The following is a 72089-nucleotide window of genomic DNA, read 5'->3' as shown; positions in this document are numbered from 1 at the left end:
CGAAACGGGCCACGCTTGTCGAACTACGTATCTTTATGGTCATAAAGGGGGAGATTCATTTGTACCTTCATTATACATTTAAGGGGCCTAAGAACAAACAATCTGAACGCTTGGCGCAAGCAACCCGCCCTCGAGACTCCCGCCAAAGCGATGGCAGTGCCGATAATGCTTCTTGCGTCTTCTTTTCTTTCTTTTATCTTTTTTTTGCTGCAATCGCCTTGAGGCATGGTTTCATACAACAAAGTACTAGAGGGAAGACGGTGCGCTTGACTGCGTGAGCACCCATATTTCGGTTAAGGCAGGGTGGAAGTGACAGGCATTACATTTGAAGTGTTTGAACGTATACATACAGATTGTATGGGTTTGTCTTCGGCGCATGGAAAGCTCGTGTGCTTTCTTAGTTTAGTCTCCTTCGAGATATTCACCATGGCGTATTGGTACAATGTACTATATGAACGTGGTTGAGCCTCCAGGTATGACCGTTCAACTGTTCAAAAATTGCCTCATTTCCATTTACGACCTAAACGTTACTAGGTGAAGTCATTTAGTTACAAACAAAAAACATTTCAATAATGTTAAGTAAGGTCTCGAAGCTAGTGTGCCACAATATTGGACTCCTCAGCACTTGAAGAGTTACAGCGTTATATCTCAACGAGGCAGTGTCAAATCATAGCAAGCTCCCTGCGCCACGCCTACAAACCAAGTGGTGGCAGAATGATTGCAGCGTCACTGTCACTCCATTAATAATAGTAAATTAAACTCCCCTTGCACAAACTAGACGGAGCTCGCTTCCTCATGTTGAAAGGATAAAAAATGATGACAGAAACCATCGAATATGATCGTCAAAGTCGGCGACAGCGTTTTCGTGTGACCTGCTACACGCACCCACGTCATCCGAAATCAATGAACCTCATGCGCACATGAACAGACGCGCGAAGGGCGTGGCATCCGAGATTGGAAGCGCTGGTAGGCTTTGCTGCGGCCGTCCCAATCAATCAATCAATCAATCAATCAATCAATCAATCAATCAATCAATCAATCAATCAATCAATCAATCAATCAATCAATCAATCAATCAATCAATCAATCAAAAAGTGCTATTTATTTAAGCAATTCAAGGAATGCGTACAAAAATAGTTGGACCAATAGCCTGTGTGGCTAGTAGCGCGCTCCCCAGCAAGAAAGTTTAATGCGGAGACCACGCCCGGACGCCCCTAGATGGCGCTGTTAGCCGAGGGCGATAGCGCACGCGAAGGCGGCCTTGAAAGGGAGATCGCGCGAGATCTGAACGTGCGTCTCGCCTCTCTCTTTTCACGTGTTGCGTAAGGTTTTCAACGGCTATATACCAGGCAGATTTACAGCTTTGCCTCTAAGACTTTTCCGATTCAACCTTGTTTCAGCTTTATTCCCCTTTTTGCCTGCTTTTTTTTTTTACAGAGAAAAAAAAGAAAAGAATGTAAGGGCAAGGAACAAAATGCTGCACAACAGCTGCTTGACGAGATTCCTGCTCTTTTCCTTGGCAATCAGTCACAGCGAATATGAAATTTAAGAAATCGATTACAGAAGTGCAAAACACATTCACATCTATACATGTACAAACATGTATATTTAAGAAATACATTTACCCGCGTCTACATAAGGTTCTTTAGGCAGGTGCTTTACGCTATGCACGTATTCATTGTGAAATATCGGCATTATACGGCGATACATCAGAAAATGCGGAACGAAAGGGAAAATAGATAGAGGTTCGAGAAATGGTAAATAGACTTGAAACTTCTTTTTTTGCACAAGTATACCGTCATGTATTTAATTTCTTTTCGGTGTCTTTCTTGTAATAGTGTTCATCTCAGTATGTTAAGCATAAAACAAGTCTCGGCACTTGGTTCTGCATTCATTTCCAACCGTCATTAGTTCTTGAGAAAGGCAACACCCACTGATTTCGGTTCCTGAAGTCGTGCGACACTTCCGTTGATTCAGTTCGGTTGCACAAATTTCTGAAAACCGTATTGTGAGGCCCAAAATATTATTTTTTTTTTTAATTTTCAAGGTTAGCTTATATTGATGAAAATTTTCTCACGTGGTAGTGACGTATAAATAACACAGTAGCAATACTGCGAAAGACGAAAGTAAGCTTCATTGGGCGAACCTGTGCCCACTAAAACAGGCTGCATTTAAAGAATGGCGACAGCGGCAAACACAGTCGGCGATCGTCAAAATCTGATCCGCGGGTCAAGCGGGTCGGCTTTTATACGTCAGTCGTCGAATGTTCCAGAGTAATCGCTGGGACCCGCATGTCTTCCACAAAGCTCTGCATTATTCGCGTCGCGCATACATGCAATGAAATTACACAAGGTTCGGTCACAGACAGGGGATGGAATCATCGATAACATTCCAGAAGCTTCCGATACATGCAGGCGCGTCCCGCGCTGTGCGATAACATTTGTTAGGCGGTGAAGCGTTGTCGCCCGATAAAGATAAACAGGTACACGTGTCAATATTAAATAGGCAACTCATTAGGACCGCGAAATAATTCTAGCTTACGTGCATAAAATTGTGCATTAATATTGTGCTCGACGGCTTTTTTACAGCGAAGCTGTATACCACTACCGTCCAAGGAAATTTTCGTGTCGTTGGCGTGGCAAGCAAAATACTCCCCATACGTGGACCGATCCCGGAGATAGTGCAATACAGGGCCGACCAGCTGGGGAGGTGAAGCAGGCTTTAAGCACTCCCCATACATGGGCCGGTCCCGCAGATAGGGCAATGGCGGGCCTACCCGCGGCAGGGGTGCAGTTCGCCATTAAGGGGCCCACATACACAGCTCCAATGTTGATCCTTCTTCACAGAGTGGAAGGCCACTGAGTTTTTTTTATAGTGTTTGTAAACTAGGAAGGTTTGTTTGCGATGTCGTAGCCCCCACCAGGTTGCAATAATTAACATGTGGAAGGGAGAGACTGTTATACCGGGTGTATGAAGTCAAGCTTTATGGCTTTCATAAAATTAGGCACTGGAGGCACGCGACGACCACCAATGCAAATAAGTTATGTGGCCATGGGGACGCAAAGTGAGATGATAATTATCCCTGTCAGTAGCCCAGTTAACCAAAAATTGAATAATTACCTTTTTGTTGACTGCAGCAAGTGGGCATGTTTGTATTGCAAGGTTAGAGGCAGTGGTGTTTCCACGCAGTATCAGTTAGAAGAAAGAATTCTTCTAGCGCGTTGGTGCTCCGAGATATCCAAATCCAATTTTAAACTGTGGTTCGCATGATTATGCATGCAAGAGAGCGAGTATGGCCGAGTATGCTCCACCTTGATGTGACGCGGTCGTTGCGCGCAGCTATATATGTAAAAGAACAAGAGAAATAGAGAAAAGAAAAGTAAAAGAAAGATACATATATATATATATATATATATATATATATATATTTTTTTTTTTTTTTTTCCTCAGGTACTATTTTCTACCGCTTCTTTTATTCTCTCTTACAGAAAGGAGCTAGTTCACTCACCTCCAGTGGCCTCTGTGATTGTAACAGCGCACCGCGCGATCTCGGAGGACACGTTCGATACAAGGTTGATTTAAATGGGTCGCGAAGCTTCGGGAGAAAAGCGGTGTAGAACTAATTGCGCTCGACAGCAGCAAGGGCGTTTATGGAAGCAGCGATTGAAGCGCGACTAGGTGAGGAAGAAACTAACATTCGTACAGAAAAATGAGGTTATCCTGTAGACCGAGACAGTTTGAATTCGTTCAACTAAAATAAGATTCGTAATCAACGTTATATACTCAATGCGATAAAAGAAAAGGCATCTCTCTTTTAATTTATCATTAGCAATGAATACCATTTTATAGATGTCCGCTATTGAAAGGGGCCTTGATCCGCTATATGAATTGCAATGAAGTGCATCTTTTGATATGTGCAGAAAGGCGCGCTTGTAAAGTTCACATCCATCCGAATTTCGCGAAGAAATATCTCACTGTGCTTTGTTACCTGAGGGCAGGCGAAACGCTCAGTAATTTCTCGTTGTTCGCAAGGGCGTCGGCCAGGTGGGGTCCGATGTTGAAACCCTTCTTCGCCAAGTGGATGGCTGGCCCGAAGACGTCCTTCCAGGGAAGCTTCCCTACCTTGGTGTGCAGAGCTTTCATTCCGGCCAGCGCCCCCGGCACGATCGAAGCGCTGGCGCCTGGAATGACAGGACGCGCCGAAATATAAAGGACATAATGAAAAGCACTAATCAGCCAAGACCGAAAGCGCGTTGTTGAACAACGCTATATTCTCTCACTTCGCGGCAACAGGTTGTATATAAGAAAAGGAAATCAATGTGTTAGTCCTTTCTTTTCTTCGCGCCGAAACCCCTAGCTAGGGCCCGTACGTCAAGGTGAGGTCACGTCCCCCCTGCTACACGCCACCCTCGCTCCTACGATCTCACCCACAATATCGTCTGTCAACGTTAAAACTCTAATCCATGCCTGTCGCCTTTCTGCACCTCCTCCTACCGTGATGCCTAGCATTATACTTTACATCGCGGCACGCTCCTTTACTAAACTTCCATATGAGTACCCGACGTGAATTACGCCAGTAAAAACACAGTAGGTATATATAAATATTGTCACGTGGTGGCGACGTTAAAGAACGTAGTAGCAATACTGTGAAAGACAAAACTAACTTTTATTGGGCGAACCTGTGCCCACAAAAACAGGCTACACTTATAGCAGAACGATAGCGGCGAACACGGTCGGCGATCGTCGAAATTGTGATCAGCGGGTCAAGCGCGTCGGCTTTTATACAGCAGTCGACAAATGTTCCAGACTAATCGTTGGGAGCCGCATGCCTTCCACAAAGTTCTACACCATTCGAGTCAGGCGATGAAATCAAATAGCACAAGGGTCGGCGACAACAGATAGAAGCATCGATAACTTTCCAGAAACTTCGGATAAATGCTGGCGTATCCCGCGCTGTGCGATAACATTTGTTAGGCGGCGAAGCGTGGTCGCCCGATAAAGAAAAGTGTATATATATATATATATATATATATATATATATATATATATATATATATATATATATATATAGACGCTACAAAACGACGAGCGCATTTGCTGTCGTTCCCCACCGGAATGCAGCCGTTGCAAACCGGATTCTCCCCAATGAACACAGCAGCCCCCTCTGAGCCTTCTCAGCGACTGCACACTTCCCAGTCATTGTCAGGTTTATCGTCAACCCTCCGATTTTGAAGAACGCACCGTGTTTCAAAGCCTGCACATTGGATGAGAACATATCCGGTGTGACGCTGCTCGGGGACACTCCCAAGGCGTCCAAGGCTTCAACGTTCATCGTAGACCTGAGACCGACAGAGAACAAGTCAATTATTCACTACTCCTTCGTGAGGACTCGTGTATCCAAGTAACACTGCATCTGCTTTCGGAACTTCCATTCACGCAAACCTTTCTGCGGCCGAGCCATTACTTCCACCGCCATTAAAATCAATAACGGGGGTGCAAGCTTAGGACCTTCATACCGCAGATACACATGAGAAGTGGGCAAGTTGGCGTGGCTTCATAATTAGGAAAGAGCGAATGGATAAAGACAACTGAAACGTACAAGACGTCCTGTATTCTTTCTTTTTTAGTCGTCATTGCTCCATCGCACTTCACCATCCGTAAAGCGGTGTTATGAGGACGATATGATAAGGAGTTCCAGAGTATCGCGAGCTGTATAAATGTCAAAAACGAAGCAGGCGAGCCATTGACTGACTGATAGCTGGGATTTGCGTCCTGGAATTATGCCGGGATCCATTTTTGCGCAGCGCACAAACAAAGACAACAGAAAGCGGATGCTCCAGTGCACGTCTCGTTTAGTTTCTGTTGACTTTGCTGGTTTGTGCGCTATGCGAAAAATAATTTCTAACTCGCCGACTTTACTATTCATCTGTTACTGTACCGGCAGTCTCACGAAATGTATCCGAAATTCCTCGAAAATAGGGAATAGTAAACAAATAAATGGTTTTCTCAAGGTTGCTTTCACCCCAGAGCCACAGGCTTGAAAATGGCTCGATATAGTAATGCGTAGCGTAGATAACCGTCGGACCATTAGGGTGACAGAATGGTACCAAGAGAAGGGAAGCGCAGTAGAGGACGACAGAAGACAAGGTGGTGCGACCAAATTAGGAAAATTGCGCGTGCTAGTTGGAATCAGCTGGTGCAGGACAGGGGTGATTGGAGATCGTGGGGAGAGGCCTTCGTCCTGCAGTGGACGTAAAATAGGCTGTTGATGGTGATGATGAGTAGTTAGACGAGTAATTACGGCAATTAGGCCAATTATTTCTTTTTTTTAGCCGTGAGCGCTACGCAATCTATCGCAATGAAAGACTGGTAGCGCGCCATCCGAGGAGCTCATGACTGTTTCCCGAATTGAAAAAAAAAATGTGAGACAGATGTCATCGCGAGCTGCCAAGTCAATGTGCGCGCGAAATCGGGCTCACTTGTAAAGGACGGCCATAAGACCCCCGCCGATGCCGGTGAGGTGCGGTGCGGTGACGCCCATGCACAGCAGCGCGGCCACGGCGGCGTCCCCGATGGCACCGCCCTTGTCGAACATCTCTCTGCGGATAGCGGATGAAAAAAAAAAAAAGAAAGCCCGCAACTAGTTACAGCAGTACTGTTGCGTGTTTGCCAAGCTGTAGAAATTATACAAAACACGCTTTTTGGGTGTGAGAGGATGGATGCCACCTGGCAGACATGATGGTTGAGGAACATAAGGTATTCTGTCTGATTTGATGCTATACCAACCCTTAGATGGCGAGTGGTTTCGGTTGCAAGGAACACGCGCACTCCTAGCGGTTGCCGGGCATCCGAAGATCTGATTGAACGAAGCAGATGTTCGCATTTCTTGTCATTCGCAAGTGCCTAGGAATACATTTGAGCGAACGGCAAGCAACTCTTCTTTCTGTTTATTTATAGATTTCTCTTTTTGTGAATTTTAAATCGGCCGAAGCGCGGGAAGCGGTTGTCCTCGCGCGTTAGTCGAGCTTGCCTCCTCTGACCGTTCCTACTCGCTCGGCGATATCACAAGTCTTACGGCGCTCGGTCATCTGCTTCGGTTGTCGAGCAAACTGTGAGGATTGTGAGGATGGGAAAGACAAGACTCAGAAGCTTGATCGGACGTGCAAGGAACAGAAGACGCAGGAAACCAAGTCAACCAAGCATTAGACGAAGATGGCTCAATCGGGGCATGGCGTAGCGTGTGCGGCTCTGTGGTGTTTTAACACCGGAATCTCCAGTTCTGCGAAGTTTTCCAGGTTTCCTAATGACGGCTGGTAAGCTCAACTATTTCACTCTAATATCTGAGCCGGTATTCATATTGCTGTAGTAAATCTAGAGTGGGCTGACATAAGAGTGGTGTCGCTCGACTCATTCGCCATGGCGGGAGCCCATCCGCTGCCGGTGAAATACATGCAATGAAGGGCTTGAGTGCATATTTGTTGCGCTATACATTTTGTTCACTCTTTGTCGACATGCACGTATAAGGCTAAAGTAAAAAAAAAGAGAGACAGCCGTGATGGTTAATAATTTTCGCATTGGTTTGGATCTTCCGGGATTTATGTTCGCTCATTGTGTACAAATTTCACTTGTGAATGAAAATTGCGTCTGCAGATTGGCACTTTCGCACTGCGTGGGGGTCAGTATTTTTCCAGTGCGAAATGTGCGAATAAAAACAAAACGTTCAACTTTTACTTGTGTTAGTTTTTGGCTGACTGAGAAATCGGCCAGCTTTAGTAGATACACTTCACAATCCACGAACAAAACTAACGAATGATGGTGCCAGGAAGTTATTGTCTTCATGCTAGCGCCCTCTATATCTGAGGACTAGTTGAACTATAGGCCTAAACCTAACCACAAGTTAATAATTTCAAAGCGACTACTTTCACGGAATGGCGTCGTGTAACATTTCAACAGCGAATATTGCTCGTGAACGACCGTTTGACCCGCCGTGGTTGCTCAGTGGCTATGGTGTTGGGCTGCTGAGCACGAGGTCGCGGGATCGAATCCCGGCCCCGGCGGCCGCATTTCGATGGGGGCGAAATGCGAAAACACCCGTGTACTTAGATTTAGGTGCACGTTAAAGAACCCCAGGTGGTCAAAATTTCCGGAGTCCCCCACTACGGCGTGCCTCATAATCAGAAAGTGGTTTTGGCACGTAAAACCCCATAATTTAATTTTAACGACCGTTTGCTATACAAATATTTCTCATTAAAAGTGATGGTACTGTGGTGTACGAGCGACGTCCCAGTGTTTTAAGATATGATTAGGATCTTGCAAGGTAAACGCGGCCAAGCAAAAGTTCTTCGTACAGACAGAACACTTCAGCTGGTTCTGCTCCGCCATTTCGCCAGCGTCGCCACGCGGCCAGCGGACCTGCGAAAGAGCACGAAGACATGCTGCTTGCATGCGAAGTGGGAAAGAATGGCTTGCTGAAGGCAAGCCTCCTCGTCCGTCAGCGCGCCGTCTCCCCCTGCCTTCTGACCTTATCAGTGACGTCATGAAGGCATTGTTTTGTTTGTGAATTATTTCCAATTGGGTCTGTTCTCAAATGGGCAAAGTGTACCCCGGCTTGGCGTTCGGCTTTCTTCGGGGGTGATATGCTTGGGAAAGGAGCCTGCGCCCTAAATTCCCGTCGAAACACCCCTTTCCAAGCATTGAGGTCCAATAATGGCCGAGCACCAAGCCGGGAGCACCTTTGTACCTGTTTTACCGGCAGGTAGGTACTCAGCGGCAGCACTTCCCTCCCGCAACCACCGCGGATGGTCTTCAGCAGGGCCGTCTGTTGTTGGACAACCAGGCGCCCAAAGACAACTCGCCAAAATCTATTGGGCCCCTTTTATTCGACATGTGAGCCCCCACGAGAGCCGAGCACCAGGCCAGGGAACATCTCTACCCGTTAGATCCCGGCAGCACCGGGATTTAGGGATGCTGTATCGCAAGGCCACCGCAAGGCCGTGCGAGCAGCAGTGCTCCAACGGTGCATGCGCAAATCTGGATGATTGCATCTTGGAGAGGGTTCATCATTTCCCTCGGGGGCTACTTGCTGCCTCGTGACTGAGCCATCGGATCGGCGTCCTTGAAGCACGGTATAAACGCTTGTGACACCAAACTCGCATCGCTTGGTGGCGCTGCCATACTCCCGGTCAAGAACGCCCCATGAGACATTCTGCAGCCCATATGTAAATTCCATGTAGACCGGCGACTTTGTTCGGCAGCGGTGCTCCAACTGTACTAATCTTCATGAATACATCTTTCAGGTAAGCACAATATTTTTTGTGCTTGTAGTATTGTAGTACATATTTTTTTTTGCACTGCTGCCGAGCAGAGTTTCTTGTGTCGCTTGAGTTTTGTTTCTTCCATTTTTGCATTCACTGCCCTTGTTGATCTAAAGCAATCTTGAAATGGCCGGCCTCAACGTGCGCAAGACCGGCAAAGATGACACTGATGACAAATGTAATGATTGCACGGCAGTGCAACACGAAATCGATACCTTTAGAAAGGAAGTGCTCTCAGAGTTTCGGTCATTGAAGAAGAGTATCCAGTCGTCATTTCCCCAATGACGACTCTGTATAGGCCGCTATGACTTCATTTCTCGATATGTAGAAGCGGCCGGAGGTTGATGGGGGCCGCATCGCCCTCTGTAGTACCTAGGCAAAGGCACATCTAGAAGCAAGATTTCCCAGCAAGAACTCTCCAGATTTCGCTCTTGGAACTTTTGGGTCGAACAAACGCGAGAAACCAGCTCGTGTCCACTTATGCAGTGGGATACGCCTGATGCCTCTATCAAGTCTGCCTGCGGATTGCCCGAAATAGTACAGAGAGCATTGCTTTTACAGCGAAGCTGTATATGGCTCAGATCCGGGGTTTCGTGGCGTCTGCCAGCAGAAATTATCATCAGCAATCGCTTGAGCGTCGTCGTCTTCTTTGTTGGCGCCCCTCGCCGTTGCCGCGTGAGCGCGCTCGTGCCACTGCTCGTGCGTTCGTTATCGTCGTCTTCACCCGCAGCTGGCTCCGTTGTGCAAAAAACTATCACCACCATGGCTGATTCTAGTGCTTCTGACGTCACGGCTCTATAGGTGAACGACGTAATTGATCTCAGTTTCGTTCCGCCGGTGCAATGGCCATCGTCAGGACTGCAGAAGAATAGCGCACGTATGAAGAGTGACGGAGGGAGCGGCCACGTGAGTGCGATCGTCGACGGCGTGCGGACGCTAATGCGACGGCCGACGAGCGTTCGCGCGAGACGGCACGTAAGCGACTAGCGATAACCGACGAAGCATACCATGAGTCAGAGAAAGGCGCCAAGCGCCTTCAGCGTCAAGGGGTCAACGTGGATGAGTTCAAAGGTGCGAACGCGAGGTTCCAAAGAGACTTCCTTAATCGTCAATTCGGCTATACCTGCTACATCTGTGAGAGACTATGGTTCGATAACGACCTCATTATGCTCGCCGCCATGAGGGACGACGAGAAGCGGCAAGGTGCGCTGGAGAGGTTAGCTCGGTACTTCCTATGCGAGTGTGCATCGGGCTTTCGTGTGTGTGGTACGTAGTAGAGGGGCTCTGCTAAAGGGTGCCCTTCCACGTTTCTCGACGACGAACGGTGACGTGCACCCGCATGTGCCGGCGCATCTTCCGGAGCTCAACGCCAATCGGATCAGCTTCGCTGGTCATTCCCCTTCACAGAACGGAATGGCTCATGAGTTTTTCTTTATATGGACCGAAGACGCCATGGTTGTGTCTCCGTTCTGTAATGCACCCTTAACGGGTTGTTAAAATGCATCAAACGCATCCACAGCGAAGTGCTGCATTTGAGTGACATTCGAGTGCCAACAAGCCAGATGTTTATCCGAAAGAGTTGTGCACAGACCCTGCGGATCATTCAATATAACATTTGGCTGTATTGGTTGCCTGCTTCTTTTCCGAAAAGTGTTAATTTGCCTCCGTCTCTTTGAGGTCGAAAAGACGCGAAAACAATCCAAGAAACAACCCGACAAAACAGAGCGTCTTTCCTGTCCGGCTGTTTCTTTGCATGTTTTCACAGTTTTGCTACCGCAATAACTGTCAACAAGCTAGACTAGCAACAAGTAGTCAAACATAGCATACGTGTCCACCCCTCGTGATGTTCGCATCGCACACACAAGCGAGTAGAGGAAATCAATCTCACTTTCACTTTCCCGCAACGCAGAAGGCGGACGCAACGAGGCTACACTGTAGCCGCCAAGTTTTGGTCACGAACAGCCTAGCTAAAGGCAACATGTCATTTTTTTCTTTATGACCAGACAAACAAACGTTTCAAACGAACTCGCATCACGTGGAGCATGCCGGGACCATCATCTCTGGCGAATGCGGCAGTGCTAAGCGCCATGGCAATGCTACAGGTTCAAAAAACAATCCCGTGTTGTACTCCTTGCCATTCCGGTGCCATCTTTGCGCATCGTAACGTTAACAGGGTACTGCAGATGACGTCACCAGGGGTAAGAGCTGTCGATTGGTTGGTAATCGAGGAGCGACAGCGCAAACAAGACAGGAGCTGACAATGCGTTCCCAGAATGACGGGAGGTTCGCACCACAGAGTTTCCTACAGTAATTTCTGGAGGGAACGCTGGCGCTGCGATCGTTCAGGCACCATAAGAACGATGGATAAAGCATGGTTTTGTCTAATCTTCGGGCTCGTGGCGTGAGACATTCTTATGGCTTTGTTTATTACGCTTTATCTGCTCTCTTGAATTTTATATCAACTTATATTTGTATAGATGCAGATGACTCTAGGAACCCACACAACAGCTACTAATTCCAGCGGTTCCGCCTGTCCAGATGGCCAAATCAAAGCGCCGGGCGTCTCAACGCTCCCGACTGCCCGTGATAAATTCATAAGGATGTTCTACGCCGCTCGTCGATGCATTGGCCCGTGGCGTAATGATTTCCTTATTGGGCTTCTGTGCTAGACGTCCTGTGTTTGAATCCTGCCGTCGGACCATTCCAATGGCCTTAATTCATTATTTGTAATACAGTACATTGTTTAAATGGAGGAGTTTGCAAAGTCGCGAAGCCATTTGAAGCCACAAGGACAAAGGTTAGGCAAATAGATGCACTAGCCATCACTCGTATGCTGGCTGAACCACCCCGCTTGCAGCTCCCATAGGCACTTGCACCAGAGTTCCCTCTAATAGTAACTGCACGAAACAATATGGCTCGCCCATTGTGCAACATGGAGCCTTTCATGAAGCTTGCATTCAGTGAGCTTCTAGCGGAGGGCAATTAGGGACGCACAATGTAGGAGCCTTTCTTCCGGCTTGCTGAAGTGACCCGCGGCTATCGCTGCCTTGCGTAAAATTAAGCGGGAGTGAATAGTGAAGGAGAGTGAGAAACAACGCCGGCCAGGTAGTCGTTCATCAAGCTCCTGTAACTTTGCTGTTACTGCACCATCTCAAAAAAAAAAAAAGAACTATTGCGGCCCTATGTTCATATTAAACTAGTACACATCATATTATCTAATTTTCGAGATCAGGCTCTAGTTCAGCGTTATTCTCGCCGGAGAGGGCAACTCATCCACCTTTAAGTGTACTTAAAATTTATCCACTGCGACATTCCACCCATGTGCTTAGATTTAGCCATTCAGACCATGTGCTAGGTCTAGACAAATTTCGGTAGACGTTTCGGCGTCTCACCTGGCGGCTTCAGCGCAATGCGGCGCGTCGCACACGGCGGCCCACTTCTCGAACACAACCTCGGATGGTGTAGGATCCACAGGGGTCCACCGGAGTTTTTCCAAAATGAGGACGATAATGGCCAAGCCGAAGACAACGACACATATACAGCATGAACAGGCGGCAGGCCACGGGCATCCCCTCCGCCTGCGCATAGAGAATAGAAAAATAAATCACAATGACGAAAGCTAACAGTTACAAGCTTTACCTCGGGAGTCAACTTCGCTATGAAAAAACGTGTTCACAAGAATGGCGGTCATGGCTTCAGCGGTCGCTTTCAGCGCCCGCAGTACGCCGAGAGTATGGCCTACGTGATTTATTTTTATTACGCTGACGAAGCCTTCGTCAGTGTGAAGGTGGAGAAATGGATCAAGCAGCCTGACTATGAACACCATCTAGCCTTTCCAGACTACCTTGCGAAGTGATCTCAGTAAAATTCACTGCGTTTAATTTGATCAAGTTGACTTCCACCGAGTTCTGAGATCAGCTGAGCACCCGGCCGCATTAACTGAGACTGGCTAAAAAAACATGGTAGTTTGAAGTTCTACGTTTGCTCTGTCGGAGCTCAACACGAAAATCGTACTATCGATTTGCAGTAATTGTTATCTGTGATAGTGACTGTGCTAGACAAGTTTGATATGCAAGTGCGGGGAATGATTGACATGGTTACTATGCTTACAAATATATCGCAAATTTCTATCTTCAAGTAACTGCTGTGGCGGCCCTTTGAACATACCCAAGGTGTAAGTGGTGCAATTAAGCACTGTGTGCAGTATAAGATTGCTGCGATTATGAAGTCCTAATTCGTCCAATCACGTTGACTATAAAAGGTGTTTCAGATAATGCGATAAAAAATCTTTAAATATGGCGAAGCTGCGATAAATCTGCGATTTCCTCAGCACTGCTATAGTCACATGAGCATACAATTTAACATGACCGAATACAGCAAATTAGACAAGCAATTACGAAAATCTATGCTAGTAACGTTTTGAAACAAAAATCAGTAGATCCAACCAGTTGGAATTTATACACAGCGAAGCTTTGTGTGAATGCATAAAGAGTCGAAACACGATTTTTTTGTTTATTGAACGTCCGCAAAAAGTAACACGGAAGGCCTTATTCGGGCATTGTAGAGAGGCTAATGCAATGCCGCCACATCTACCGCGGATGCGGAAAGGCGAGAGAGAAACTTTATTGCAATTGTAAAAAATGAAGGAGGGGTCGTCGGAGCCTCTCAGTCCAGGGCCCCACTGGCCTCTGCCGCCTGCCTGACCTGGCTAATTAAGGACTTTTGTCCTGCCAGGTCGGAGCAGGCGAGCTGTGCCTCCCACTGCTCCATTGTGTTGCTGGTATTTGGCCTATGAGGGTGCTTAGTGCACTCCCAGGTTATGTGTATTAGGGTAGGTATGCCACCGCACCAAGGACAGTTGGCCCTATAACGAGTGGGATACATGGCGTTTAGTAATTTTAAATGGGGGAACACCCCGGTCTGTATTTTACGCCAATCGGCGGCCTCTTCCCCGCTAAGTTGTGGGTGAGGCGGCGGGTATTTTCTGCGGACTCCACGCTGATGACCAAGGATGTCTTTGGCATTTGAATTGGTGGAATTTTGTGAGGGATAGAGCGGGTGGTTGGGGTTAGAAGAGGACGCCGTCGCTCGGTTAGTGAACCCTCGAGCTAACGCGTTAGCCTTTCCGTTCCCCTGTACCCCCGCGTGGCCCGGGCACCAGAGTAGGCGATGATGGTGGTTGAAGGATTTGGGGATTATCGCGAGGCTAGCCGCAGTCACGTGCCCCTTGAGAAACATGCGACATGTCTCCTGGGAGTCCGTGACCACGACCTTTCTGGTTCTTTTTTTTAGATTTAACCATTGAGACCATGTGCTACGTTTAGCCTGGATTTAATACGCTGGCTTTAATTAAAAAGCCCAAATAAAATTGTCAGATGTCAGGATTCAAACAGAGGACCCCTAGGACAAGAGATCGTTGTTCCGTAGCTTACGTTTATTTCGATTCATTCTGCCACTACAGCTACGGCCCTTATACTTCGAGTAATATTCGAACATGCAATCGCATTCATTGCTTCGCCCTTATGGTGAAACTGTGATACTTCTTTTGTGTACCCCGCACGGCCGGCGCCGCCGCTGCCGCGGATGCGCTGAGGCGAGCGCCATCTGGTAGTGGTGGAAGGATCCCAGCGGCGTGCGGGGCGCGCGTACTCCGCTGTGATTGGTTGGCTTATTAGGCAGGAGAAGAGCCACGCCACAGCGTGCACGGCCGTAACACCCGGCGATGTTCGCGAAGCTTCGCGTTAAAACACAATTGGTCCTAACGTATAAAATTAGAGTCATCCGACGTGTTCATAACCGGTTAAACTCACCATCGTCTTCATCGAGTCGTGATATCGCTCGCTTCGTCCTCGCCCGAAGGTGAGGCAGAAACAGTCATGTGCGCTTTGGGCGCTGCGCAAGAAGTGACTCATATCGTCGTCCACGGTCTGCCCAAACGCTAGACGCTTCACCGTAGAACAGGATGGAGCGCGGTGGAGGCCTGGTCAAAGACATGGCAGAAGTCCGAGTAAACTGACGAAGTGTCTTACGTGCCGTGCTACTTAATAATCGTTGAAGACACACACACAGGTGGTGTAAAAAATAAATTATGGGGTTTCACGTGCCAAAACCATGCTCTGACTATCAGATACGCCGTAGGGGAGGGGGGCGTGGTGGGGGGAATTCCGAAATAATTTTCACCACCCGGTGTTCTCTAACATGCACATATACTGCACTGTACACGAGTGTTTTTCCATTTCGCTAACTAACGCGCACCGGCGGACCCATAGGCGGCTCTGACTGATGGCCGCTGGAACGCTCCCCAGTCAACGCTGAGAGTAGGGAACAGGTGGTAGAGTCTGCAAGTGTCAGCCGATATGTCTTGGGAGCAGCTTCCGGGCTGAGGAGGTCAGCCAATCGCCGCAGACGGGAGCACCGAACGCGGCCGGACGGGACCGCACGGCGTGCCCAGTCGAAGTTCAACTCTAGTAACCGCAACTGGCTCGGATAATCGCTGCAAGGTATCTGTATAGCGCAACAAAACAAGGACACAAGAAGAAACGAAGACAAGCGCCAACTACCGACCAACAAGCCCATATCGCCACCCTCGTCGGATAATCGCTCGCCAGGTAAGTTTGGCAAGTGGACATACTGTGACTGTTCTTCTCCCACCTCGAGAAAAGAAGATGTCGCTTAAGTGGGACTCGATGGGGGCTGTAAGGCGATTTCGCTTTCACAAACAGATGTCCAGCATGGCTTTCAGTTTTTTTTTCCATCGACGTAGCGTCCGTACATTTTCGGGCAAGTGTGAGCAAGAGTACTGCATAAAAACCGAAACCGCCGATATAAGGTACGTGATCGGAAATCTCGTGGGGCCGCAGGCAACAACGCGTGCGAAACCAAGGGGAGCACCTTGTCGCGTATGCTCAGACACCGCCGGCCACAGTAAATACATGTTCGCAGACGCCAGGTGATCCACTCTCACCGGTGTCGGATCCCTCACGGTACTCTAAGTGGGTGCTGGCATAGAAAGTTGTTGATTCATTATCGTGACGGTATAGCTCGAAGATTAAATGTGGACGAGACAGGCGACGAAGACTAGCGCTTGTCTCTTGTATTGTCCACGCTCAGCATTCTCACCGTACACTCACGACACTCTCCGGGGCGTTGGCACACGAAAAAGTGCCGCGGCATACATGCACCCGCAATCGCTGGATGGCGCCAAGTCCCAAGAGCGGCTCTTGGGACGGCTCCTTTTACGTAACGAAAAATGTGAATCGTACGGTCGTAGCCACGAAGCGAACATACCCTGTAACGTATCCCCGGCTGGGGCGGCTCTGTCTCAAGTAGCTCTGCAGGTCGAGGCGTGTTTGTAGAAGTCAGACGCCATTGAAGTTATTTGTAAAGATCTGAAGGTTCGCTCGAGACACTGCTGCCCTTGTGCGTCCACAAGTAAGGTCCTGTTGCCGTTGGTGGCTTGCAGACGAAGCTGTGTCATAAATGGACGACTGTGGCACTTCGTGACACGGAGAATCATCGCCGTATCTTGTACGCCGGCTTTCTGGACTTCCCTTACTTCATCTGAAGCGTCAGCCGAACGGCACACAGCTCCCAAGCTTCCTCGCTTTCTGCCGCCGCAGCTATTCTTTCCTCGAATCACTCGCTGGGGACGCGAGCACTACCGATGAGTCGTTAAAATAAAGTTTATCTCTCTATCTCTCGGACCGGACACAACAGGGAATCGGCAAGGTTTTGTATGCACCCGCACCGGCAACAGGAAGCTGATGGCGATGGAAAGCGCGCGCCATCTCGTCTTCCCACCGGTTGCAGTCGGTCAAGTTGCACGCGACGTCGACCGCCACCTTGGCCTCCTGGCCCACGGCGTTGGTCGATTTCGTTCACCTGCGTGTTCATAATTTCCGTCTCATGTCGTGGTCCGTTCTCTCCTCCTTGTTCGCTACGTTTACGGCCCGACGCAACGTCAGTGTAGGTTACAGTTCAGGCAATCTTGAGCCGACGTGCGGCGATGCGACGCCCCGCGGAGCAACTGGTCCATTATCGTTGCGCTGGTTGTTGTTCTGAACCCGCAGCGGCTTCCCATCTTGGTAGATCTGTGATGTCATAACACTTCCTTGGCTGCCGTCCCGAAGTTCGTTTCAAGCACCTGCAGGGCCTCTTCTTACGTGTCCGTGGGCTCCGCGTTCGTTGCTCAGTCAGCCATCTTTGGAGCCGCATACAACTGGCGCTCACGCGGCGCTCTGAAGTTGCCGCTCTTGGGCGTTCCAGTCGGAGCGTGCATTCGAATGCATCGCAACGACAGTTGCGTACTTCGGCAGTTCCACCCTAGTGTTCTGGGTGAAATTCGCCATAATTTATATGTTGCCGAAAATAGCAGCGTCAGCATTTTCCATGTCTGGAACTGATTCAAAACACCTCGGCTGACGTGCTTCAAGTTTTGCCGTAGAATCAGTCTCTTCACTAGTGCGGTTGTAGGCTAGTCAGCTAAAGATCGCGATTAGTTGCCCAATGACTGTTCGAGTTATTTTAATTTTAGGCCTCCGTGATGAAAGAAATTCCGATCAAATTAATTAATCCACATTCCCTACTTTAAATCAAATTGTAGGGTACTTTAGGAAACGCTTATCGTATTCTGCGAACGGGGTTAACAATAGCACAATACATTATTCCTTATCCTAAATTTTCCAACCCAGCTATCACCGCAAAAAAAAAAAATAGTTATTCCTGGTGTCACCCACCGTGCCTTTGATCGCGGGCGAGCGCGATCGGCATTGAATTTACCGGTCACGAGTGGCTACGTTGCGCAAGCTGCGAGTGAAAGCCAATGGCGTTCGAGGATTTCGATCCGGGTCCGGCTTGATCGCGATCGAAAGTGACCATGCAACACCGCTATATAACACGGACGAGAAACCTCGCAGGAGCCAGCACGTTCCAACATTTTGTTTAAGTTGACACACCTAAGCGAAGTCACTGCAGCGTAGGCCAAGCAAAACCATTTCTCCGTTCCCGCGCGTGGGAGCTCTTAAAGCAAATATTCTTGTATTATCACTGGTTCACGTTTCGTTTTGGCGTGCCGTACGGGCCAAGTTATTCCATGATGCGTACCACTGCATTAGGCATAGCCAAAACGCTTAATTAAGCCAACACTCTTTAAACGTCACGATGGCGGCATCACGTACCTCATTGCATCTATAGCTGCCTCAAAGGCTGCTCGTCCACATTCGACGCAGTCTTGGTCGCCCATCTTCTTGAGCCTTTGGCCGCTCGCTAGATGTAGATAAGCTGCACTGCATTTGATGATGGTGATGACGATGAGGACGACCCTGATGACGGTTCTGGTGGTGGTGGTGATGATGATGGTGATGCGGATGATGACGGTGGTGCGCGACCCTGTGTCGCCCGATTCCTGGCCCATCCTGCTTATTGTGTATGTGCCACAAGAATGGAATATCATAATGACATTTGGATTTAATGCCAAATACCCCCTGGGAAAATGACTTAGAACCATGTAGCGCAACATGAAATAACTTATGCAAGAAATGAACAAGAAGAAAGGGGGCTAACCGAGGGGCCCGATCTTTATTAGTCATATCATAAGAAGCCAACAAACAAATACACCAAGGACAACAAAGGAAAAATTACTGGTACTTCTAATTGAAATAAAGAAATTATAAATCAATGGAATTGAAAGGGGATGAAGGAACAACTTGCCGCAGGTGTGGAACGATCCCACAACCTTCGCAAGTAATGTAAGAAATCAGAAGACAAAATTTTACTATAGCTCGGCTAGAACCAATAAATATCAATCGGAGAAAAGTATTTTATGAAAACGGAGAAAATAAATGAATTGCGAAGAATAAAAATGAAACAAAATAATACCCGCCTTCCCGCGGGGATAAGAAAGGAGAAATCTAAATTTAGAGTTTACTTTTCCCGTTTTACGAGCCAAGCCCAGGATATGATTATGAGGCACACCGCAATGGGGGATCCGTATTAAGTTGGGCCACCTGGAATACCTTACCGTGCCCTTAAATCTGCAAGCACGCGAGCGTTCTTGCACTTCTTCTCCATTGAAATGCAGCAACGCGTGGCAATGACATTTCCATGCCGTAGTTCGGGTTGAAATGACGTTGACCTTACAAAGACAACCTGGATAGCAGCACAAACTTTCCTGTCGCTATGCCCGACGGTCGAGGAACTCAAGAGGTATAAACAAACAACGAGGGTAGTTACGTTGGAACAGGTAACTCTAATCCAAAAAAGGAAGATCAGTGTTTATAGTGCTCGCCTGCTTAAAAGGACAGACAACCGCTCAGAACATGAAGCGATATGGAAAGATTGCCCATCGTATTGGCTAAAATGAGCCGCGCATTTTTTTAGCGAATGTACATCTATATTTTTTAGCTCTTCACTAAAAGTCGCGAAAAAATTACCCTTGACACCCCACGTGGCAAAGAACATAAAGGTGCATAAGAGGTTCGTTGTGTGACTTTCTGCTAGCGTGCGCGGTTCGTGGTCTTTCTATTCGTATTGAAATGCAGTACATGTTTTTCTGTTATAGGTTTTTTTCTAGCTAACTAAGTGCAGATAGGCCTTCGTTTGTAATGAGTAGAAAAGTGGCGCGGCCTTCACCTTTGTTTTCGATTACTTGGCATGGCTTGTCTATCGACTGAATAAAGCCGACGGGGACCAGTCGGCCATGACGCAGATGTTTACTTGCGGGAAAACGCGACACTGGTATAAGAAAGGTCTGCACAACAACGCAACCTTATTGTACGAGCTTTTTAATTTTCAAGCGTGGTTGAAAAGGCCCAAATGTAGATGGGTTTAACCATAGTTGTACTCAATCCTGTGACAGCAGAATAGGATAGGAACAAACTTTATTTGTCCAATGGTTATTAATGTTGGCGCCCGGGGCTAGGCTGCCAGGGGTCCATCGCCCCAGGAAAATCTTTTGAGATCCTCGGCAACGGCCCTGGCAGAACATGCAGAGCGATGGGCGGCTTTCACAATTTGTGAGGCGGGCTATATAGGCATCGCTCTCACCTCAGCGTTGCTCGAGGAGGGACCCTTTCTTATTTAGAGGCTGCTTATAGGTTGGATCTAACCGCTGCAAGTGTAAACACGACCGGGGGTGAGCTTTGCGTCGCGCCGTGAAAAACTAGGTCCTTCAAATTCGATTGTCCGATCCTTTAGGGTAATATACAAATCGTCGACAAGAAATCTTTCAAAAAATTGTATGGTGCCATTTTCTTCATGAAAGAAATACAAATTCGTGAAACTGTCAGTCCTTTCTAAATAAATATTTCAGGTGATATCAGACTACGTAACCTACTGATGGCTACTTCGCCTTCATGTTTGGCATAGATTACATTTCCAGGGGCTGATTACGTGGTTACAAAACAAACATTCGTTCTAGACGGCACAGAGCAATTTTGCCACTTAATTTGCTTCCAAAATCTTGCAGCATAGTTAAAACTGATGAAGGGAGAGCTTGAATGGCCGCAGCCCTTCCCCAAAGTATCTGCCGTCGTGAGTTATAAATAGGCTTGTATGTCCAGGTAGGGCGAATAATTTCTCCGAACTGTACGGCATGCAACGAGACAGGATACATTGAGCACTTTTTGTGGTCCTGCCAGAAATTCCAAGATGAAAGGGACGCTCTCCTGAAGAATCTGCAAAAAAAAGACCTTCCGCATGCGTGCCTGCACCACCTTATATTCCCCGAAGGATTAGTTATAGCCCGCAAAGAAACTTCACGTCTCCTTTTCGAATTGTTAAGAGAGAGTGGTTTGATGGACATATGGTTAAACCCTTCAGCGGTATTGTAAGAGACGCTCGGGCGGAGCAATTGCCGGCCTTGATCGCCAGGCTAAACCCGCCTGTTGCTACAATTCACCACCGCCACCACCACCCGAACCAATCGAATATCACTTAAGCGATGGGGTACTAATAATGTAAACACTCAATACCCGCGGGTCACTAGATGCCGTGAGCAAAGCGCACAGGGACACAGAATGAGTTACTTCCACTACGCATTCTATTGATGGGTTTAAATTACGAAGGGCCAGATTTGCCTGGAAAACATTCTGAACGAAAGACGGGTACAAAGCCTGGAAGACGAAGGGAAAATGAGCAATCGAAAATAGAGCTCACTGCACCTATACTAAACTATTCTTCCTTTTACGAGGCGTCAGTCGCTACGACAACAGTTGTTTTTAGTTTCATAAAGTCAGTCTGCGAAGTCTCACTTAACATTCAGCGAGACACGTGTCTTGTACTACTAGAAAAATAATTAGATGACGCTTAAGCTTCGCCTTTAAAAGTGGAACGCAATAGCATTCAAAGATGCCTGACTACTTCTCACGCTTCCCGGCATCTGCAACTTAGGTAACTGTAATGTTCACCGGGAAGCGCTGGCGGCGAACGCTATGCACGAAGGTGAGTTTTGGGGTTCTTTTTTTGATAGTGTGCAAGGAACCGAGGGGGCCGCTCCGCTCCTACAAAGACAGACCTCAAACGGCAGCTGGAAGACGCTGTCGCGTTAAAAGGGGTTTGTGTTTGAGTTTCCGCGTAGCAGAATTATGCTTTCCCGTATATTCAAATTACAATCCGACGTTATCAAGTCTGTATAGGTTGTGCGTAGGTCGTGCTTTACGATTTTTCTACCTATTTTACCTTGAAAGATTTCATTAGTTCAGTAATTTCATTGCGCCACGTGGAGGACCTGCGTGGTTTGGTATGCGTGGTTCGAAATCCTTTTTTCGGAAGCGATTTCCGACGCTGGATGCTAGTCTGGGTGTAGAGAAGGAAATTCAACAAGAGGGGACGCTCGGCGAAAACTGGCGACAGGAAACCCGTCACGCCTAGTGTTAATCCCATCCGTTAGTTGATGCGAGCATCGGAAAAAAAGAAAGTGAAATTAACTTACAGACAACGTTTTATTTATTTTTTATTCTTTCCCGCTAAAACTAAAAATAGCTTTGCGTATAAATGAACTTATACTTCGCGACCTATTTTACTTGCGTTGCCTAGCAGCAAGCTAGCGGCGCGCCAGACGCGCCATGTGATGCGTCATGCGCCGGGCATGCCACCGAAGCGAGCGAGGCCGGCTGCGCATCTGAAGTTCGTGAAGCATGTGAAGCCCGATCAAACGTAGCCCGTTTGTTGGATTCCCGGGCGTTTTCGTCTGCATTTCTGCCTTCTGCATTTCGTCACGGCGCCACTGCGCCGTTGGACTACGGCAAGGTGAGAAATTCTGTTCGACAGTCTGCGACGCATTTCAAACTAATCTATAGGCTTTCCGGCACAAATCCGAGACAAGTGACGCAGTTAGCGAAAAACAGCTCGGCCTTTTTGGCGCAGTTAAATTGAGTTAATGACGCGTACTGGGAAATGTTTGCGACGCTTTCTGTGAGCCCCAACATTATCGTAACTTACTTCGGTAGTTTTTGGGCACGCTTGCCGCGCCCGGCTATGTGACGCAGTTAGCGAAATGCAGCTCGACCGTGGTGACGGTTTCGCGTGTACTGACTCTTACTGGGGCAAGTTCGTGACGCTTTCCCTGGCACCCAACATTACTGCATTTCGCTACTTTTGCGGGTTTCTTCTCAGGTACATACGCGCGCCGCGCCTGGCGTTGTGCAGCAGTTAGCGAAAAGCAGCTCGGCTGTGTGCCGCAGTTTCGCGTGTGCTGACCCCAAAAATTATTGAATTTAATTTCGTAACCTGTTGGCATACTTTTGAGGTATGCTCGCCGCACCTGGGGTTGTGAAGCAGTTAGCGAAAAGCAAGCCGGCCGTGGTGACAGTTAGATAGCCGTGTACTGAATTTTAGTGGGACAAGTTTGTGGCGCTTTTTATGGCCCTGCAACAACATGTGTACCTTATTTCGGTACTCACGCTTGTCGAAAACGCGACGAGCGATTGCCAAGAGTGAACACACGCGAGTGTGTTGCTTGCGCCGGGAATACGCGTAAAAGATAACGTCGAGGAGCTCAAAAACCAAGAACATGACTATCTGTCTTCTGAGCGACTGAAAACAGGCTTTGCACCCGAGTATTTGTCTTGAGTGTGACTAGAAGGCATTCTGCGAGTGTGTAACATCGTCTGGCTGAGAACCAGTGTCGCGGCCACCCCTGTGTATTTGGCGTACCATCGCGTCGACCGAGGCCAAATTGTTCTGGAAACGCGCAGTCACACTTGTATATGTGCTCTAAAAGTGCAGGAAATAATGCCCCGGAAGGAAGGGATGCTTGAAAATGGGATCTTTTCTTCCTATTTTATGGCATTGTTTGGGAGGAGTCTATTTGCTACGAAATGAATGAAAAAGTGAATTTATTTGCAATGCCGCCCATTCACGACTTACGCACGTTTCGCCTCTATACGCAATATTGCTTTTAGGGCAATATACAAAAATAATACATGCTTGTAGCTTCCTTTTTCTCAGCTGATGGCATCTGGTGGAGCTTCGTACGGCAAAGACTGCTGCTTACCTGGTGCCACAACTTAGGATGAATGCACAAAAATCCCGGAACGAGCATTTATATAGAACAAAATAAAGATTTCATCATTTCAGATGATGTCTTGCGTTTACTTTATGAAATTGTACGTGGCACATATTCGGTGGAGGCTTGTAAATACCGTGCGCAATCATTTTTACTAAATAATAAAATGATTCTGTGCCAAGGCCGCTCGTAATTGAGCAGTAGGAGCGAAAAAAAAAAAAATGCCGCGCCGTTCAGCGGAGCCAGCATGGCGTGTGCCAGCTGGCGTTCAAAACGCGCGCGCCCATAACCGAAACCGGATGGTGTTAATACCATCCGCTTGGTGCGCTACAGTCTATTCGGCCGCTGAGCTCTATAGGAGTGTCCGCTCTTGTTGAATCTCTTTCTCTGTGGTATGGACTTTAGTTTTACAGAATGGGTGAGATGATGAAATTAGAAAAATTGCAGGCACAAGTTGAAATCAGTTAGCGCAAGACAGGGGTACGTGGAGATCGCTGGGACAGGCCTTTTTCCAGCAGTGGACAGAAAAAAGGCTGATGATGATGATGATTGTCATAATGATGATATAATGTGCGGACGCCACGGAAGAGAGCTTACATATATCGGACGAAAATACTTAACAGTATATATTTGTGAAATACTGTGCAGCCGGTGTGTGTGTGTGCGCGTGCGCGTGTGTGCGCGTGCGCGTGTGTGCGTGTATGTGTGTGTGCGCGTGTGTGTGTTACCGCGCTGTTGTACATTTAATGATACAGAGCAGACTAGCTCAATTATTGACGGTACCTTCAGAGGAAATGTGAGAAATGAGCACTCGTTCGAGTTGAACAGATGAACTGTATTAAGCGACACAGTTTCCAGCACAAAAGGATCGTTTGCGTTAAGACTGATGGGAATCAAATCGCAGCAAAAGCAACAACGCCAACCAGCCCAGCTCTCTGATTCACGTATTACGCCACTCTTCTAGTGTACAGGTGTATGTTTGTAGGCTTTTATTCAGTTTCTTAACGTCCTTAGCCACTGAAAAGAATGATTGTCTGTTTTCCCCTCTGCTGATGGTTCATACCCACTGCGGGGGACCGAACAACATTCGAATGGAGTTTAGTACTTTCTTAGGGCTATAGCAAACATGGAAAAGTTTAGAAACCCACGCGCGCGCACACACACACAGACAGACGCACAAGAACATCAGCAGAACTTTCATGGCCACGCAACGCGAAGGTGGTGCTTTGCCACGGACCGAGAACATGGCGCAGTTTCAAGCTCGAGTCCCGCTACAAGTGCAGTTAGTCCTTCAAAGACTCGCTTCACGACATGTGGCGGCAGTATAGTCTCACATTATATGTTGTAGGTCTCTTCAGGCGCTTTATACGCACAGAGCACATTGAAGAAAGAGCGAAAGCAAGCAGTGTTTCTAACTCGAAGAGCTTATAGTTGGCTACCCTGCGCGGGAAAGGGAAATCGGGGGTATAGAAGTAAGAGGTGATCATGTGCCCGTGCGCGCCATCTTCGAAAGAGGCACGAACCCTGACGGATAGGTCGAGAATCGGGTGGCATTACGGGAAAAAACAAAGCAATCTGCTAAAGAAAGCCTTTCTTAAATAAAAAAAAATGTGTAATGCAGAAGTCAGCCTGCCATGAAAAATAAGAGAATTAATAAAATGAATTAAGAAATAGACTAGGGTAAAAGCAACGGCAGAGTGTGGTAAAGTGGATCTGACCCTTTCGACGTACTGGTGAGGAAGCAGGTGCAAGACTTCCAAGGGATAACTTAAAAATAATCATAGCTAAGCTACAATTCAAAACATAAATTGAGCTAATGAGGCGATTGTACCTCGGGACCAAATCGGGTGGTCCCGAGAAACGCAGGAATGCTTAGACAACTGTTCGAGGGATTTGAACGAAATGTGTTGCAATAAACGCAGTAAGGCGACTGTAGGAAGCACAATTTTGATTTTGAGCCACAAATTACCCAAAGAGAGAAAAAAAGTTACTGCAGTATCTGAGGCGGACACATGCGATATAATTGTTCCCGGCTTACATGGGATTCCTACCATCCTTACGCGTGTCTTACTTAAGTCCCACTTAAAAGAAAGCTGTGTACAATACATCAACTTTATTCGCTTCCTATTGCGATTGCGCGTTTCTGTTTGTATTGTTGATTTGCGGTAATGTAAGCTTGATGCTTCAGTTCTGTAAAAAAGAAATGACGACTAATTAATAAATCTACTGTGACAGTCGGTAGCTTTTAACTGCTCCTAGAGCATCACGCGCTACAAGAGCGGCCACAATCTTCATCGGGTATACCCTGGCCTGAACCAGACTCTCTAGTGAATTTTTACAGCGTTTCCTTGTGTTCTTTGCTGATCTATGTTTTGTGCATGTGTAATATAAATGCGTCAGTTATTTCATGCCTCACCCATGCCAACTGGAGTAGATTGGCATTAATAGTGTATGGCCATGAAAACATCTCTAGCACTCTAGCACTCTCTAGCACAGAGATGCATCTCTTAAAGGATGAATCTCTGTCTCTGTCCTTCAGGCCCGGCAGAGCCGCTATAATATACGCATGAAATTAGACTTCCTTCCTAAAGTCGTATTATGGTGCGCAGTATGCGCTGCACATTTTCTGGAAAATTGTCAGCAAACTATTCTCCAAGCTTTCTTGGGTAAACTAGACGGTTAAGCATTCTTGACGAGGCTGTCATTTGGCCACGTATCCCTTTGTCGGATTGGACTCATTATTACCGTACCACGCTCAGATTTTTCCGCCGGCGAGTTTGGCTCAATAATTAGAGAAGGAGCTTACTCGTCACGGTCACGATGTTTCATATTTCCAGAACTACAGCGATTAGCGAGTACCGAGTACTGCGCCGAATCCGCCATATATTAACTATATCCAGTCGTAGATGAAGCTTTTGATTTAGAAGCATCGCGAACTGTAAATTAGAACTTACCTTGCATCGGGTAGCAGCAACTGGCACTAAGCTTTCAATAGAGAACTAAAACTTCACATGCGTCTCTTCTCTGTCACATAAGGGTGCGTAATAATTGAGACAAAGGGTCCTCGTCTTAATGAATGGCTCGGAAGTAAGATATTTTGAAACGAAAGAAAACGACATTTTTTTTTTCCTTCTTTTTCTTCCGTCGTCGTAGGAGCGATGTTATTTTGCTCATGCTCCCGAGCGGCTGCCATCAACATGCTTCATGTCGTTGGGTGCCAGAAGAGAGCCGCTCTTTGTGACGATGATGCCCGTGGCTGCAGACATGATGGTCTTCTCTGTAACGCTGTCGCCCAACTGGTGAAGAAGGGATACCTGCGACAGGGCGTTTCGTGTAGGCATGGGTGCATAGTAACGTTAGATTGATGGATGTGGCGTTGGTGTATGCACGGGTCCAAAGCCCCTAGGTAAAAGGCTTCAAGTTAGCACCATTCTTTCATCTGGCTGCAATCTTTCTCAAACTTGAGCTCACCCACCACTGAACGTGCGTGATTGGTTAAGTGCAGTCACATGGCCCGGAAAAGATTTCAAAGTTTTTATCACCAAGCATGATTTACCCCGACATATGCACGAACAAGCTTTACCGCACGAGAAAGTGGTTCAAAACGAGTTTTGATAATAAATTTTGTGTGACACAACTACTTGTTTTTTTCCACGCGCGTGAAGAGGTCTGAAACGTTTTGAGGGGGCGCTAGCGGCGCTCCATGTAGGCGTACAATGACTGGAGGAAGCGAGTGCGAGAGGGAGAATGGCGATACCTTGAGTCATATCTAGGGACCTTACACAAGCAGCGGCGCATCAACCAGCATGACAAGGATAGTATGTATCCGAGCGTTTCCAAAGCACACCTCCAGGGGAAATGGGGCGCTAAAATGTTTGTAGGTATTGTTTAACCTTGGTAGGACATAAGGTAGTATAATAGCAAGAGCTTGGTGGCGCAACCCACCGCCCCGTTCCAAAGGAGACGCTCACAACATCCGTCCGTCCGTCCGTCCGTCCGTCCGTCCATCCATCCATCCATCCATCCATCGTACATGCGGAGCTGAACTGGCCCGCTAGCTTTGGTGAATCGTGCCCGAACAAACAGGCAGTAACTGAAGATGTTTAATTAATGAACGCAAGGACTCTATGTTCCACGTTCACTCTTGTCGCTATGATTGTGTCTCACCGCAGTACACAAGATGCCCTAATGCATAGCGATTTGCTCTTGCGGCTATTCGTATACTTCGCCGCGGCGCTGTGTTCTCCGTAAAACTTCCTTCCTGGACAAGTTGGTGCGATTTGGACAAAATGGCTTTAGGGCACACAAGAGAGAAACACAGACACACTGGCGCCCTGCGTGTCTCGTGTTTCTTTCTCGTGTGTGTTTCCTTAGCACTCTGAGATCATTTTGTTCTCGGTGCGCGCTGTTTTTCATCAATTAGGAAGTGTCACTGTGCTTCAGCGCAAGATAATTTGTACAATATGCTCTGCCTCAGGCACGTTTGTATTCCGGTGAAGCATACAAAAGCGCGCCCGTGAATATAGTACGTGCTTGAGACACTTCTCATGGCCCTCAGAGCGACAGCGTACACGTACCGGGTCGAAGTGCTCGGTCTTGGGCTCCGCAAACACCGAGTTGGGCGTAGTAGAACGAAAGGTGGGCTGCACACGCGCATCGTTCCACACGCAGCGAGGCAGCGTGTACTTGCGAACGCAGGTGATAAGCTGCAATTAACAAACGTTGCGAAAATACTCAGTACCCCGTAACGACGCTTACTAAGAGAAGAAGCGATGAAATGTTCGGTTGATCAAAACGAGAAGTGTAACTGGGCAATAGCCAGAGTGCACGCCGTGCAGGGTATAGGACTGAAAGCCGCAGCCTTGGGATACTAGCCAAAGGACCTAGCGCTGTTCATCCAAAGCTTATCGATGGCCACTGACGTTCGGTATTGGCCGCTGCATTCGCTTAAATATATGTCTAACGTTTGGCTACCGTCACTGGCTAGGAACAGTTCTATCGTAAGAAATAACTTCGCGAATACAGGACTTGTTTCGTTGAGACTACACGCTTCGAATATTCCATGTTCTAGTGAGGACATTTTGCCCGCCTAAAAGATGTAGCAAGATGGATAGCCATCTTCTAAGAATAACCGATGGGAACAGACTCAAATGCGTATGATGTTCAAAGTATGGAAGTCTATTTAAAAAAAAACGCCGTGTGGAAATAATTTCGCGCAGTCAACAGAGATTTGCGAATAAGCTACCACCCAAGTGGCATATTCTTAGTGCTTTTCAAACTACAATAACACCGCTTGCAGTTTGCCTTGAAAGTACGTATCAATCCTGGCAAAAGGTATTTCCAAACCACTATCTCACAACAGAAGCCAACACTTATAGATGCAATTCCGACGGTGACACAGCGCGTTCGGTTTGGCCGTGGCCAAGCTTCTCCGACGTATGGAGATCGAATTAGTTAAAAATATTAGCATGATTTTGCTGATTTGATGTTGGCAGGCGGTATTTCTTTTTCTTTTTTTTTTCGTAGGGTGGCAAGCTCTTCTGCAGCACTCTCGTGGTGGGGCGGGGAGGAGTGAGCTGGTTGTCACTCCGCTCGCTCGCTCGCTCGCTCGCTCGCTCGTTCGCTCGTTCGCTCGCTCGTTCGCTCGCTCGTTCGTTCGTTCGTTCGTTCGTTCGTTCGTTCGTTCGTTCGTTCGTTCGTTCGTTCGTTCGTTCGTTCGTTCGTTCGTTCGTTCGTTCGTTCGTTCGTTCATCGTTCGTTCGTTCGTTTGTTTGTTTGTTTTTGTTTGTTTTTGTTTGTTTTTGCTTGTTTTTGTCTGTTTGTTTGTTTGTTTGTTTGTTCGTTCGTTTTTTACTACAATTTTTTTTACTATCTGTGATTTGTGCTATGCAACCAACCACCGTCATAATCTTTCTTGAAGTGAGCATTCAAAAATCGCAAGAAGGCCACAGCACTGACTAACAACCAAGCGTCTTTATTCTTTCAGTCAGCATATATAAACTCTACCGCTATCTCAAAGCATAAAGGCGAGAGTAACTCAGCATGCACAGGGGAAATAAAGTGCAATCAATGAGATATATTTCCGAAGCCTTTGACATTCATAATAGCGGCGAAGCATGTGTAAGCCTCCCCTCCATTTCTCTCCTTCCGAAGGCGATAGCCTTCCTATGTCATTGATTGCAATTTATTGCCCCTGCGCATGCTGAATTTCTGTCGTTCTTGCGCTTTGAGATAGTGGTAGAGTGTATATATATGCTGACTGAAAGAATAAAGAAGCTTGGTTGTTAGTCAGTGCTGTGGCCTGTGTCCCTCTCTTCGTCCTGTTCTTTAGCGCTGTTTCCTGATCGGTTCGCGCACCTTTCGTTGTTTCACATAATAATTTTCAGTAAGCATTTCTTCCTTACCTTTTTTAACATCTGAATTTGTAATCACGAACACTTTCTTTATATAGCAGGCCATAAATGTCGAAGTAGAGCTTTGTTTCGCAGCCTAGTGGTGGCGCGTCAGACAGTGATCTCCCGAAAATTGACACGCGCAGCTTTCCCGGAGTTAGAAGACGAGTTTCTGAAATAACATATTTGAAAGAGTGATTTATTTCTAGGTGTTTTTTTCAATGCATGTCCAGCGACGCCAAGTACGGGCATCACTTCGAGGATGCCAGTTTCCCAGTAGCCGGTTACTGAACATGTGATATGGTTATGGTAGCGTGAACTTTCTTTCATCGCATGTCACGCGGAGAAGCGGCAGCATTGCCGGGCGAAAATTGTCCATGCTTTACCAACAACAAATACGAAATGTATGTTACACGGTCCTGTGCCACCACAGCACCAAACCGTGGCTCCTTTGCCTTGCGGAGCACTGGGCAGGCATTGTAAAAATGCAGGACGCTGTAACACAGGAACTGTGTGCAGGAGCAGGAAACTGCTCAGTGCTCGTCACGCCATGAGAAGGTCGTAGTTTTTTATTTTTAACTATTTATACTCGATGTTCTTTGAAAGTTTTCCTAAGTGTCGGCTCAAGACCTCAGCAGACGCCGCGGTGGCTCAATGGTTACGGCGTTGTGGCTGCTGACTACGAGGTTCCCGGTTCTATTCTCAACCGCGGCTGCTGCATTTCCGATGGGGACAAAGTGCAAAAAAAAAAAAAAAAAAAGACGTATGTTGTGCTTTGCGTGCTCGTTAAGAGAGACGCCGGTGGGCAACGAGCCGATCCTACGGCGTGCTACGTAACCCACTGAACAGTTTCGGTTCCTCAACCACGTATTTCAATTCAATTCACCAAGATATAACATGTGCGTGCAGTTTCATGCAATGATCACTGGAGGGAACTCAATAGCAGCAGTGTCTACGGGCGAAGCGTTTAAGCCAGCGTGAAAGTGACGGTTTGTAGATATATTTGGCTTAGGTTTGTCCTTCTGGCTTCAAACGGCTCCATGACTTTGTAAACTCACCGTTTTCAAAAAAGTACTGCGTTTAAAATAGTTGGATAAGCATGTTAAGACTGCCTGACGGTAGGATTGGCAGTCTTAAATCCGAGTGGTAGGACCACTCGGATTCGGAGACGCGATATGGAAACCATTACGCCACGGACGCATGCGTCGGCAAGCGGCACCGATCGACCTCATGAATTTCTCGCGGAGAAGTCGCCGCGTTGAGTCGTTTGGCGCGTTTCGATTTGGCCAGCTCGACAGGCTAAACCGCTGCGACTACACCTGTTCGCAGAGTCCTCTGCATTCACAAAAGTATAGGTTGCTTCGAAATTTAAGAAATTGAAGGCAGGTAAAGCGCAAGAAACAAAGCCACAACAGCGTCAGAATCCACAAGCACGAAGAGCAGACAAGCCCGTGTACCACTCATCGTTCCCGCGGTAACTGAATGATTGCAGCGCCAAAGTTCCCTTTTGTAAGTGTTCTAGGAAACTGCATGGTTCTATATCAGTATTTTTAGTGCAATAAACGAGAAGAAATGGGGTTAACGGAGGGACCCGATTTTTATTAATCATATCATATGAAGCCAACAAACATTGACACCAAGGACAACGCGAAGACGTGAGATCGCTCCCCACCTGCGGCAAGTTCTTTTTTTCTCCACTTTCATTTCCAATAATTTATCGCTTCTTTAATTCACGTATTAAGTACAAGTAATTTCCCCCATGTTGTCCTTGGTGTCCATGTTTGTTGGCTTCTTATGATATATTTTTAGTGCAGGTATATATAACAAGACAAAGTGGTTGCAGGCAGTGCGTTGATTATGTCATTCGATAGTTGGGGGGCTATTCTGCAAGTGTCCACCTATTGGGCCTGTTCATTTCGTCTGGTTCTGAAGTACTGATTGCCTTAGGGCTCCTGTCTTCTTCTGGCGCGTGCCCCAGCCCAGCCCACCAGAACTCCAGCAGCAGACAATGGCCATGTCCACAAGTGGACACTTGCAGAATAGCCCCCCCCCCTCCCCGCCCCCTGCTGTCTTTTACTTTATCCTCTCCTCTAGACTCACCACTATAATCTCTCTATATTCTTTTACTACCTTCTCATACTGCATTTCTGCTGGCCCTCGTTTAAATGTCAGCGTACCGCGCTACACAGTTACAATGCGGTCAGCAATAATGTCCTTCCAATTCTTTTCCGTTGTTTGTTTTGTTCATTTTAATAAACCACCACTTAGGCCTACTTCTTGATGTATCGCCAACTTCATCGTCATCTTCATCGTGCCTTCATCGGCAGGTATATATTAAATGCCATCAAGGCATTTAATGAAGTTGGAGTGGCAATGTTGTCGAATGTGGTAGCGAATCTGCAACCGGTTGGAATACAGGCTGTCAGCACAGGTCTGCAACAGCTACTTGACGAATATGCCGACGTGTTTGCTCCGGGACTCGGCCTGTGCAAAGGACCACCGGTCACATTTCAATTGAAAGAAAACGCGTGTCCACGGTTCTTTAAGGCCCGTACTGTACCCTACGCTCTCAGAGATAAGATGTCTGAATCGTTGGATCAGCTGGTCGCGGAAGGCGTTTTGACGCCGGTAAAAACCACTGAATGGGCAACCCCTGTGGTACCCGTTTTGAAGGGCGATGGGTCCCTCCGACTGTGTGGAGACTTCCGTATGACTGTGAATGCGGCCACTGTGGTAGAACAATACCCGTTGCCTCGAGTGGACGACATTTTTGCTAGGTTAAACGGTGGCGAAGTATTCACGACCTTGGATTTGCGTCAAGCCTACAACCAGTTGCCATTGGATGAGGAAGCAAAGAAGATAACAGTCCTCAACACCCAGAAGGGTCTCTTTTGTTTTAACAGATTACCGTTTGGCGTAAGTTCTGCTCCAGCCATATTCCAAAGGCGAATGGACGGACTGCTGGGGGATATTCCTGGAGTGCAGGTGTACCTGGATGACATTATCATCGCCGAGAAAAAACATAATTCATCTAGGCTCAAAACCGTGCTGCAGCGGCTGCGGGAGTATGGTCTCCGACTGAACAAGGGAAAGTGCAAGTTTCGGCAAGACGAAGTCACATTTCTCGGTCATCGTATCGACGCGATGGGTCTGCGACCGAAGGACGACAATATCAAAGCCGTTGTTGAAGCCCCAAAGCCCACCTCGGTGAGTGAGCTGAAAGCTTTTCTCGGTTTCATAAATTACTATGGCAAGTTCCTGCCCAATCTGGCCATCATGCTAGCTCCGCTACATGCTCTCTTATCCAAAGGAGTCAAGTGGCAATGGAGCCAGGGACAGGAGAAAGCATTTCAGCAAGTTAAGCAGGCAATTGTGGCTTCCAAGTTTCTGGCTCACTTCGACCCGGATAAGCCACTGCGGCTGGAGTGCGATGCATCATCAGTAGGCATTGGGGCCGTTTTGTCGCACCGCGTGAATGGTGTTGACTACCCCATCGGATTCCGGTCCAGGACACTTACCAAGAGCGAGCGCAATTACTCGCAGTTAGAAAAAGAAGCTTTGGCACTGGTATTCGGCGTCGCCCGGTTTAAAGACTACCTGTACGGACATCAGTTCGTCTTAGTAACAGACCACAAGCCTCTTACTGGTTTATTCCATCCAGGTAAAGCCATACCACCGATGGCGGCCGCAAGAATACAGCGTTGGGCCTTGTTTCTTGGCAACTACAACTACACATTGCAGTACCGGAAGGGCAGTGACCATTCCAATGCTGATGCCCTCAGTCGGTTGCCCTTGCCAGTAATGGAGGAACCGCGGGACTCTGCTGCCGACGAGTACGTTTTGTATGCCCACTCTCTGGAGGAAACAGCGCTTTGCGCCCGCGAGGTTGAACATCTGACTAATCGAGACACCAGCCTTCTGCAGGTTAAAAAATGGATTTCCCAGGGATGGCCGTCAAATCTTCCGCAGGGCCATGAGCATCTCCGGCCGTACTTCAACAGAAGAACAGAGCTTACAGTCAGCCATAATTTGGTGTACTGGGGACACCGCATTGTTCTACCCCTGGCGGCGGCAAGGCGTGTGTTGCGTCTTTTGCACGAGACACACCCCGGCATGACAGCCATGAAAACCACAGCGAGAACGTTGTTTTGGTATCCGGGACTGGATTCCGACATAGAGCGACTGGTGAACTCATGTTCCACATGTGCGCAGGCTTCAGCGATGCCACCATCACAGATACCTTTGGCCTGGCCAGCCACCGGGGAAAGGTGGAGCCGGCTGCACGCAGATTTCGCAGGCCCGTTGGACGGACAAATGGTCTTAGTCGTCGTCGACTCGGAAACGAAATGGATGGAAGCCATTCCAATGAAAACTGCCACTTCGCAAACCACGGCCAACGCGCTAAGATCAATATTTGCACGGTTCGGCCTTCCAAAAACCTTTGTTTCTGATAACGGACCACAATTTGTGGGCAAAGTTTTTCGTGAGTTTCTGGCACGGAACAATGTGCAACAACTCACAACAGCCCCTTATCATCCACAGTCGAATGGGTTAGCCGAACGAGCTGTGCGTACGCTCAAGGAAGGACTAAAGAAGAACCCCGGAATAGACCTCAAAATACGCATAGCGCGGGTTTTATGTCGATATCGCCGAACGCCCGTTAAGGATGGAAAGTCGCCGGCGGAACTCTTATTGGGGTACCAAATAAGAACAAAGCTGGTCTGTATCGCTCCCGATGAAAGGTCACCAGAAATCCAACCACGAGTTGGAGGGTCTCCAGTTCAGGCAGGTGACCCAGTCTGGATGCGCGATTTCCGAACAAGTCGTCGCAGGTGGATACCAGGAGTAGTGCGAGATCAACTGGGGTCCAGAATGGTCACTGTTGATTCCGGGAAAGGAATTCAGCGGCGACACTTGGACCAGGTGAGACGTCGAACTGTCTCAGACTCTTCCTCGACACAGAGGGTAGCCGTAAACCCTGCAGATAGCACTCCAATCACGTCGCGACATAGTCCGGAAGTGGCCCAGACGGATAGCCCGCCACCGTTACGAAGATCGACCCGACAGCGACGGCCTCCTGAACGCTTGGACCTGTAAGAGGGGGAGAAGTGATGTATCGCCAACTTCATCGTCATCTTCATCGTGCCTTCATCGGCACTACCATGGTCATCAGGACACGTGAGCAGCGGAACACACGGACGCAGGCTGCAATAAAGCTGTGGTGCTTGCGGCGTTACGTCTGACTGATGTCAGTGTTTTTAAGCCTAGTGCGACATATCACTTCTTACCTGCGCCACTGCAGAGATGGCCGGGAGGCCTCCGCTGCCGCCGAAGGCGCCCACCAGCTCGGAAGGCGTGGAAAACTTGGTGATGATGGTGGGGACCATGGACGTCATGGGCCTCTTGCTGGGACCCAACTGGTTCGCCGGTGATGGGTCCAGGTTGAACTGCTTTCGAGGCATGGCGAATGCGTCCATGTAATTATTGAGCAGCAGTCCGGACGAGGACTCGAAGCCACTCCCGAACCTGTGTTATAATTTATGCGGAGAAACCAGCAGTGACAGTGATGAAGCCCGCTTCGCGACTCCGTCGCTCTCATAATCGCCAGAATTTGACTTAAAGGCATGTATTAAATTCATCCAGCATGGAGCAATGAAAGCATATTATCATGTGTGATCTGTCAATGGCACTATAAGATTATGATAATATTATTATGCGGAAAACAAAGGTAATTTTGAGTAAGCGAAAAATAATTTATGATCTGCAGTCAGCCTCTAGAGTCTGTGCAGAGGTATGTCTATCTGGGTCAGTTACCCATACGAGATCATAATTATGCGAAACTTACAGAAAAATAAAAGTAGGTTTGAGTGCTTACCGCAGGCATTACGAAATCCTGAATGATAGCATACCCCTATCTTTGAAAACGAAAAATACAATCATTGCATTCTACTGAAGGTTGAAAAAAATCGAGTACAAATTAAGGACCGTGCAAAGAGTGATTTAAAGAACGTTGTTAGACGTAAAGTTAGGAGCCAGGAAGAGAGTGGTGTGAATCAGAAAACAAACAGGGATAGCCGACATTGTAATTGACATCAAGAGATAAAAATGCAGCTGGGAAAGGCATATAATGCGTAGAGGAGATAACCGGTGGACGATAAGAGTTACAGAATGGGTGCCAAGGCAACAGAAGCGCAGTTGAGGACGACAGAAAATTAGGTGTACGAAATTAAAAGATCATAACTTCAATATTATAGCGACAAAATATTTACGTGCGCGCCTTCGATAGCTGCATTGCGTTACATTTGATAATGGCGGCTCCCTTTTATAGGCGGCCGCTAAAGACGAGACATTTATTCGGAATCATAACGTAAAAGAGAGTTGTCTTTTCTTTCCTCGCCATACGTGTATAACATTGATTAGGAATTTTATTTTTGTTAAATGAAATCCAACTGTTTCTTTTTATTAAAAACGCTTTTTGTTCCTGAATGTTGGATCCCTCCACAAAGTCGCGCTTCAATCACTGCACCCACAACTATATACCCTTGCTGCATGATATCCGTGACCAATGGCTCTGGACCGCTTCTCGCCTAAAGCTTCGCGACCCATTTGAATCGACCTTGACCGGACGCGGTAGGTCGATGGATAACGCGGATGGATAAGGCGTTAAATAGCGGTAATGGCTTATAACGATCGGCACGTCATCAGCGCACCTGGCGCCGCCATCTCCAGTACTTTGCTTGCGCCATGATTGCGCCATAGAGTAACATAGTAAACGTAAAGAGCGGACACTTACGTCAATGCTCCGTCAATGCTACTCGCGGCGCCGCCCGCACCAGTTCTTGTCGCCGCAGCGCTGTCGTTTGTGCTGGCCGAATCAAGTTTCATAACATTCATAATGATACTGGGCTGCGTGGACATGAGCAAGTGGCACAATGATTACGCTTACTTAGACAATTCCCAGGGGAGTTTCTGTGCGACTTTTCTAAATCTTCGAAGTAGTAAAGGCAAGGCGCAGAAGACCAGGACTCAGGAAGGACACAAACGACAGGACCGGAGCCACTCACAACTAAGTTTATTTTCGCAACAAGCCTGCCTTATGTAGGTTATTCACGCCTAGTCACGCTCAAAACTTTAGAAGTAAAAAAACAGCAATCTATCGACCATTCAGGAATGTTATCAGGTACGTATTATCGTATGAGCAAACAAGAACCACACGTGGATCAGCACAGGAGGCAATTGATCTAGTATAGTCTTTTTCCAAGCCAACGCAGACAAAAAACCAGACATAAAAAGTACCGTCTACATTTCACTACCAACCAATCAATCCACAACATAACACACTTCAAACGCCTAAGGCCCAGTCAGTGATAGAACCCGCACGACTATGGGAATAATGACCAACGAATAACACGGAAAAAACATGAAAAATGCGTCTAAGTACAGTGTCTGCGTCAAAACTAAAATCTCTAATAGTCACTCACCTAAAAAATTGATAAAACATGTGACCGCGCGAAAAAAGAACCACGTGACAAACAATGAAATGGACAGAAGTGATGAACGATAAAGGTCTAAAGAACAGCGTCTGCGTCACAAAAAAAAGTGTAACAAAAGCTTGAGCCACTAGAAAATCGTCAACAAAATAAAAACTAGTTAAATAAAAGGAAGACAGACGGTAAAACCAAATGAAATCACTTAACATGAGGCCTAAATGAAACCTTCTAAAAAGTCGTCTCCTTGTCACTAAGCATAATGGACGGCCTGCTGACGCATGCGTTTCCCTCATTTTTGATGAAACAGGCTTCCACAATTTCCCGCTCAAACCTGTCTTTTCCAAACTTCAAAAATTTAGTTTTGTCAAACTAAGGGCGGCAATTAGAGCAGTCTGCAATGCTCTGCAAGGAAACTCCCTTCCTTGTTGCGCAGATTACGACAATGTTCCATTGCACTCTCATTGAAGCATCGACCTGTTTGTCCGATATAGCTGCGACCACAGCTTAGAGGGATTTGGTAGACTACACGTGTCCTGCATTCAGTGAACTTCTTTTGATGCTGGATTGAACAAACCGGGCGTTTCTCTCCGTTCATCGCACAAAGCTTAGACAGCTTGCAAGGCGCCGAGAAAACAACCTGAACGTTATGCCTACTTGCCACTTTCTTAATGTTGTGCGATACGTTATGAAGGTACGGAATTACCGCCACAGAACTGCGTGAAACTGGCTCCCTGATAAGAGGCGGGTGCTTTAGCTTTTGGAGCATCGTTTCGCAGACAGCTGAAATCAGACATGGCGGGAAGCCTGCCTGTTGTAGTCGATGCACTTGAGCGCTAAAGCTACTTGACACCAAATGGATACAAGACTTAGTTAAAGCCGTTTGCAGAGAATTTGTAGCAATTGCACGCTTTACAATCTTGGAATAGGCGCTCTCAAACGGTAGCAGGCCTTTCAAAGAACGCGGATTGTACATCCAACAAATGCCTTCCTTTGGAAACACTAGCCTGATATCCAAGAACTGGAGTTGACCACAGCTCGGAACTTCCTTGATAAACCTGAGACCCTGACTGTGGTTCGAGAAGATAGTCATGGTTCTCTCAACGTTAGAAACTAATTCGTGCTCAGGGACGTCCTTCAAGATGACCAAGAAATCATCAACATATCTGTAAATGGACGCTACATGAGGATCACAAAGATTATTACTGATGTCAGCTCCTACAACAGATAGGAAGATATCGCAAAGGACAGGAGCTACAGAAGAACCGATGCATATCCCTTTCTTCTGCACATAAAACTTTCCTTCAAACAAAATGGCGGTTGAGTTCAGGTAGAACTCTAATAAGGAAATGAAATTGTCCACGCTTACACCTGCAGCATTCTGGAAGCGGACTTCAGCATTTGATTGGATCTTGTCCCTTTCGCGCGCGCTGTGTGTGTGTGTGTGTGTGTGTGTGTGTGTGTGTGTGTGTGTGTGTGTGTGTGTGTGTGTGTGTGTGTGTGTGTGTGTGTGTGTGCGCGCGCGCGCGCGCGAGCGCTGGCACACCCTATCCTGCACCTGAACTGCTGCAGCAGTAATTCTAAACTAATTGTTCTAGAGATTCAAAGTTAGTGCTACAGCGCCAAGCATATACGCGTAAGAGGGCGTGTTTAGGTACTCTAGATAATATTATGAGCATTCCGAACACGTTCCGTTATGAATTTCGCGCTATTCTAGCGTAGCTCCCTTTTTGTTGCTGGGAAAGGCCACGGAAGTTTGAAGGTGTCTTCCTTCACCTAACGCATTGAACGCAGCATATTTAGGGGCAATGTAGAAGACGCTGACGCAAACGCTGACACGACACCTGCTAGGCGGTGCGGGCACATCAAGATGGTGTCGCGTCCTGCAATTCACCTCTCGGAACGTCATCTGACATACCAATACTCTCTGGTTGGTCAAAGGGAGGCGGCTGGTATCGCGTAAGAGTGATGTATAAATTAATTTCTACCGGCAATTTTCTTACCAGTAAAAATGTTCGTGCGACTTAATGCGGTGCAAAACAACCACAAGAAACACGTGCACCAATCGACCGCGCAAAAATATAGTTAATGTTCTGGTCCTACAGCTCCGGTTCTATCGCAACCGAAACTATCGAACCGCAAAAATGCCCTAACGCTATAACCAATAAGCGCACCGTTCACAGCAGCCCATTGTCTCTGCAAAGTTTGCTTCCCTGGAATACGGGTTGAGATTCAGCAAGGTTGCGCTAGTCTGTCGCTACGTTGTTGTCTTTTCTCTTTTTTTCCTTCTTTATCAATGAAGGTTCGTACAGTTCTCAATAACCACACCCCGTCACGTTATAGCCAATAAACTCATTCACAAAAAGACAGGACACATATACAGCACTATCAGTTATTACGACACAATCCTAAAACATATGCGACACATAGACAAGCATGCACCAAAATTTCAAAAGCAATAACTTTGATTACCATGCGTTCACGCCAAGTTTCACCTGATTTGGCTCAGGACTGCGAACGAGTCGCAAACATCTCCCTTCTGTTCCCGGTGCCTTTTTGCGCTGTAAGGTAAAGAAACTCACATTCCGTTGAGCCCGGACGTGACAGACAGAGCGTCGCCATTCGGCGCGACGATAGTCAGCTGCGCGCCGCCAAAGTCCGCCTGGGGCGCGTACTTGATGCCGTACTTTTGTGGCGATGCCAGGGGCTTCGTCTTGTCGTAATTTTGCGCAGCGAATCCGATTACGTCGGTCACCATGCTAGTCTGCCTCTGTAATACAGAGACAAATCAGCCCTACTTGGCACTATACTGTTCGTGGATAGTCGGTTTATTCGCGCAGAAAAGTAGTTAGTCGGGACTAGTTGGTTGACTAACCTTGAAGAAACAATAGTAAGTAGTGATAGTGTTTTCTAGATGAGATTAGATAGATAGATAGATAGCTAGAGATAGCTAGAGATAGCTAGAGATAGCTAGACGTAGACGTAGACGTAGATGTAGATGTAGATTGATAGTACATGCGTGCATGTTTGTGCGTGCCATGTGTGTGTGTGTGTGCGCGCACGCACGCACACCTAAATGTTTTGTCGATAACTACGACAATTAATTCTGTGCATTTACATTTGCCACCGAGTCCTTGGAATGTACTCACGTCTTTGACGTTTTGATCGTCTCCAAGCTCCGGCCGCTTTGCCAAGGCAAACTTCAAGGCCTCCACGAAACTTTGAGGGAGAAAGGGAAAGCGGGGTACAGTGTCTCAATCGAGATGTGTTCAGCACAGCTTCAAATGAAATAAAACGAGCAGCTTAGGCATTAACTTTATATATATATTAACGCGAGAACTCTAAGAGCCCCGTGTTGCAGAAAATACGGCGACAGCGTCCAGTGTCGGACGTCATTCCGGCAAAGACATAATCGAACAACCTATCTCCCATGTGGCGCAAGGAAGTTACTGAAATACTTGTATTTCTTATACTAAAATACGCATACAAATCGTAAAGTACGACTTACACACAACCTACAGATATGATAGCACCGTATTGTAATTTGACTACACGAGAAAACATAACTATGTTACGCAAGAACTCAAAGAAAGCCCTTTTCCAGCGTTTCTACCAATCATAGACCGGCCACGGCGTCCGCCATTTGCGCGCGCCGGCGCGCGAGTATCTTGGGGGCCGCGGAGCGTCGCTCTCGGTTCCTTGCAATACGTCCAGATGGCTCTCGCCTTCGCATCATCGTGGCCTACGCCAGAGCTCGCGTTTCTGCCAGAAAGCCTGCCTTCGTTTATAGCGTTCGCGGCCAGCGTTTCCCGGTAAACATTACGGTTACATACGCTCTAGTTGATGAGAAGCGTGAGAAACAGTCAGGGAACTTTGAATGCTATCGCGTTCCATCCTTAAGAGGAAGCTTTAACTCGGACCCAATTCCGAAGCGGCCTATTCAAATACATCTAAAACGCAAAAACGTTTTTTCTGAAATAACTTATGGACCGATTTTAATAAACTTTGTTGCATATGAGTGAGAAAGTTAAATTCTAGTGACTGTCGGAAGCGTAATTTCGATTTAGGGCCTGAGTTTTGTTAAAAAGATTTTCAGAAATTCGGAAGCTTGAAAACATAGAAGCACGAAGTTTACAAATTGATAGCTCTGCATCAAGAACAGATATTGCAGTTCTGTAAACGGCACCCATTAGATCATTGAAAGTGGACAAATTCGATATGTCATTTTAAATTTTACGTGAATTTGTTACTTTGTGAACACGGGTTCTGCAAGAACAGTTTTTTTTTATATTACTAACTTTTTTACATTCATCTGTAACATACCAATTTTGTCCGCTTTAAATGTACTATTAGATACAATTCACAGAACTCTGATATCACTTTTCATTGCTGAGTTAGAGTTGTGAACTTGATAGTTTAGTTTCCTGAAAAATTTCAATTTTTGCCAATTTTTAACAAAAAATTGACAATATAAATAAAATATTCGAAACGAACAGTCACGAAATTTTAAGATTTTCTTTTAAATGCAACAAACCTCGTCAAATTTTGTGCAATGGTTGCTGATAAAAACTAATTCTCCTTTTATATGTATATAGATAGGGGCACCCGAGCTAAAGCTTCCTCTTAAAGGCGAAGCTGAAGGGTCCTCCAAATTTTTCTAACTGCAGTGGCTGTAATGCTAATGGCTTCGCCGAACAGTACCTTTCATTTGGCCAGCAGCGGTCTCTTTTGTTTTTGCCTCTGGCATTTAGCGCTGTTCCGTCTTGTCGGATGGATTATTACAGAAAAGGAGGGAGCACCCTACAAACCACAATGTGAAAATGTCACTAATGTTGCCAACCGTCCCGAATATGACGGGACCAGGTTTTGTTCATAACGCCTGAGAGCTAGCTCGGTTGCACATTCTTCTGTTTTGTCTTTTGTGGCGTTCTCGTAAACATAAATGCTGTTTAGTTGTTGTCGCGGTTATATTTCAGTTGTTCGTGCTTGTGTTTGTGAGGTAATTAATTACTGCACCTTTCTTGACGTACATGGCCGACGGGGTTTAAGACTAAAAAAAATTGTCGTACTTCTGTTCCACGTAGAGTGCTCGGCGATTGAAACGCCATACTCTGAGCGTATTCGACTGCCGCTCTTTTTGCGGCCACCGTGGGCGCTGGGGAACTGATGCATTGTATTGTGCGTCGAAAGCTAACGCCGTTGTGAGTCATTGTGACTGAAATTCGTGCCCCAGCAATCAACCGGCGCTCACCAGTAAAAAGCGCCGGCCGCCATGCGGGGCAAGTATCGCGTTTCAACCTCTCAGCGTTTACACACCGGGGGCTGCTAGCACTGACAGGGTGGCCAGCCACCGCACACCTCCGCCAAGCCTTCTTAAAACCCTTCGGGAAGGAACTACGTTGGTTAACGGCCTATTTCGAAGCACAATTCGGAGACGTTATCACTCGATATCTGCGCCTGTATCAGTGTTCCTACGTGCATTCCTTTGAGCACCCACCTGCCTTAACCCTTCAATGCCAGTAATATTAGGGCACAGTAGAAAAAAAGTTCTTTCAGCAGATTTTGACTTTATTTATCCCTCGCAATCGATCCCCACGAATATTTCGTGCGAATACCAAACTTCGTATGATTTTGGGGGGTATTTCGGAAATTCACGATATCGAGCACACAGGCCAACCAATGTTTCACACATATTGGAAGAAAAAGAAGTGAGTCTGAGGCAGTTCCTGGCTTAACTTTAGCAGAGCTGTTTATTTTTCACTAAAGATGACCAGATAATTAACGAATTCCTGACGCGACCTTTTCTGGTAACCTATGACTGGTGAAAATACTGAAAGCCCTTGTCATTCTTGTTTTGCACTTTGCTGTCGCAAAAATACTTTTGGTTTTCCTTTGCACCCTATATAATCGCTTGCACGGTTGGCGTGTGCCGCTGACGGCTGGTCATTGTCTGGTGCTGTCAGAGCTGACGCTGACTAGAAGCATGAGGCGTAGCAAGGTGGGAGGGGGAGGGAGAAGCATTGCGAACACGCACCCCCCCCCCCCGTGCACCCCTCTCTAAAATTTTGTGTACCAAGGATACCAGCCATAGAATGACATGCGACTACACCCGCATGGCCCAACCCCCTACTCAGGTCCAGTGCGGCTCCACGCCCACAAAAAATTTTCCTGGCTACGCCATGCAGGTAGCTGCTTCGTCCGGCCTCTCTTCCTTTCAGGCCACTGTCATCGCTTATATATCTTCCCGCGCAAGGCGCGCGTGAAGCCCCATCAAATCGTAAAAGCACCTAACGTTCCTTCATTGCCGAAAAAAAAAAAAACAAGGTCCTTTTCAAGTCCTTGAACAACATGTTGCTACAGCCATTAAGTGCCGCAAACGCCGAATGACGCGAATTCGCCACCACAGGAGCGACAACGGTAATGCAAACGTAAACTGTATCCTCAAGCTCACTACATACGCGTCGTAATATTTAGGACGTTAACAATCCGAAGAAAATTTTGTAAGCATGCCATTGTACTTCTGCGAAAGTAGTGTGTGCCATGAAGTAACCATCTCGCAGCGGCTGAGTAAGGACGGGCCAGCACGTTTACTACGGGAGCCGGCCTGGCCAAGGGCTCGGGCGTGACGCCTGAGGAGCATCTAATACGGCGATCGCCCATTCGCGCGCTGAGCGTGGTCTCTTTGGGAGCGATGCCAGCGTCAAGCTTGTCGTCACGGCTGTTATCGTGGAGCTACAGTCTAAAATCTTGATTAGTGAAATGATTAATTCGGTAACATGCATGGCGTACATCAAGAGTGCCCGATGTAAAGCGATTCACTTACTGGTGTATCCTGGCAGGAGACATGGTGGGATATGTGTGCTTTTCCTCAGTCTCTTCGTGGGACCTCACGCTGCGATTGAACACGAAGTGTACCACGGGTAAACGTGCGAGCGTAAAAAGCTTACAGTTGCCAGATTAGACAGTTCCTAGATCATGCTGCACTCTGTTTAGCATATGCTTGTCTATAGAAAGCGGTAATGGTACATTCTACCGCAAAGGTTTAGGTACCGCGCGATCTGAGAGAACGTAAGATTTCCAAGCAGCATATGTGACCGCATAACTAGTAAAAGCGTACAACATCGTGTTGGTCGGAGCACACTTGTACTAAACGGTACATACGCTCCAAGGCTGCGGTGGTATTCAGTATTTTCGCCTATCCTGCAGTCCATAAACGTTTGCGGTGGAATTTACATGCGCCGATTGGGACGTACACTGCGATACATATGCGATGTCAGATCATGCGTGGCGGTAAAATGTGTTCACCAGTTCCAGATGAATGTAGATTAGGTAAGTTATTATTATTATTATTATTATTATTATTATTATGCGGAACCTAAAAACCCATTTGAGAACATTGAGTTGATTCTTTTGTTCTTTTACAGTTGATGCTTAGACGTATGAGATTATGTATTATAAGCTTTGCTTCCTTGGAGTTAGTACGGATGTCCTTGACACTGGCTTTGTGATTGCCTTGTTTTTCTATTTCTTCAGCTGAACCTATTGTTCCTTTCAATGTTTTGCTTGTTGTTGCCATTTTGTAACCTCTGCCGCAAACTGCCGGGCCCAGTCCTTCAAGCCGCCTGTTGGCTTTGACGGGCCTGAACCTCTCTGTATCCTCTACAAAGTGGCAATAAATATTATTATTATTATTATTATTATTATTATTATTATTATTGTTATTATTATTATTATTATTATTATTATTATTATTATTATTATTATTATTATTATTATTATTATTATTATTATTATTATTATTATTATTATTATTATTATTATTATTATTCACAGTGCTCAGCGATTGAAACGCGATACTCAGAGCGTGTGGCTGCCTAGAACTTCTTGTGGCGCAGATGGTTGCTGGGCACACCAATCTGATGCATTTTTTTATCACCTGAAAGCGAGATCGTTTGTGATGCATTTTCTGATTCACTGGGCCCCTCAGCTATTACTCATGCCTCATCAGGGGCCCTATAATGTAAAACTATTGCAATCTCTTTTTATTCCACTCTCCCGACGTCAAACTTCCGTAACTGCCGACGTCGGCACCGGCCGGTGACCCGCAGCGTTGTCTTAATTAACCGTTCTCCTCGTTTGTAAGAGGTCACTTTTGTTTGCTTTAAAAACGAACAACAATACCTGCATTGCGCGGGGTTCATCATATCATTGGCGAGACAAGAGGCGAGGAGAACGCTCAAGTGGAGAGGGTTTCGATGGGGCCGAGCCAGCGCAGTGAGAATAGATAACCGGATGAGGAGGGTGGTGCCGACGTCTGCCATTGGTCAGCTACACCTTACTTTGCTTGCGGTGGCTGGTCGAATATTGGGGCGGCATGCAACGGAAGGTTAAGAATGCCGCTAGAAGGGATCCTGAGCAAGGAAGAGTTGACAGAGTGATGTCGTACACGTTCCGAAAGCGCTCGATAACGTTATACGGCCACGCGAAAAGTTTTATTGTACGCAAATAAACCCATGCTCTCTGGCAGGCGCGAGTAGCCGGTGCCTGAGTGATCGGCACTGGCTACTTTCGATTCCTTTCGGAACGGGGCAGTCTCTGGCTATGAAGAAGAAAAATCATTTTTGTTCGGCGTATTAATGCATCTTTAATGCGTACGCGTCACTTTGACGTGCTGAGGTTTCACGGTTTTGGGACGTCGCGAGACAGACAGGCGAAGTAGGCGCAGCTCGAACACTTTTGACCAGTAACAGATGACTAATGGCAAAGTGGCGTCGAATCAGAAATAATACCGTTTCTTTTGTTCGGCCTAGCCATGCATAATGAGTGTGCACATATCATATGTTTTCGTGACATTTTCGTGACAGGTGAAGAGGGGGGAGGGGGCGGTCCGAAAATTTTTTGAGCAATCTTGAAAGGCTGATTGCAGAATTGGAATAGAACATTTTGGAATAGCTTTACGTTATAGCGCCTCAGTAATGCAAAAATTTCAGGCTGCCTTTTCGCTGAGAACACTGCCTTTCAATCGCTGAGCACTGGGCGTGCAACGCAACTCGCTCCATACTGTCATTTACAGTTTCCAGTGCAGATCAGCCGAAATGCAGCGGGAGTATACTTCTCGTTAAGTAGTCGCTCTATGCAATATCAACATAGTCATGCGTGATAAGAAGAAGGCCAGTTGAGAGAGAACGGTTGAAGCCCCCAAAATATTAGGTAACACAATTATTATCTCATGATGGAGGGCTCGCGGAGATTACTCAATTCGCACGCGTTCATGTGACGACCCTTGCAAATTTCTCTAGGCACAGGCACTCGGTTGCAGTGGCACCTGCCCGCTCTATATATCATTGATCCCTGCACATCTGTCAATTGCAAGTTTTATGATTTCAGTAAACACTCATTCTGGCAGTCGTCCGCTCGGTCCCTGCGAACATTGATCTTGGCACGTCTTCTCGTTCTGCTGTGGCGATGATCTTTTGAATATCGCCTGCAGACTAGTGCTGCGGGATCATGGATCACGACGATCATGGATCATGGACGATCATCAATGAGCCTTTTAAAAGGATGCTAAACAGCAACAAGCTTTCTTTAATTTTGTTTAATTGTTTGGAATTTTTTTTTTTATTTCATACAGTTTATACGTTTCAGTGGCGATTTAGCGGTATATGAGAGAGAAATGCGCTGACATTACGTCGCACCATCTTGAGGTCCCGGATTCGTAATCCATACCGCGTTGACGACATTGAAAATTGTTGTTGGGAAGATCACTCGACACAGGTCCTGCATCTTATAGGAGCGAAAAGTACCTGACGGTGGTTCGGAGCACACTACATATATACACGCTCTTCTAAGTCCTTTCAATACCCTACCTCTACCACGCGACCAACTCCTCAATCTTCAAACAAGTACCCTTTCTTCCTACTTTGACACTGTGATTTCAGCGCATTACACAAAGACATCAATCACTTTGAGCTGGTGAAGTGTTGTCTCAAGATTTCGTTTTCGCTAATCTGTCGGGAAAATATTTGCTATTATCGCCGCAGTTATAAGCAGGAGTTCTCGTTCTTGAATGTAGTGTGAAATCTCATCCGAGAATACGCCAACGTGACGTCGCAGTATTTAGCTCGCCTTGTTGCAGGAAAAGTGTCCAGCTTAGGTTACATATTTAGATCACTTATAATTGCGATCTCTTATTTATCAATACAGAATTAACTATAATTGATAGGCAGGCAAAATGCAAAACGCCATGGCATGTTTGCGTGTGATGATGTTGGGAACCTTCTAATGGCATTTCCTTTGATTCAAGGTTGCGACAGATGGTCCCCTATAACCTGTTTCAGCTACTTTCCTATTACCGTATTGTAATCTATCACTCTGCCATTCTATATCTGCTTCATCTGGTTAAATTACGTTTTTGTGTGACAATCGTGCACCCGTCTTTCGCTTCCTTTTTTATTATTGCTTATTTTTTTCATGAATACTCGTATTACCTCGACCTCTGACCAGTTAACGCTCACGTAGAATCCCTGCGCTTCTGAAATGTAGACGCTTCCTGCTATTCTGGCTGGGCAAATATCTTAGAATTTTGTTACAACCAGAAGCATGAGAATACCGTAAAGTAGGTTTCGAAACAAATATTAAATCAAGCCAAGGAAAAAGAAGCCGAATATCGAATACTAGAAAATTTAACACAAAGTATAATGCGTACAATTTTTGTGCAAGAAAACACGTGCATAGTTGTCTTTGAATGTTTTCTGCAGCAGCCACACGCTTTACCTTGTTCCGAATATTTGCTCCTGTATTTTGTTCCCTCAGGAAACTAACCCGGGCCTCAAAAAAAAAAGTTAGCCTTTTTTTTCTCTTTTTCCTTGCCTGTCTCCGAATAAATTCATGGCCTTTCTTGTTTCCTTCATTTGCGTCTATTTACAGTCCCTAGTTGTTTCTCTGACTTTCTTTTTGACCAGTGCGCGTTGTTTATTGGTACTTCCACTTACCTTGTACTTGATCTCCAACTTTCTGTCGTCTCCCGCCCTCGCGTGTCCACGTGTTTGTGGTGCAAATGTACGTACATTTTCGCTGTCCATTCCGTTTCATCCATGCTCCGGAGCCCTTCTATATAACTAACTTTGCTATGTGCTTCTCTTACTTCATTGGGACCCAGCCGATGTCACCTTGCACTGCCTAATTTGGAGTTTTGCCGTGACCACCCAATAAGAATCGGCCCATCGCGCTTTCGTTACCTTGCGACCCTGACGTGATATCCGATTTTGATCAGATAACGGAGCTTGCAAACGTTAACGCAGTGAGCATTACTCCTTTCCGAATTCCTCGCCCGATTCTCGTATTTATTGTAGGCCTAAAATACCCCGTTTCATTATAGGCGGATACCGCTCTCCCCACCTGGCTCTTGTTTCACCCTCAGGTTTTCTTTGTGGGCATTTGAGTAAACTATTCCTGCGTTTATGTACACGCGCCGCTATTATATTGCTTTAATTCAGTGTATGGCGTCTGTAGTCAAGCATCCATGAAGCCAAAGACACTTGACTGAAGCCTAGGGCGCCTTGAAATGAAGGGCGGTAGCACCACTTTCGTTTTCGGTTCTTTATTTTCCAGCTTACCTGTCGGCCTCATCACATAGTAAGAGAGACTGCTGTCGTATTACAAGGATGTTTAATTTACTGATACAACTTTACGTTTTGTTCATCTTTATCGCCTTTAGGTTCGACATCTGATGCTGTCACATGCATGCGCGCGTGTGTGCGCTCCGGACAGGTTCTGGCTTCAAGCGCTCTCAACAGCCGGCGCTGTAATAACGTGAAAGCATCGGCTAGTTGGTTGTCCATAGTGAGGCGGGAAACAGCGATAAAGACACGAACACGGGTGAAGACGCATGAAAAACGGCACGTTGCGCAACTTGTATTTTTCAATGTGGCTTTCCCTGCGTCCATGTCTTCAGCTCTGATGCTACAATACTTTGACATTTCAACTGCAATGTCATCCAAGCGGCAAATTCACCGCTGAAACCGACGCTCTTTCACGCCGGCTATTCTCCCTATACCAAAGCTGACTCAAAGTGCTCCTCGCTTTGCCTAAAGATCCCTAATGGACAGGGTGATCAGTGCCGCTTAATGTAAGTGCATATATTGGCTTGCCGTTTTCGCCACGTCTCAAGGCAGCATCCTCGGCCTCTACGCCCGCAGCGCGGCAAGGCGACCCGAAAAGCAGGCACGCACGTGAGACAGAATGACGAAACTCACGCCACGTTTATCTTGTGGACGGCCACGGCTAGCACAACGCCGGCGCCCGGAATGGGAGCCGAGTGTATGTGCTGGCTGTCCCCTATCCTGGATGACAGCGGATCCTGCCAGACGGGTTGGTATCCCGACAGGTCGCTTTTCTTGAGGGACCCACCTGCGGAAAGAGTGAGAAAATGGAGCTAGAAACGCCGCCCCCGAATGATGTTTACTGTCGGTGCGGCCACTTCTCACGAGCAACCCGTCGCAGGATCGAAACAACTCCAGATTACGATCACGAAATGAGGATACCCTCCCTAACCACTGGTTGTCGCCGGCTGACCTTATACGACGTTTCCAAATTGCATCTCCGTCTTTTCGCGGCCCACGTGTTCGTGTTCGGGAGTATATTGTGTTTGAAATGAGGCACTCCCGAGGTACCTCACATTACACTAGCTGCCCAGAAACATTTGTATTTTGCGGAGTACTCAAACCCGCCCAGTGAGCTCCGGCTGATTCGATAGCCTGCTACACTTCTACATCGGGAGCGCAGTGAGTAGCAGCACAGCAGACAATCGAACTAGCCGGGGTGATCGACTGCCAGGACATCGCGACGTCCTGCTGTGGATGTGCGCCCTGATTAGAGAACTCCACATTGCGCATCGCCACCTCGGCCAGGTAACACGTGAAATCCTTGAAACGTATCGCACGGGAAAAAAAAATTCTCTCTGCGTCAGCCAGCCATTCACAATGATGCGAGCGATGTTGTCCTGGGTGCCGTACTGGTGCAGTGGCAATTAAGACGGCTCGGAAAAAGTAATCGCCTACGCCAGCCGAACTCTCTCTCTCGTACAGGGGAAAACTAGTCGACTACCGAGAAGGAACGACTCGCCGCGGTGTGAGCGGTTATCAAATTTCGCTCGTATTTGTACGGCCGTTTATTCAAGGTTGTCAGCGATCATCGTTCTCTTTGCTGGCTGACTAACCTAAGCTACCCATCTGGCCTACTGGCGCTCTGGAATCTCAGGCTTCAGGAGTTCGACGTGACCATAATTTACGAATCATGGAAGAGGCACACCGACGCCGACTGCCTCTCGCGGTCACCCGTCGAGTCCGCAGGTACCAATGACGTGGACGTGGACGCTGTATTTTTCGGCGTCCTCGACGCCGTCACCATTCAACAGGAGCAACGCCATGACCCACAGTTGCTCCGACTAATTCATTTCTTGGAAGGTCGAAGTAAAGACGTTCCGCGACTCTATGCCAGGGGACTGCCGTCGTACAGGCAATCACTCAGATCACTCAGAATAAGGAACACACTCGTATGTATTGATTTCATTTATTCCCAATACTGCCAGTCACATTTCGTACGATGATTGCATGAACTTTTCTACCCGTGGCAGCACATGCCCGCTTGTCGTACGGGCACCACTTCGAAAACGAAACACAAAAAACGTGCCACGATGAAACCACCGCCGGTCATCTAGGCTACACGAGAACATTGTCCCGACTCTGAATCCAGTACTACTGCACGAAGCTACCCGCTGCTGTAAAACACCAAACGTGCTGACTGTCAAAGACGTAAAGCACCTCCCGGCAAGACTGCAGGTCCCTTACATCCAGCCGAAGTACCAGGCCAGCCATTCGCCCAAGTTGGAATGGATTTCCTGGGCCCATTTCCAACTTCTACAGCCGGCAACAAATGGATCGTTGTTGCCACCAATTACATGACGTGCTACGAGGAGAGGAAAGCTACACATTGGGGCACAGCAGCCGAAGCAGCTCACTTTCTTCATTGAAAAAGTCGTCCTTAGGCACGGCGCCCCAAAAGTAGTCATCACAGACAGGGGAACTGCCTTCAATGCCGAACTCCCTGACTCGGTTCTCAGACTCAGTGGTACAAGCCACTTGAAAATAACCGCATATCTCTCCAGACCAACGGCCGGTTAACCATACCTATATACCGACGTTGAATTCACTCAGCGCGCCGAAGAAGCCACACAGCTTGCCCACGTACTTACCTGCCTTCAGCAAGACCAAGATGCAAAACGGTACAATCTTCGACGCAGAGTCTGGATACCCATACGCCCTCGTGGACTTTCCGAAAATCTGCTAAGACGGTACTTGAGTGATCCGCCGCCTGAGCGACGTGCATGAATTACGAGGCCGTTCCTGACGGTGACAAATAGCTCCAGTCGCCGCAAGCACTTACCCGAAGTGGTGCATGGGGTACGGATAAAGCCGTACCTGTCGAACTAACCTTGGTTTGTTTCTTTTTCTTTGCTTTCTTTTTGCCTGCGTTATTCTGTGCCGTTGTACACCGCCCTCATACGCTTAAATTGCACATCGGGACGATGCCTATAGTTCGGAGGCACGCATATGCCGCGGCTGTACTCCGACGAATAAGAGGACAATGTGAATAAGCATGAGCGTTTTTATCGAGGCGCAATGAATAAGTCCCGGTTGCGCTCAGTATTAAAAAGGCGACTTGCCACTAGGCCTCCTGAATAGTGCTGTACGACCCCTGTTTTTGACGTTGCGACAATAATAAGATGCCCCAATAATTTTGGTAAAATACTCAAACTCCTGCCTTCCCCCACATCTTAAGTATAAGGAACACACTCAGATGTATTGATTTCATTTATTTCCAATACTGCCAGTCTCATTTCGTACGATTGCATGATTTATACGATGAATAATGCAGCAGGTTTATGTATATGTGTGTGCAGTAACCGTTTCCACATATTGAGCGTATAAATAGTAAAAATACAAAGCTGCACATTCTGTACACTTCGGGCTCAGATATAACACGAAGACTCTGTGAGAATCACTGCACAGATGCATATGTCGCACACATGCTAGAGGAAATGTTGACACTTTCTATTAAGCTGCAGTATAAGATTTATCGATGTTACACGCGAATAAACAAGTACACAAAAGCAGTAAGTCTACGTATAGTAAACGTAAGTTGGAATCGGGATGAAAAAGGATGGAGAACTACCTTTTCTCAATACCTATAGAAATAAGACATCTATAGTTCGTCAGCCACCGTACGAACGGTGCGAATATGCTGAAACCTGTCTACGTTACCGGCGTCCGTAACGTTCTTTTCGATCTCGTCGGCGAGTTCATGTTGGTAAAGGTACTCCGGGCCGTGTTCGGCCAGCTTCGTCAGCAGCTCGGCGAGTCGCGCCTGGACGAGCTTGTCCCCGCGGCGCAAGAGAGTGCCGGTGGCGCTGTTCGAGAATCGCTTCCTGCATCAAAAAAATGGGACCACGCTGTTCCAACTAGGGATCGTTATGTTTGTAACGGGGACATCTGTCTTTTTCTTTCTTTTTTTTACGTGAAGAAACCATCCACGATTATTGTGTACGTAAGCGAATATTCGAACGCTTCTAGAAAGTTATTCGCTCTATGTAAAAAGGAACGATGCGCTAGAAGGCGCGTACTTGTTGCAGTGAGGATATTTAGCTAACGTTTGTGGTTTCCCTGCATACTTTCGCGAAGAACAGTGCCGCGAGTAGACACAGTTGTAGGGGTAGTACAGGTAGATATACATAGAAAGCTTATTCGTCACATGTGATGAGTCTGGCCTCCAGCGGCAAGAGCGCCGGCGTGCAACCATCCTCCACTCCCGCGGTCGAGGCCCTCTCCCGCCGCCTCCAACAGAATGGGGAAGAGGGCGACTGCCTTTCAGCAGCGCTGAAGCCACCCCACAGCGTCTTGCTGAGACAGGGAGAGCAACTTCAACGGACGGTGCGGTGCATATCTAACCGGCACAGAGCTCTGCAAGAAGAGCGTCTGCTGCTGCAACTTAGAGATGCGCCACTCATGTCCCGATTTCCGGTGCCACCTTCCACACACTAACCTCAACAAGAACCACATCATCTACAAATCTCTCGCGCGACATCAGGTGCGTTACAAAGAGGTATATTAGATCGCTTTCGACAGTGAACGCACCCCGAAACTCGGTTGCTCGCGACCACGTGCCTTTTTTTCACATCGTCGCCTTTGTATCAGCGGTGAAGGAGCGACCACCGCCAACCACCGCTAAAGAGCCAAAAAAAGTTATCAATGCGTTAGCACTCTTAGAGTACTTCACGCACTTCCTGGAAAGTACCTATCTATGTATGCTTGTATCAAACTGATTTCCCTCCTCCCTGGGCCGCTGGGTATATCCCAAGGTCAAATGGTTGTAGCGCATTGGGCTTCTATACTGAGGTAACAGGGTTCGAAACCAACTATTGAACCAACTTGGGTCACTGAGTATGTGGCAATGTGCAAATATGTGCCGCCCTTCGAGGAGCCAATCTGAAGCCGACATAAGTCACTCTAGATGCGGGACTGGGTTGGCACCGCTGTTCGAAGAACCTATTTGACGCCGACTTGGAGCACTCGGTATGTGACCCTCGGTCTGCGCTGGTCTTCAATGAACCTCTCTGATGACAACTTGGGTAACTATGTATGCACTACAAGGAAAGTGCCACTCTACAATGACGAAAAAGGCCCCTTAAATTTCGCCTATGCTGAGTGGAATCGAGCCCACGTCACAACGGTTCGTCGAGGACGGAAACCCGACGCGTTAGCCGGCTGCACCACACATGTACCGGGTATGTGCCGCTTTCAAATGAATACTTTTCAGGACAACGCTTTAGCGACCGGAGCCATAAGCGCACTGGGTATACGTGCGGGTTGTCAATGAACGTCTCGCCAACTTAGGTACCGCCCGTGTCGTTTTTGCGTTCTCTTCCGCTGTCCCCGTCTTTAATTACGGTCAATATGATATGCAGTAAACACCAAGGCCAAATTGAAGTTCCTCTTGCGTCACTGAACATGTGCCACTGACTGTGCGGCAAGCGAGAGAATAATTGTCAGCATTCGCAGGCACCGGCGCGCTACACTTCTAGTCTCGGAGGCTACGCGCGACCTTCTCGGCCGTGCCACTAGATGGCGCAGCGTATCCACAAAGAAGAGCGAGAGAGCAGTCCCCGCTGTAATACACGACTCATGCATAACTCGTTTCGACGATGGCAATACGTTGTGTGGCTATACCGATTCAATGCTCACGCATCAATGTCGCTAGTGATTCGGAGATGAGTCCTGCCAATTTTTTTTTACTTTTTTACTGAATATTTCCACAAGCGACTGAAAGAAGCTCAGAACACTCTCAAAGACAGTAGAGTTACGCGGCTGTTTTCCCAGCACCTGCTCGCGCCGCTACTCGCCGAGAGCTATCACGTGGTCCAAAGTGACGAGAAATGTTCCGTCAACCTGAGCAGAAGCCAACTTCGTGGACGCGGCGCCTACTTTCAGTCTCCTTCAGTCCCATCGGCATCCCAGTCCAGCGCTGCTGAGAAGCTAGCCTGCGTTTCATCCATCGGCTAGGGTGACAGAGGATAACGGTGGTGTTCCCTTGTTTTGCGCATGTGAAGTTGTATGAACCACGTCATAACAACAAATATGTTCCAGTATGACAACCTGCAGCGCACCGAACTACATACAAGCCATACCGAAAGGCCAAACTATCTTGGAATGTCGACGCCGTGAGTAATCGCTTCTTACGGCAACAGACGCACAGCTACAGTTTGCACAACTCCAGAGCGATAGGGGTAGCCCTGCTTGCGTTTTAACCACAACTGCCATGAGGCATAGAGTTCCATACTAAGTGTAGTAGAGGGAAACCGGCGGGGATGCCCACATGCACGAGCAGTAAAATGACTAAGCCGGGGAGGAAGCGACAGGCATGTCAGAGATGTGCGGCAACTTGCATGGATTACATAGATGCGTCCTCATGACTTCAAAGGCTTCTTTTCAATTTACGATCGGAAACCTACGTAAGCAAAGATATTAGTCGCGAACAAAAATATTTCATTACTATATAAGGTTACGCCGCTAAGCTAGCACGCCTCTCAAGCAATAAGAGATGTGCAACATTCTTTCTCACATAATTAGCGCCGAATCGTATAGTAATTTCTCTCGATTGCAACGGTTACAGAACGATTGCAGCGTCACAGGCTTCTCCGGCAATCTTAGCATTAACCTCGTCTGATACCAACTTCCTCAGGCTGAAGGGATCATATACCTGAGGGAAGCCGACACGCTCAGTACATTCTCGTTGTTCGCCAGGGCGGCGGCAAGGTGCGATCCGACGGTGAAGCCCTCCTTGGCCAAGCGGATGGCCGGCTGGAACACGGCCTTCCAGGGAAGCTTGCCCACCTTGGTGTGCAGAGCCTTCAGTCCTGCCAGCGCGCCAGGCACGATCGGAGCGTTGGCACCTGAGAGGACGGAACGCACGACGTGCAAGCACTGACGTGAGCATGCACTGGTGTTTTTCCCGTTACCATTTTCAACGTCTAACAAGTGTTTGATGTTACAACGGTTTACAACGCCAGTGATTACGCTGGATTGTACGATGAGTCATAGATGAATTGCCAACGCTCCCCATAGACCAAATATGGACGACCGCCTACTGCCTGCCTGTCACTACTGCCTACCTCAATTTGCCAATTGGAAGATGTTCCACAAAGTGAATAATTAAAGAGCTTATTAGTTTACATGTTATTATTCACTAGAACATCACAATTTATTGCACAAATAATTTCCGTCACCTCGTGTAAGTCATCTGAATACGCAGAATTGCGCCATATGTGTGTTCCACGCGATATCTAAAATATATCATTTTATTATTATTATTAATTAGGAGCAATTGCCGCAAGTCTTGTTCTCCCCAGAACTGCACTTCAGCCCCGAGTGCTCCGGCTAGTGCAAGTTTCCAAGTGTAGCGCACAGGTGAATACGAAACTTCAGAGAGTTCGTTTCTTTTTTTTCTGAGCCCCGCGCGCTTGTACCGCACACCGATACATCCTCTTGTTCACCACAATTTATGGCATGCGAGCTAAAGTACATGTTCAGAGCTGGACGTTATGCTATAAACCACTGGGGGTTTATTGCTTTAACGCGTTACATAAGCTATCCAACTACACTCCCCCCATCTCCAAGACCCCCGAAATAACCTGCCAGCGTTTCACCTCTAATCCATGCTATTTTCTTTCGACATTTCTTAACGTTAAGCCTAACATTATACTTTGCATCGTTTTGTGGTCATTTACTTACTTTCAATTTCCTGTGCACGCTTCCGTATGTTTTTCTTACATTAGGTTGCCAAAATTAGAATGTCCATAAGTGTATATATAATGCTCGTATTCAGTTTTTACTATCGTTGAGGTTTAGGAATCAAAATTAAATTCAAGTTCAGCGCCCAAAAGCAATCCGCGCTTTTTCCGACTTTTCCGACTGGAATGTGGCCGCTGTAGCCAGGATTTAAACCCATGAGCTCAGCAGAAAGCACTAAACTACCGCGAAGGGTCCTACAAGTTTCCAAGTCACGGTGCGGGTATACCCCGTGACCATGTGGTCAATATTATAGCGTACCGCGTTTCAACACCGAGGCGTTGGTTGAAAACATATCCGGTGTGACGCTTGCCGGAGACACTCCCAGGGCGTCCAGGGCTTGAACCCTCATCGTGGACCTGAAACCCGCAGAGAACATGATTCATTGTTCCTTCGAGTCCTTCGAGACGACTCGTGTCTGTAGGTCGCTCTGCATCCGTTATCAGAAATTTAGTTCACGCATGACTCTTTGTGGCTAAGCTTGGGGTAAAAAAAAAACGGTATTTGGACCTCGTATATTATTTTGACCGCCACCAAGATCAACTTTGCTCGTGCTAACCATGTTACTAAAGGCCGGCATGCGAACATAGACACCAGTATAGGGACGACAAGGGCAACAAAAAAACTGACTGTCAACAAAAAGTTCCACAGTGCCGGAGAAAAAGGTAAACAAAAAAAAGCTCATCTGCGCATGCTCAAACGCACACTTCTACATTCTTATAAAAATAATAAGCTTTCCTTGTGCGTTGAAGCTTTGCGTATCATTCATTTCGGTAGCACGCCCGCAAGTCAGCCCTCGATTATCGTGCACAAAGAAAAGTTCTTCAGCACAAACAGTTGTCTATCGCGGGTGCAGGCGCATGTCCAGAATTGACGGCGTGGCGCTGCCTACCCGTAAACAACGCTTAATATATTGGTATTTTCTATGAAAAACGACAAGCGCTTTTCTCCGCAGCCTCGCTCTTGGCCAAGGGCCAAGTATTTTTTTCTTTTTTCTTCAGTGTGAATGGTCATTGATCTAGCACCAGAGTTCTCTATCGCGAATTATGCCTCAAATCACGTGATAGTAGCCGCTGAGTCGCGCCAATACGCGTAGAATTCGGCTCACTTGTCGTAAAGGACGGCCATTAGACCACCGCCTATGCCGGTCACATGTGGCGCAGTCACGCCCATGCACAGCAGCGCGGCCACGGCGGCGTCCCCGATGGCGCCGCCCTTGTCGAACATCTCTCTATACGGATAACAGTACAAAGAAGTCAGCTACAAGTTAAGTTTCTGTAAGTTTTCTATAAGCTCCATTTAAGTCGTAGGTTCGTTTAGTATGTAATGCAGTTACTGTTTTTACACACAAATAATTAACTATGAACGATAACAAGCTTGACACCTGAAACACCGGCTACCTCCGATTGAAATTCCAGTGCGAACGAGCTACCGTTTTATCAGAAGAGTTATCAACAGAGGCCTGCGTATTTCTCTGCAGGTAATTAAACAATTTCGTGTTTGCCACTGCTCTGTTATTACTCGAATTTTGTATTGAGATCACATTCTATGGTACCGATCGTTCAATATAACGCTTCTTTTCTTTCAGTGCGATTTTGTCTTCGTCTTTTTAGCGGTCCAAAAGACGCGGAAACATGTAAAAAAAGTACCGGACAGAAAAGAGTCTCTTTCCTGTATTCTTCTTTGTTTACATCCTTTCTCATTTTCTTGTTTGTTTCTTTTATTCCGCACCGCAAGAAGTATGAACTAAGTAGAGCACAAACAAATTAAGTAGCGATGCGTTGCCTTCGTCTGCACCCCTCGATGATATTCCCATTGCGCACACCAGCGACTAGTCGTAACCAATCACGAAGGACACGCCTCACCGCACAGCAAACCACGGAAGCGACCAGGCGACGTTATAGCCGCCATACTTTGGTCACGAGAAATTTAGACGAAGATAACACGGCATCTTTTTCTTGAGAACCAGCTAAGTAACAATGTCAAGCGTTATGTTGAACTATCCGGACCATAAGACGTCATCTTGCTGCGAAATCTGAGCAAGAAGCAGACGGTGAAACAAACTGGAGGACAAAGAACGCACTCGCATGCACGCACACACCCACACACGCAATCACTGCAGCACCCCCCAGTCGCAAGCGCTCTGTCTGGAGTGGTTGCGTTTGTTGTGTGTGCATGAATGCTGGTGTCATATTTTGCTCTCCAATTTGTTTTATCATAATGAGTTACCAACTGGCCAAACAGCTGGTTCTTCTAAGAGCGGATGAGCAGTAAACGCAAAATCATTTGTCGCATCGCAGTAGGTGATGCCTACTTCAGCGTTATTCTTGCCGGAACAAAAAAAAATAATAACAATGCATTCACAGCGAGATTCCACTTCTGTGCGAGACGTCAGTGGGAGCTAGCCAGCAGTTTGACATCAGGGAGTTCGGCAGACGTTTCGGAATCTCACTTGGCGACGTCTGCACAATGCGGCGCGTCGCAGACGACGGCCCACTTCTCGAACGTGGTGTCGACGGGTGTAGGCACCGCGCGGGTGACCACGCGAGCGGAGGAGAAGACGAGTAGGAAGAATAGTATGCAGCAGCAGAAGCAACAGTAGCAGCATATCGTTGTGGCAAGGTCCGTATCGCCGGCGGCGCTGCGCAGACAGAATATTGGGGATGGGGGCAACACCTCACACGAGAGTTGGGGTGTGCGAATGTTCAAAACTTTCGAATAAGGAATCCAATGACGTCCCATTTGATTCGGTCTTCGAGTCGAAATAGTTTTCCATAACTTTTCGAATGCCTAAAGACGTCGACTGCGCCCATTTAAACATACGATTGGAGCAAAAGTATTCGGTAAGTTTTAATCCCCGCGAGCATATGGGTATAGACATAAAACACGCGTAGTGCAGCAGGCTACGTCACTTAGGTGACGCAGCGAACGTTCGCGCTCTCTGAAGAGGCCTGTGCATAGAAGAAACCACTCGTCTGCCGCTGATGTTTCATTTGTTCTTTTAATAAACAGCGCTTCATAACGTGCCATAACGTGACAGAAACTTGCTAAGGTTAAGAATACTAGGATGCGAACATCGTTTTATATTAGTTGCGTTAACTAACGCCTGTTCATTATTCGAAAACTATTGGACATTCTATTCGATTGTATAGAACTATTCGATTCGTATTCGATTCGGTCTGAAAAATCACTACTTGAGCACCCCTATATACATGAGAAAAGCTAACAGCTACGAAGAAACGTTAGATTCGAGTCAACCGCGACTTTCTGATGCAAGTAATACATTAGTTGGTGATCACAGAAACTGGTTGCGAAGTGATTATGAAGTGGTTATGCACAACCACTACGCGAAGTGGCTACAATCCTTGCAAAAACATTGATGAATCCTATCGACAGATATTAGTTCGGCAATGTCTCAGCATATGAGATCCTCCGTATCGCACGTGGTAACTGATCTAATCACAGTAAATGCATGCAGAGTGCTTGAGAAAATGTGTTCGAAATTTCTTAAATATCGGTAATATCCGATAGTTCAGCGACATCTTTCGGTATTGCTTTAATCGCATACGCACACATCGTGATACGATTCGATGTGTATTATAAACAAGAAATTGTGAAATTAAGGAAGAATAATCGATTATTTAAATAAAAGAGACGGTTTATCCTAATGTACGTAAGACTGTGGAAGTCCGTCATCCGAGGTGTTTAGGCTCACTCACACTAGGCCGACCGGACACCGATTTCGGTCTGCCAGCTGTCGGCGACAACGTTTTTGCCTTCGTGTCGGCGGCTCTGTCCCACTGTACCGACGCCGACAATCTGCCGACAGTCGGCGGAAATCTCGGCGTCGGCACAGTCTGTCACAGGCGCCGACATGAAGGTGAAAAAAAAAAACACCGTTGCCGACTGTCGGCAGACTGAAATCGGTGTCGGGTCGGCCTAGTTTGAGTGAGCCTTTACCGGTTTGCAGACACCGCCTTTTTATCAAGTCGCGATCCCGCTCGCTTTACGCTTGTCCAACAGTGAGGTGTGAACAGGGATGTCACTCTTATGCTTCTGCTAGGGACGCGACAGATGCGCTCTTAAATTTACATTCTGGGGCTTTACGTGCCAGAAGTCCGATATGATTATAAGGAACGCCGTCATTGGGGACTCCGAATTAATTTTTACCACCTGGGGTTCTTTAACGTTCACTTAATGCACAGCCAGAACACGGGTGTTTTTGCATTTCTCCCCCATCGTGACGCTGCCGCCGCGGCTGATATTCGAACCCCCGCCCACGGGCTTTGCAGCGCAACACCAAATCCACTACGCCACCACGACAGGTGGGTGGCTCTCTTCGGCAGTTCAGGTTGTTTTCTAGGCAAGATCATCCGTAGTTCGTTACTCTGCAGAAATTAGCAGCGTCAGCTTTTTGCATATGTGAAACCGGTCCTGAACATCTCGAGTGAGGGGGTCCGAATCTAACAGCAGAATGAATCGTTCGACTCGTTCGGTTATAAGGTTAACTAGTCCCATTTTATAATTAATTATCGAATTAATACCCGAGAAAATTTATTATGTATAAATAAAAGCTAGTCCTGAGGAGAACAAATCATACCAAACTCTCTACTTTAAAGCTGTTTCTAGAGTATATTTTATGAAACACTTTTCACAACGGAGGTGTGAAACTTATCCTTCGTTATCTCAGCTTTACCATAACCGGCAGTCCCCGCTAAAAGAAAAATTCAAGACATGGACAAAAAAAAAATTTGCGACAGCTCTTGTACGTTTAATGTTTTCGTTCAAGTTAACGTAGCTGATAAAAAGCGGTGGATCCCGAGCCAATTCATTTCCCCTTTCCCGTGTATGGTAGCGTCCGAGGTAAATAATAACGGATATTATCGCCGTAAAGTGTTTTGTTTCACATCTCCCCGTGCGGACCGTGTCATTCCACCATGCGCCTCAGTGCGTTAGGCTTAACGAGAACGGTCATTACAGCCCTCGTATTTTATCCACTACGGTGACCTCTTGACATACTTGTAGCCATAGCGGATCGGAGCAAATCCAACACCGCCGCCTCCACCGACAGCGCCGCATGCTCCGCGAACGACACCGCCGATTAGGGATGGGTCATCCATGGTCTTGAGCCCTTGACCGTCCGCGAGATTGAGTGGTTAGCTGGTTGGTGTTTGTTTGTTGGTTCGTTACGGCGATAATGATGATGCCTTATTTAATGGCACGCACCCACTGTGGGTGATAGGCCACGAACCGGGTGGTAATATGATAAAAAAGAAACAAGGCGAAATAAATAACTAATTGAGGATGCGAAAGAAACCGATAATAAATAAATTTAGTGTGTAATAAGGCAGTGGGCCTTGCCTAGACAGATTGTTGGTTTGGCTTCTATGAATGACTCATAACCACTACATACGAGATTGGCCAAGCGTCGAATGAGTTTGCAAAATAGTAAATGAAATCTGAAAAAGAAAGGAAACACTCGTGAAAATTATTTAATAGATCAAAGCGAGGTACCAGCAGCGAGCTACCAGCAGCCCGACGCTCTTCGGATCAGGATCTCGGCAAGCACGCCATAGATTAGCCTCGTGTTCCCCAGCCCACTCTCAGAACTTTCCGCCGGACTTTCTTTAATCGCGTTTCATCTTTCATTTAATTATTGATCGCGTGTTAATTCTTGTATGTTCTGTTAGTGTAGTATTTGCCGTGTTTAGTGTCGCGTGTATTTTTCATTTGTGTGGCGTATTTTTTGTTATTTCGCGAGTGCTAGTAGTTCCCACGTGGTGGGCTTTGTGTAGCGCGTCGCGTTAGGGCGTGTGTTGTGTGTGACCCGCACGCTTTCCGCGAAGCTAGGACCACCTGCATGTAGTTTGTATATTCTTTATATCATTATGTCTCGGGCATGATTTTACTTTATTAAATTGAGCGTATGTTTGTACGTCGCCTCCCGTCTCATGCCTCTGGTTCACGGTCGATCAGGCGTGGACCTTATCGCCGGTCAGCAGTCGAACCGTCAATAAATGCATGCGGGGTGGGTTAGGTGCCGCCCAATCCCCTCCGACTCGGAGAGTGAGACTAGCTTACCCCGATCCTTGACAGAAACCCATAGAGTTTCTCACTCATTACAGTGAGAAACTCTATGGTGACACCGCTGTGGTCACTGCGACACCGGCGTATCGCGCCTGCTGCTGTCAGTACCTGCTGTGCGAGCATAGAAGAATGGTTTCCAGGCGTCGTGTGCGCGCCCCGATAGAAAACAACAACACGCCCTTGAAGGCTGAAATTCTGGTGTGAAATTATTGAACATTAAAGCCAATTAACTTATGTTGCTTCCTACGAGTTCGATTTGTCTCTGGTGACTTTTATTCCCTAACGCCGACGGCCGACGGTAACCGCACTTTTAACACTCCGTTTGGCATTTTATGCACTTCTCTCGCCCGCATTACGTGGGATTGCCAGAACAGGCCACCCATAATTAATACACCAATAAAAACCGGCGAGCTTTCCGGAAGGGAGCAGTGGGAGACTTGGCTCGCCAGCGAGGATCCGGAGATGTAACTAGCGCTCCTCGACCAGGCACGGCGAACCGCACAAGCCAGAGGGTCCTAGACTAGGGGCTCCACCCACTCTCTTTCTGCACTTTTTTCTTCTTTTTTCTATTTATTTTGCAATAAGCGTTTTGATATATATATATATATATATATATATATATATATATATATATATATGTGTGTGTGCGGAGATCGCTGGGAGAGGCCTTCTTCCTGCAGTGGACAGAAAAATAGGCTGATGATGATGATAATGATTCTCATGATGATTCAGGGTGCGGACGCCACGGAAGAGAGCTGACATATATCGGATGAAAATACTTGACAGTGTATACTTGTGAAATACTCTACAGCCGGTAGTGCGTGTGTGTGTGTGTGTGTGTGTGTGTGTGTGTGTGTGTGTGTGCGTGCGTGCGTGCGTGTTACCGCGCAGTTATACATTCAGTCATGCAGAACAAACTAGCTCAATTTTTCACGGTACCTTCAGAGGAAATGTGAGAAATGAGAGCTCGTTCACGTTGAGCAACATACGAACGGTATTAAGCGACCTAGTTTCCAGCACAAAAGGATCGTTTGCGTTAAGACTGATGGGAATCAGATCGCAGCAAAAGCAACAACGCCAACCAGCCCAGCTCTCTGATTCACGTATTACGCCACTCTTCTAGTGTACAGGTGTATGTTTGTAGGCTTTTATTCAGTTTCTTAGCGTCCTTAGCCACTGAAAAGAATCATTGTTTGTTTTCCCCTCTGCTGATGGTTCATACCCACTGTGGGGAACCGAACAACATTCGATTGGAGTTTAGTACTTTCTTAGGGCTATAGCAAACATGGAAAAGTTTAGAAACACACGGGCGCGCGCACACACACAGACAGACGCACAAAAACATCAGCACAGCTTTCATGGCCACGCAACGCGAAGGTGGTGCTTTGCCACGGACCGAGAACATGCCGCAGTTTCAAGCTCGAGTCCCGCTACAAGTGCAGTTAGTCCTTCAAAGACTCGCTTCACGACATGTGGCGGCAGTATAGTCTCACATTATATGTTGTAGGTCTCTTCAGGGGCTTTATACGCACAGAGCACATTGAAGAAAGAACGAAAGCAAGCAGTGTGTCTAACTCGAAGAGCTTATAGTTGGCTACCCTGCGCGGGAAAGGGAAATCGGGGGTATAGAAATAAGGGGTGAACATGTGCCCGTGCGCGCCATCTTCGAAAGAGGCACGAACCCTGAAGGATAGGTCGAGAATCGGGTGGTATTACGGGAAAAAACAAAGTAACCTGCTAAAGCAAACCTTTGTTAAATAAAAAAAAAATGCGTAATGCAGAAGTCAGCCTGCCATGAAAAATAAGAGAATTAATAAAATGAATTAAGAAATAGACTAGGGAAAAGCAACGGCAGAGTGTCGTAAAGTGGATCTCACCCTTTCGACGTATTGGTGAGGACGCATGCGCAAAACTTCCAAGGGATAACTTAAAAATAATCATAGCTAAGCTACAATCCCGATAAACGAGAAACGCAGGAATGCTCAGACAGCTGTTCGAGGGACTTGAACGAAATTTGTTGCAATAAAGGCAATAAGGCGACTGTAGGAAGCACAATTTTGATCTTGAGCCACAAATTACCCAAAGAGAGAACTTTACTAATTTGCATCTGTGCCCTGAAGAACTGATGTCGCAGTTCTGTATTTCAAAAAAAAAAAAAAGTTACTGCTGTGTCTGAGGCGGACACATGCGACATAATGGTTCCCGGCTTACGTGGGATTTCTACCATCCTTACGTATGTCTTACTAAAGTCCCACTTAAAAGAAAGCTGTGTACAATACATCAACTTTATTCGCTTGCTATTGCGATTGCGCGTTTCTCTTTGTATTGTTGATTTGCGGTAATGTAAGCTTGATGCTTCAGTTCTGTAAAAAAGAAATGACGCCTTAATAATAAATCTACTGTCACAGCCGGCAGCTTTTAACTGCTCCTAGAGCATCACGCGCTACAAGAGCGGCCACAATCTTCATCGGGTATACCCTGGCCTGAACCAGACTCTCTAGTGAATTTTTACAGCGTTTCGCTGTGTTCGTTGCTGGTGTATGTTTTCTGTATGTGCAATATAATTGCGTCAGTTATTTCATGCCTCACCAACGCCAACTGGAGTTGCTTGGCATAGGAGTGTATGGCCATGCAAAACTCCTATAGCACCCATTAAATGATGCATCTATGTCTCTGTCCTTGAGGCCCGGCAGAACTGCTATAATATACCCATGAAGTTAAGACTTGCTTCCTAAAGTCGTATTATGATGCGCAGTATGCGCTGCACATTTTCTGGAATATTGTCAGCAAATTATTCTTCAAGCTTTCTTGGATAAACTACACGGTTAAGCATTCTTGACGAGGCTGTCATTTGGCCACGTATCCCTTTGTCGGATTGGACTCATTATTACCGTAACATTCAGATTTTTCCGCCAGCGAGTTTGGGTCAATAATTAGAGAAGGAGCTTACTCGTCACGTTCCCGATGTTTCATATTTCCAGAACTACAGCGATTAGCGAGTACCGAGTACTGCGCCGAATCCGCCATATATTAACTGGATCCAGTCGTAGATGAAGCTTTTGATTTAGAAGCATCGCGAACTCTGAATTAGAAATTACCTTGCATCGGGTAGTAGCAACTGACACTAAGCTTTCGATGGAGAAGTAAAATTTCACATGCGTCTCCTCTGTGTCACATAAGGGTGAGTAATAATTGAGACAAAGGGTCCTCGTCTTAATGAATGGCTCGCAAGTAAGATATTTTGAGACGAAAGAAAACGACATTTTCTTTTTAGTTCTTTTTCTTCCGTTGTCGTTGGAGTGATTTGATTTTGCTCATGCTCCCGAGCGGCTGCCATCAACATGCTTGGTGTCACTGGGTGCCAGAAGAGAGCCGCTATTTGTGACGATGATGCCCGTGGCTGCAGACATGATGGTCTTCTCTGTAACGCTGTCGCCCAGGTTGCGAAGAAGGGATACCTGCGACAGGGCGTTTCATCAATCGCGTTATCCACCATCGACAGGGCGTTTCATCAGCGTTATCCATCAATCTAACGTTACATAGTAACGTTAGATTAATGGATGTGGCGTCGGTGTAGGCACGGGTCCAAAGCCCCTAGGTAAAAGGCTTCAAGTTGGCACCATTCTTTCATCTGGCTGCAATCATTCTCTAACTCGAGCTCACCCACCACTGAGCGTGCGCGATTGGCTAAGTGCAGTCACATGGCCCGGAAAAGATTTCAAATTTTTTATCACCAAGCATGATTTACCCCGACATATGCACGAACAAGCTATACCGCAGGAGAAAGTGGTTCAAAACGAGTTTTGATAATAAATTTTGTGTTACGCAAACAGTTTTTTGCACGCGCGTGAAGAGGTCTGAAACGTTTTGAGGGGGCGTTAGCGGCGCTCCATGTAGGCTTACAATGACTGGAGGAAGCGAGTGCGAGAGGGAGAATGGCGATACCTTGAGTCATATCTAGGCACCTTACACAAGCAGCGGCGCATCAACCAGCATGATAAGGATAGTATGTACCCGAGAGTTTCCAAAGCACACGTCGAGGGGGAAATGTGGCGCTAAAATGTTTGTAGGTATACATGCGGAGCTGAACTGGCCCGCTAGCCTTGGTGAGTCGCCCGCGATCAAATAGGCATTAAGTGAACATATTTAATTAATGAACGCAGTAACCCTATGTTCCACGTTCACCCTTGTCGCTATGATTATGTCTCACCGCAATACACAAGATGCCTTAATGCATAGCGATTTGCTCATGCGGCTATTCGTATGCTTCGCCGCGACGCTCTGTTTTCAGAAAAACTTCCTTCCTGGGCAAGTTGGTACGATTTGGACAACATGGCTTTAGGGCACACAAGAGAGAAACACAGACACACTGGCGCCCTGCATGTCTCGTGTTTCTCCCTCGTATGTGTTTCCTTAGCACCCTGAGATCATTTCGTTCCCGGTGCGCGCTGTTTTTCATCAATTAGGAAGTGTCACTGTGTTTCAGTGCAAGATCATTTGTACAATATACTCTGCCTCAAGCATGTTTGTATTCCGGTGAAGCATACAAAAGCGCGCCCGTGAATATAGTACGTGCTTGAGACACTTCTCATGGCCCTCATAGCGATGGCGTACACTTACCGGGTCGAAGTGCCTGGTCCTGGGCTCCGCAAACACAGAGTTGGGCTTAGTAGAACGAAAGGTGGGCTGCACACGCGTATCGTTCCACACGCAGCGAGGCAGCGTGTACTTGCGAACGCAGGTGATAAGCTGTAATTAACAAATGTTGCGAACATACTCAGTACCCCGTAACGACGCTTACTAAAAGAAGAGGAGATGAAATGATCGGTTGATGAAAAGAAGTGTAACTGGGCAATAGCCAGAGTGCACGCCGTGCAGGGTATAGGACTGTAAGCCGCAGCCTTGGGATACTAGCCAAAGGACCGAGCGCTGTTCATCCAAAGCTTTTCGATGGCCACTGACGTTCGGTATTGGCCGCTGCCTTCGCTTAAATATATGTCTAACCTTTGGCTACCGTCACTTGCTAGGAACAGTTCTATCGTAAAAAATTACTTCGCGAATACAGGACTTGTTTCGTAAGACTACACGCTTCGAATATTCCATGTTCTAGTGAGGACATTTTGCCCGCCTAAGAGACGTAGTAAGATGGATAGCCATCTTTTAAGAATAACCGATGGGAACAGACTCAAATGCGTATGATGTTCAAAGTATGGAAGTCTATTTTTTAAAAAACGCCGTTTGGAGGAAATTTCGCGCAGTCAACAGGGATTTGCGAATAAGCTACCACGCAAGTGGTATATTCTTAGTGCTTTTCAAACTACAATAACTCCGCTTTCAGTTTGCCTTGAAAGTACGTATCAATCCTGCCGAAAGATATTTCCTAAACCGCTGTCTCACAACAGAAGCCAACACTTATAAATGCAAGTCCGACGGTGACACAGCGCGTTCAGTCTGGCCGTGGCCAAGCTTCTCCGACGTATGGAGATCGAATTAGTTAAAAATATTAGCATGATTTTGCTGATTTGATGTCGGCACGCGGTATTTCTTTTTTTTTTTCGTAGGGTGGCAAAAGGGAGAACAGTCGCACGCAAGCTCTTGTGCGGCACTCTCGTGGTGGGGCGGGGAGGAGTGAGCTGGTTGTCACTCACTCGTTCGTTCGTTCGTTCGTTCGTTCGTTCGTTCGTTCGTTCGTTCGTTCGTTCGTTCGTTCGTTCGTTCGTTCGTTCGTTCGCTCGTTCGTTCGTTCGTTTTTTTTTTTCGCTTACGATGATCGGTAATGGTTCCTGCACAATTTTTTTTTACAATCTGTGATTTGTGCTATGCAACCAACCACCTTCATAATCTTTCTTGAAGTGAGCATTAAAAAATCGCAACAAATTACTCTTTTTTTTGTTTCAAGCACTGCAAAAAAGTATGCATTTGGGCTGGTTGGTTCATGATTACGAGCAGAAAACAGAGCTAAACAAGAGGGTGGAGAGAGGGACACAGACCACAGCGCTGAACAACAACCAAGTGTCTTTATTCTTTCAGTCAGCATCTATAAACTCTACCGCTATCTCAAAGCATAAAGGCGAGAGAAACTCAGCATGCGCAGGGGAAATAAAGTGCAATCAATGAGATATATTTCCGAAGCCTTTCACATTCATAATAGCGGCGAAGCATGTGTAAGCCTCCCCTCCATTTCTCTCCTTCCGAAGGCGATAGCCTTCCTATCTCATTGATTGCAATTTATTGCCCCTGCGCATGCTGAATTTCTGTCGTTCTTGCGCGAGGTTCCGGGTTCCGGGTTCGCGAGTACCAGGTTCCGGGTTCGTTTCTCAACCTCGGCTGCGGCATTTCCGATGGGGACGAAGTGAAAAAAAAAAACGTACGCTGTGCTTTGCGCGCTCGTTAAGGGAGTCGAGGGTGGGAAACGATCCCACGTCTTCGCATTGCACTTGCGATGCTACCAGAGCATCGCACGCGTAACGCGAAGACGTGAGATCGTTCCCCACCTGCGGCAAGTTTTTTCCTCCATTTTCATTTCCATTATTTTATCGTTTCTTTAATTCACTTATTAAGTACAAGTAATTTCCCCCATGTTGTCCTTGGTGTCAGTGTTTGTTGGCTTCTTATGATATATTTTTAGTGCAGATATATATATCGAGACAAAATGGTTGCAGGTTGTGCGTTGATTATGTCATCCGATAACTGGGGTGCTATTCTGTAAGTGTCCACCCAGTGGACCTGTTCATTTCGTCTGGTTCTGGAGTGCTGATTGTCTGGTGGCACCTGTCTCCTTCTAGCGCGTGCCCCAGCCCAGCCCACCAGAACTCCAGCAGCAGACAAAATGGCCATGTCCACTAGGTGGACACTTGCAGAATAGCTCCCCCCCTCCCCGCCCCCTGCTGTCTTTTACTTTATCCTCTCCTCTAGACTCACCACTATAATGTCTCTATGTCCTTTTACTACCTTCCCATACTGCATTCCTGCTGGCCACCGTTTATTTGTCAGCGTACCGCGCTACACAGTTACAATGCGGTCAGCCGTAATGTCCTTCCAATCCTTATCCGTTGTTTGATTTGTTCATTTTAATAAACTACCACTTAGGCCTACTTCTTACCTGCGCCACTGCAGAGATGGCCGGCAGGCCTCCGCTGCCGCCGAAGGCGCCCACCAGCTCGGAAGGCGCGGAGAACTTAGTGATGATGGTGGGGACCATGGATGTCATGGGCCTCTTGCCGGGACCCAACTGGTTCGCCGGTGATGGGTCCAGGTTGAAGTGCTTTCTAGGCTTGGCGAATGCGTCCATGTAATTATTGAGCAGCAGTCCTGACGAGGACTCGAAGCCACTCCCGAACCTGTGTTGTTAATTTATGCGGAGAGACCAGCAGTGACAGTGATGAAGCGCGCTTCGCGACTCCGTCACTCTCATAATCGCCAGAATTTGACTTAAAGACATGTATTAATTTCATCCAGCATGCAGCAATGAAATCATATTATCATCTGTGATCTGTCAATGGCACTATGCGGTTATGATAATATTATTATGCGGAAAAGAAATGTAATGTTGAATAGCCTGGCAAGCGAGAAATAATTTATGATCTGCAGTCAGCCTCTAGAGTGTGTGCAGAAGTATGTCTATCTAGGTCAGTTACTAATACGAGACCATAATTATGAGAAAGAAATTTGCAGAAAAATAAAAATAGGTTTGAGTGCATGCCGCAGGCATTACGAAATCCTGAATGACAGCATACCACTATATTTGAAAAAAAAAGTTACAATCATTTCATTCTGCTGAAGGTTGAAGAAAATCGAGAACAAATTAAGGACCGTGCAAAGAGTGATGGAAAGAACATTGTTAGACGTAAATTAAGGAGCCAGTAAGATAGTGGTGTGAATCACAAAGCAAACAGGGATAGCCGACAATCTAGTTGGCATTAAGAGATAGAAATGCAGTTGGGAAGGCCATATAATGCGTAAAGCAGATAACCGGTGGACGATAAGAGTTACAGAATGGGTGCCAAGGGAAAAGAAGCGCAGTTAAGGACGACAAAAATTAGGCGTACGAAATTAAAAGATCATATCTTCAATATTAAAGCGAAAAAATATTTACGTGCGCGCCTTCGATAGCTGCATTGCGTTACATTTGATAGCGGCGGCTCCCTTTTGTAGGCGGCCGCTAAAGACGAGACATTTATTCTCAATCATAACGTAAAAGAGAGTTGTCTTTGCTTTCCTCGCCATACGTGCATAACATTGATTAGGAATTTTATTTTTGTTGAATGAAATTCAACTGTTTCTTTTTATTAAAAAACCCTTTTCGTTCCTGAATGTTGGACCCCTCCTCACAAAGGCGCGCTTCAATCGCTGCATCCACAACTATATACCCTTGCTGATGTCCGTGACCAATGGCTCTGGACCGCTTTTCGCCAGAAGCTTCGCAACCCATTTGAATCTACCTTGACCGGACACGGTAGGCCTTAACGTCACATTTTGCGCCTCGTTCTAAATGCGTAAGCATATCTATGCTTGCCCAACGAGAAAAACCGTCCGTCCATCCGTTCCGCAAGATGGTCGCTTTCAAGATAGCACTGCCCCTCGCTTAAACCCCGAAGTGCCGAGAACACAGCGCTCACGGAGCTCTCAGCACATGCCGAATTCCGCCCCTTTCGCTATCGCTTTGAACATGCGAGCCCGCGCGTCTCTCTTCAAAGCTAAGTTACCGGCTAGAACATAGCGCGCCGGCACTCTCTGTCTGCATCGCAGATAGCGTTCACGATATGGTTTTACGCGGCGCATAACGGCTCACATAACCTCTCTTGCTGATGTCCGTGACCAATGACTCTGGGGCGCTTTTCGCCGGAAGCTTCGCGACCCATTTGAATCGACAGATTGTGCAGATTCAGCAGATTGGCTAACGTTAG

At 47.0% G+C, this 72089-nt stretch overlaps 2 protein-coding genes and 1 long non-coding RNA gene across 3 annotated transcripts; 1 reads left to right on the top strand and 2 right to left on the bottom strand.

Moving 5' to 3' along the window:
• The first annotated feature begins 22372 nt into the window (after window positions 1-22372).
• Window positions 22373-70385, top strand: LOC140216705 (uncharacterized). Its single transcript, XR_011893338.1, has 3 exons — window positions 22373-22559; window positions 56053-56237; window positions 70300-70385. It is a non-coding gene; the product is annotated as an uncharacterized lncRNA (long non-coding RNA).
• Window positions 26988-51122, bottom strand: LOC126520718 (scoloptoxin SSD14-like). The gene is made up of 7 exons (XM_072286664.1): window positions 51050-51122; window positions 49951-50104; window positions 40846-40915; window positions 40279-40466; window positions 35498-35735; window positions 28347-28523; window positions 26988-27131 (listed from the first exon to the last, which is right to left on the bottom strand). The coding sequence occupies exons 1-7, from the start codon at window positions 51120-51122 to the stop codon at window positions 26988-26990; spliced, it is 1044 nt and encodes a 347-aa protein (XP_072142765.1).
• Window positions 66479-70474, bottom strand: LOC126520719 (uncharacterized). Its single transcript, XM_050169503.3, has 3 exons — window positions 70286-70474; window positions 67804-67932; window positions 66479-66641 (listed from the first exon to the last, which is right to left on the bottom strand). Exons 1-3 carry the CDS (start codon window positions 70472-70474, stop codon window positions 66498-66500), a joined length of 462 nt encoding a protein of 153 aa, XP_050025460.2. The 3' UTR covers window positions 66479-66497.
• Between the last annotated feature and the right edge of the window lie 1615 nt (window positions 70475-72089).

The sequence above is a fragment of the Dermacentor andersoni genome, chromosome 3, assembly GCF_023375885.2.
Source record: "Dermacentor andersoni chromosome 3, qqDerAnde1_hic_scaffold, whole genome shotgun sequence".
NCBI classification, from domain to species: domain Eukaryota; kingdom Metazoa; phylum Arthropoda; class Arachnida; order Ixodida; family Ixodidae; genus Dermacentor; species Dermacentor andersoni.
This window is presented reverse-complemented; position numbering and strand designations above follow the sequence as displayed.

Excerpts from the sequence above, each read along its gene's own strand:
- LOC126520718 (XM_072286664.1), bottom strand. The coding sequence starts at position 51,122 with ATGGCGTTGCTCCTGTTGAATGGTGACGGCGTCGAGGACGCCGAAAAA. Across the intron at positions 35,736-40,278 it reads ACGTCCGGGCTCAACGGAAT|GTTCGGGAGTGGCTTCGAGT; the intron begins GTGAGTTTCTTT and ends ATTATAACACAG. Across the intron at positions 27,132-28,346 it reads ATGAGAAGTGTCTCAAGCAC|GTATCCCTTCTTCACCAGTT; the intron begins GTACTATATTCA and ends GCCCTGTCGCAG.
- LOC126520719 (XM_050169503.3), bottom strand. The coding sequence starts at position 70,474 with ATGGACGCATTCGCCAAGCCTAGAAAGCACTTCAACCTGGACCCATCA. Across the intron at positions 67,933-70,285 it reads CCATCTCTGCAGTGGCGCAG|CTTATCACCTGCGTTCGCAA; the intron begins GTAAGAAGTAGG and ends TGTTAATTACAG. Across the intron at positions 66,642-67,803 it reads GGACCAGGCACTTCGACCCG|GTATCCCTTCTTCGCAACCT; the intron begins GTAAGTGTACGC and ends GCCCTGTCGCAG.